Source organism: Tenrec ecaudatus, chromosome 1 (assembly GCF_050624435.1).
Source record: "Tenrec ecaudatus isolate mTenEca1 chromosome 1, mTenEca1.hap1, whole genome shotgun sequence".
NCBI lineage: Eukaryota > Metazoa > Chordata > Mammalia > Afrosoricida > Tenrecidae > Tenrec > Tenrec ecaudatus.
In genome coordinates, this window is record NC_134530.1 from 151,574,979 (window position 1) to 151,646,343 (window position 71,365).

General features: G+C 48.5%; 1 protein-coding gene and 1 pseudogene across 3 annotated transcripts; one reads left to right on the forward strand and one right to left on the reverse strand.

Annotated features, from left to right (window-relative positions):
• Positions 1-807: 807 nt before the first annotated feature.
• LOC142438017 (U1 spliceosomal RNA) lies at positions 808-947 on the reverse strand (annotated as a pseudogene).
• Positions 948-16,199: 15,252 nt separating this feature from the next.
• On the forward strand, positions 16,200-41,042 carry MAB21L3 (mab-21 like 3). 3 transcript variants are annotated; one of them, XM_075559860.1, is made up of 7 exons: positions 16,200-16,668; positions 16,981-17,200; positions 26,176-26,316; positions 28,918-29,209; positions 31,888-32,069; positions 32,727-32,921; positions 36,794-41,042. In XM_075559860.1, exons 2-7 carry the CDS (start codon positions 17,105-17,107, stop codon positions 37,025-37,027), a joined length of 1,140 nt encoding a protein of 379 aa, XP_075415975.1. In that variant the 5' UTR covers positions 16,200-16,668; positions 16,981-17,104; the 3' UTR covers positions 37,028-41,042. The 3 variants fall into 3 exon arrangements, with proteins under 3 accessions (XP_075415975.1, XP_075415985.1, XP_075415992.1); XM_075559870.1 differs by having other exon boundaries at positions 16,200-16,491; XM_075559877.1 differs by having other exon boundaries at positions 16,200-16,480.
• Positions 41,043-71,365: the final 30,323 nt, after the last annotated feature.

Consider the following 71,365-nt stretch of genomic DNA (forward strand, 5'->3'; position numbering starts at 1 on the left):
TGTCTGCTGATTCTGACTGTGGTAACCTATTAATTTCCCTAACAAACCCCCTTAACTGTGTGTACTGTTTCTAAGTACTATGTGGCCATTGAAGCACCTTTTTGCCTGGGGGATGGACAACAGAAAAGTGGGTGTAGGGAGACGTCAGACAGTGTAAGATATGACAAAATAATAATTTATAAATTATCAAGGGTTCATGAGGGAGGGGTCAGGGGGATGGGAGAGGAAAAAGGGAGGAACTGATGCCAGGGGCTTAGGTGGAGAGCAAATGTTTTGAGAATGATGAGGGCAATGAATGTACAGATATGCTATACACAATTGATGTATGTATGGATTGTGATAAGAGTTGTGTGAGCCCCTAATAAAATGATTCGAAAAAAGAAGAAACACATTTTTGAACCCAGCATAGCTGTGGTGTGGCTTGGGAAGAAAGGCTGGGGTCCCCCTAGGTGCAGTAGGATAGAGGGTGAGGGGCTGGCTGACCCCGGCCTCCAGGCGATACGGAAGTCAGAGGAGACCATCTGTGCCCTCTTCCATTGCTGGTTTACTGCATTTCTCTTTCTCTCGTGCATTTTATTCATAGAATTTTCTGTTGTAGTTTTTACTTTGTCAGTCTACCAAGAGTCTTATCCATTTTGTTGATCTTTTCAGTCACTTTTTATTTTTGTTGACTTTACGGTGTTTCTAGTTCCTTTATTTATATTCTAATCTTAATGATTTCATTCCTTCTGCTGATTTTGGGTTTAGTGTGCTCTTCTTTATCTAGTTTCTTAAAGTCTGCTGATTGGAGATGCTTATTCTTCTTTTGTTAATGCAGTCGAGTTTCCCACATTTGGGGAAATCGCAGGGGAAATCGCAGGGGTCAGCACATCCGGAGTGCAATGGATAAGCCTCGCCCTGGGAAAACCACCTTCGTGATCATGGTGTCTCCCCTGCCAGGTAAGTATTATTCTTTGTTGTTAATAAAGACATTAATTAACTATACATTACTCTAATCCTTGACTTAGCTGCCTCCCATAGGTTAGTGTGTTGTAATTTTTGTTTATAGCAAAGTGTTTTCAAAATTCCCTTTGGAATCTTACCCCTTAATTCTTTAGGAATGGGTTCTTTAATTACCATGTATTTGTGATTTTTTTTCTGTTGTGAAGAAAATTCCAACTCATCCATTGAAGCTAGTATTGCCCTGATGCCCAAAGGTAAGACATCACAACTAGAGAAAACCACAGAAAAATATCCTTTATGAATAAAAACACAAAAACACTCAACCAGTATCAGTAAACTGAATTCAGGAAAGTATAAAAAGCATCATACACCATGGATGTTAACATTACACTTATTCCAGGATGGCAGTGGTGATCAGAGAACATATTTCATGTGATTTCAGTTATTTTAGCTATAGTGGGTCTTGTTAGACGACCTCACACTATATGTTCTATGCTGAAGAATGTTCCATGTACACTTACAAGAATATCAAGATAAGTTAAAAGTATTGCTACAAAATCATAGAAACATTTTATAGATTATATCAAAATGAGAAATATTGTTTCTTAAGATCTCCTCCATGTCTATACACTTCTAAAGTTGTTGTTTCCACCTCTTTAGCTCTCCCCAAATAATCCTCTAATCTTCTATTTACACCACATCCTTGAGGGATGTCAAATTGTGTTTTTTAATGTTCTTTGCAGTTGAAGAACAAAAAGAAAACCGAAGAGGCTGTAGAGCGTGTGGGGGGTAAGGTGTCCTAGTGAAATTCTCCTAGGACGGCCCGTGCTACCCTTTAAGAATTAGCAGGTGCATTGTTGTGATGCACAATTTTCCTGGCCTTTTTCTCACTGATGCAGTTTTCAATTTTCTTCAGCCTCCTTCCTACAAAGACACTGACTTCACATTCATTAACACCAGATGCAGGAATCAGGACGGCACAGTCCGCCTGCGATGTTCCTGTAATCATGTTTTTGATAGTCTCTATGTCCAGGGGCACCGATGATGGTCACCTAGTACCTGCAGGTCTCAAATTCCCACCGGGAGCTATCCACGGTGATCCCACACTCATGTTCAGCGTTCCGCTTGTCCCAAAGCCAGGCATATCTGGAAGGAGCCCTTCCCCACTCAGTGACTTCTTTCTGCACATACCTGGTCTTTGTCTTATCAATCCCACCACATTTGTTGATCTGTAGTGGTGGGTTTGCCAGGAGCAACATGTCCAGGATTTCAACATTAGCATGGACCTTTTCCCTCATTATTTTGCCTTGGATTTGGGGATAATTTTGACTGTATTCTCATGGCAAGCCTGTTGTGAAATAAGCTCCAACTACAATTGCTCATTTGTCAATTTCTCCACTTAGTTCTGTCCGTTTTTGCTCAATGTATTTTGGTCTCTGTTATTAGGCGCACCTGTCTTTATAACTGTGTTGCCTTCCTGATGGATTGACTCTTTCATCATTATCAAGTAGCCTTCCTCATCTCCAGCATGTGTTTCGTGAATCTGAAGAAGACTTTAAAGATTGGTATGGGCTACTATTGGACTTATGGACTTGATCTGGATGGGGCTGGGATGTTTTCTCAATATTCAATTGCTCTTGTATATAAAGATCTTTTTATACACGTATAAGTGTCTCTGGATTTGTTTCTCTAGTCAACCCTAAGTAACACAATAGATTTTCCCATCCTGGATTTCATATACAGAGAAACATAAAAAGCCAACAACAATGACAAAATAAAACAGAGAGAAATCTCATATTTTAAAAAAAGAAAATATTAAAAACTGGAACAAATTTGAAATGGGTCAAAATGGGGATCAGATGATAAGGTGTTACACAACTACATCTGCTATAACCCACTTTAGAATGGTCTCTGTCTGATAGACAGGCTATTCGCATCCCTGAATTATAGTCAGAAGGCATGCACTAGAGACTTAATCCATGGGGAGCCTGCAAATGGATTTTGGGCTTCCACTGTCATCCGTAGCCTTCTGAACCCAGATGTTGTGCATTTAAGCTCTGCTACACTCTGGATGTTCACTCATCCAGATTTGGATTTTATTTTTTATAATTCTTGGATTACGCAGGCTGGTAGACGTCATTGGTGTCTCAGGTAAAGTTGGCTGCTTGTCCGAAGACAAGACTTTAAGCACAATTTGCTTTTCTTTCTGATAGCCAAGCCTCATTTGATATCTTCCCCACACTTTGCTACAGCATTCATGTCTTCAGGATTGAGTAGGGTCACATCACAAGAACCTGTTGTTGTTAGGTGAGGGCTACGATTAAGAGTGAGCCCCAAATCCAAACATCTGGTTTATCTATGTTCCTGGTTCACTTGGGAGACACCATCATTATTTTACTGGAGAACATAAAAGAGAATTCCCATGGGGCATAAGGTATCGACAGTATCGTTCATTTAGCTAATGCTATGGGATCTGAAACACTGCTGAGAAAAGGAAATTATACACGACTAGGCCGGCTCTTTAGACTGCAATACTGAATTACTGACACACAGGCTGGACAGTGTTTACACAAACAACTAGGGCAAAACTTTCAATAATACCCATTAGTAAACACAGAATTATGCTGGCTAGATTAGCATAAATCATAAAAAGGCAGAGAGCATGAAAATAATAAATAAATAAACGACAGTCCCTATAGATTGGTCAGTTATGCATTCCCATGTCTACCTTACTTAGCAGTCTTCTGGGGAGTAGTTAGCTCTTCGCAATTTAGGATTAGTTATTCAGTGAAGAAGCAAAAACCCACCCTGTCTTCAGCTCTGTCATGGCTTGTCATGTCTTCTACTGAATTATTTTAACTAACCTGACCCATTTATAAAAGAGACTTTGATTGAACAAGCTTTGAGAGATGGTTAATCAGGAAGAGTTAGGGTGAGTTCTACCGACTATCCAAGCACAGGCACAGAGTACTGAAAATGTGATTGTTGGCCTATCTGTCTTTTATGTCATTCTCTGTTTGATAGGACTCTGTATGCTTAATTTGCTGCCCGATGCCACTCAGCATTTTCTCTGAGTACCGGTCACTTTGGTCTCATTTGATGCCTGGGTACAGCTAGACTGAGAGGAGAAGCTGAGATTGATGTAATCTTGCTCTTAATTGGATGTTAATGAGGAAACCAGAATCTAAGCAGTCCCTGTTGTCAAGAGCTCAGGTGCTTCGGGGTTCATCCAGTGCTAAGGACGGGCTACTTGATGTAACGTGCTGAGAATGCACGGAGAGACAAATTAGGCTTTGAAATGTAGGCACATGAGCTGAGGTTAGATAAGGCTTACTCTTGTCCTCTTGGTTGATAGTGTTCCCCTGCTCCTGGTTGATGAAGGTTGCCACAGTGATAGGAGATAATGAATTCGGAGGTAGCTGTGACGGGCATTGTGGTGTGGAAGAAGGGCACCTAACCTGCATGCATTTTGTTAATAGCCTTTTCTTTAAAGGGCTTTCAGTATGATGTCACTTCACAGGATGCTGGGGTATAAAATGAAGACAGTAACATTGTCCTACAGTTCCGTAAATCAGACTTCTCCCTCTCTTTCTTCACTACCTTATCATAAGACACTTTAGCTTTTGAGACAGTCTTAATAGCAAGAATATGAGATGGAGTCTTGATAGCAAGAAAGAATGATTTTAGTGTTTATGTGGTAAGTTCATGCCAGTGTTTTGGTCTTGTGACCACTCCTGTCCTAGCTTCTTGGTGACTCGTCACTTGGCAATATATTCCACGAGTTTGTTTTTTTTTTCTGAAATGTTCAGTAGCAAATATGCACTGATATTTAAATATCAAACTTCATCCATTTCGTTTCTATTTTTCCCTTGAACTGTTATTGTTTTGTCTGGACAGGCTAACCTTGGTCACTTTTATTCCAGGGTCACTTGACAAGATTATGAAAGGCCAGATTTTATTTTCTCAACATTGTAGAATATTAACTTCCTTAAGCCTGTGGCGCCAAGCCCCATTTCCCTGGCCATTTGGTTTTCTTAATCATGTTGCAAGAACAAATATTGTTTCTGAGCAGTGGAACCAATAAGTGGGGTCTGAAGGTTCTGTCGGGTTACCGGGCCTCCCACATTCGCTTAGAGAAGTCTTCCCTTCCTCAGAGGAAGCACCGAGTGTTGTCCCCATTGTAACCCCGGCGAGAGAAAGATAACGGGATATTTAGCAAAATCTTGCACTTTCTCAAGGCCAAGGAGACTCTTCATTGTTGGTCCTACATCAGGAACCTGGTGTCCATCAGTCTCGTCATAAGTGAACTTGCTTGAAAGGTATCTGAAAATAAAATAGGAGTTACGGGTAGCAGTTTCCTGTGCAAAAATCCCAAAGAGAGAGGCAAGAGAGAGCTGCCCTCAACTTATGTTGCGATGCAATGAAGAAAAACCATCTCAGGCATGAATTCCTGGGTGGGGCCCGCAGCTAACATGCTCAGCTGCTTACTGAAAGCTTGGATGGGATCTTGTTAAAATGTAGATGACGGTTTGGTGTATCTGGGATGGAAATATTACTCTCAATGGGGGATTACACCTGCATCTGAAATGTCCTTTCCCCTCTGTCCCTCCTGTCTTCCAAGGGGACAACTTGATCACAGCCCGCCCCTGAGTGTTTCTCTGCCTGGGCCTGGGGGGCTCCCCAGCTTTCCTCTCTTCCTCTTCCCTTCCCTCCCCTCCCCTCTCCTCTCCTCACCACTCAGCATTCCTTCTTCCCCCTGCTGTTTTTCAGACAGACTCTGGGCCAGCTGGGAAGGTGAGCCATAAGTATAAGGCTGAGCACATTACTCTTTATGTGCATGCCTTGAGTTTCTAAATTTTACTCTGATCCTCTGTTATGAATTGAATTGTCTTCTCCTTCACCAAAATATGTATTAGACTCCTAACCTGTGAATGTCATTCCATTTGGGAACAGGGTTTTCTTGGGTATGTCCTAAATCTAATCACTTGGTTTTTTTAAATGAATTTTTTATTGTGAACTAGGTGGCCGGAGGCAGGGGTGGGGGTGAGACGGGGGTGGGGATAGGTAATACATTACAGATGATCTCCTTTGCATTCATTCAATAATTCAGACCACTCATGAGTCCTACACCCTGCCCTTTATTTTGTCCCATCCCACCTCCCCTGATTTCTCTTCTCCCTCATAGGGATCTCTATCCTCCCAAGTCAATACCTGCCACCCTTCTAGTCTGCTGCTCCATCTCCCCATCCTTGCCCTCTTACCTTTGGGAAAATTTAAAGTCTGTTCCCTTTGATGCGCAAATCTTTGTCTTGGTTTTTAGCCTCGTAGTAGTAGTTTCATGCATGTTTTGCCCTCTCACAATGACTGACCATATTCAGCACGATGCTCTCCAGGTCCATGCGTGCGTGAGGTGCTTTGTGTTTTCATCCTTGTTTTGAGCCATGCATACATCCTATTCCATTGGGTATGTGTACTTAAGGTTCCGTATTCATTTTTCTGTTGATGGGCATTTGGGCTGTTTCCAACTTCTTGTTGTTGGAACAGAGCTGCGATGAACACAGGGGGCCACATAGCTCTTCATCTCATGGCTTTTGCTTCTTTAGGGCTGTACTCGACAGAAGTGTTTCTGGCTTGTATGGCATTTCCGTTCCCAGTGGTTTGCGATAGCACCATATCACTGTGCCCGGTGGCTGCCCACCGGCAGATGGTGAGAGCTCCATATTGTTCTATTTGATTCCTAGATGGCTAATGATGCACTTTTTCTTTTCTTCTTTTTAGCCATTTGGATGTCATTTTTAGCGAACTCTATAAAAACACGGTTGTAGTTTTCTATAGCTATTAGAGATTAGTTCCCTTTCTGTTGTGTCCTTGCTAAAGATTTTTCCCCTCTAGCTTATGGGTTCTCTTTTCACTCTTTTGATGAAGTCTTTAGATGCACGCAAGTCTCTAACCTTGAGTAGGTCCCAGTCATCGATTTTGTCTTCTAAGTGGTCTATGATGTGCGGTGGCATGTCTGTGCCCTGCCGTAGGGCCCTTAAGCGTGCCCCTGTTTTCTCGTTACTGATCTCCATAGCTCTGGGATTTCATTTTGGTCTCTGATCCATTTCGAGTCCGTTTTTGTGCACGGGGTGAGGTATGGCTCCCGTTTCGTTCTTCTGCAGGTGAGATCCCGTTTCGCCAGCGCCATTTGTTGAAGAGACTGTCTCGTTCCCACTTAATGTTCTTTTGGCCTTTTGTTGAAAATCAGGTGTCGGTTGGTGAAAGAATTTACGTCTGGGTTTTCTATTCTGTTCCCTTGGTCTGTAGAGCTGTCGTTGTGTCGCTCCAGGCTATCTTGACTATTGTGAGCATGTAATAGAATTTGAGTCTGGGTAGAGATAGACCTCCTAGTTTGTTCTTCTTAACTTGCTTATTCTGGGTCTCTTTTCTCTCCATATAAAATTGCTAAATAGTTTTTGCATTTCCTTTAAGAATGGAGTTAGGATCTGAATCAGAATTGTGCTGTATTTATAGATTGCTTTGGCTAGTGTTGACATGTTCACAATGTATGCCTTTCTATCCCTGAACATGGACTAGTCTTCCATTTATGTAGGTCTCTTTGGTTTCTTGTAGTAGAGTTTGTAATTCTCGTTGTCCTATTTGGGACGCTCTCAACTTCTTGAATAGTCACTCTCCCTCTTTTATGGGCATCGGGAAGTCTTCTTCCACGATATCTTGAACTATTTTCTCTGTGGATTTTGTTCATTTGATTTTTCCTCCTCTGGAATCCTAATGAGATGTAAATATTCTTCTTGATAATGTCCCACATAATTCGCAGCCTTTCTTAGATTCCTTTACTCTTATTATTGTCATTATTATTGATTGATTGATTGATTCTCTCGTCCACTGTAGTCACGGGGATTGTTTTCCAGCTCAGTAATTCAGCTTTCCACTTGTATTATTCTGCTCTTTTACAATGCGGTTTAACTATGTTATATTATTATTTATCTTCTATTATTCTATTTAGTGTAGGGTTTCTGGATTTTCTATTCTTTCCATTGATCTCTGAAATATTTCCTCCATCCATTGACAGTAAGTGAACATCATTCTTCTGAATTGTATTTCTGATAGTTTCAGGGGCTTCAACCTCCTCCCCCTGCTCCCTGGAAGTTGCTTTTGGGCCTGGGTACCATTCAGTTATTTGTGCCTGTTTTTCTCTGTGTGTATGTCCCACAATTGACTGTTTTCCCGGCAGCACCATGGTGCAACTGTCAGTGTTGGGAGGGGTTCTGGTCCATGTGCAAGTATTGGGCTTGGTCTTGCTGGGCCTAGGGACAGCCTTGGCAAGGTGTAGGTATGTCCAGAAGCTTCCTTGCCAGGACTTGGGGATGGCCAGAAGCTTTCTGACCAAACCACCCCTGGGGCTTTCTCCCTGGCCATTTGGAACTGGAAGTCTCTACTCATTTCTGAGTTATGAAAAGAGAAGATTAGGCATCTCTATAGTGTTATACATTAAACATGAAACTTTGAGGCTTAAGGTACAGCAGACCCAAGCCATGGTATCATCAATCTCCTCATTTTCATTCAAAAGGTGGGCAATGAGTAAGAAAAACTAAAGAAGTACTGATGTCGTTGAATGATGGTACTGGAGAAGAATATTTAATGTACCATGCACTACTAGAAGATGTAATGAACAGATTTATGTTGGAAGAAGTACAGCCAGAATGCACCTCATCATGGAGGGCGAAGAGACTTTGTCTCACGTACTTTGGAGATCAGTCCCTGGAAAAGGACATTGAGCTTGGCAGAGCAGAGGACCAGAAAAAGAGAGGACGGACTGACACATGGGTTGTAAAGACGTGCTCAAACCCTGCATTGATTGTGAGGACAACAGAGAACTCGGCAGTATGTATCCTGTGGGGCTTAGGGGTGCTATGAGTTGGGGCCTCCTGCACTGCACTTAATAACAACCAACACAGACCCGAGAGCAGCACAGATGGAGTACGATAGATGCCACAAAGCTGGAGGGGAGAAAGAATTCCCCTCAGAGTCGACTCAGAGAGAGGCTACCCCAGGGCCAGTGCCCTGACGTCTGGCTTCTGGCCTCCTAAACAGTGACTAAATAAAATGGTCTTCTTTAAAAGGACTCATTTGTGACATTTTTGTTACAGCAACATTTGGAAACCAAGATCGGAACCTGTGGAATCAACAGGATCTCTGCCTTTTTTAGTACCCAGCAAAGAACTTGTAACAAGAAAGGGTGGATTCTAAATGAGCTTGTTTAGAGTCCTACCGATTAGAGAGAGCACACGTGGCTGTTGGGAGGTCCCTGCAGTTGGTCCCAACTCACCGGGACCCCGTGTGCACCGGAACCGGCACTGCCTGCTCCTGCACGATCCTCAGAATTTCTCCTCTGCTTGGGCCCATTGCTGAAGCTACTGTGTCAATCTAGCTGATCAAGGATCTACTTTTCCATACTTTGACAAGAATGACATATTTTTCCAGGGACTGAGCTCTCCTGATAACGTACTCCAAATGTGAAAGATGAAATCTCACCCTCCTCCCTCTTAGGAACATCCTGGCTGTACTTAATCACGGTCATATGTGTGTGTTCTTCTGGGAGTCGATGGTCTTTTCAATAGGCGTCTCTAGCGCCACAATTCAAATGCATTCTTTCTCTGCTCCTGGTCTTCCTCCTTCATTGTCCACATTTCACATGATTGCAAATACCATGACCGGGATCGGGCACACCTTCACCTTCAAAGAGACACCGGTGCTCTGCAACGCATTAAAGAGGTCTCTGCAGCAGGTTTTCCCACACAATATGTTATTGGTTTCTTGACTGCTGTGTCCATGAGCATTGATTGTAGATCCAAGTAATAGGATATCCATTGCAACTTCAATATTTTCTCCGTTTATTATGATGTTGTCTCTCAGTCCGATTGTGAGGATTTTTTTTTGTATTTCTGCATTGAGCTGTCATACACACTGGAAGCAAAGTTGCGCCTTCTGCCTATCTTGGGTGATTAAGAAGCCTTCCTCCAACCCGGATGCTGTGCTACTCTTTATATCGTCCATATTATTGTTTATATCCATATGGTTCTTTTTATCGTCCATTTATATCGTCCAGTTTCTCATATTATTTACTATGTCTTCAAATTGAACAAGTAGGATGAAAGGACAACACTCCTGACACACACCTCTGACTTTAAACCATACAACATCCCTTCTTCTGCTCCAGGACCACCTCGTGGCCTGTGTGCATGTTCTGCATGAGCACGGTTATGCGCTCTGAATTTCCATTCTTCATAATGCTATTCATCGTTTGCTATTTCCCACACTGTTGAATTGAAGAACAAGTACACATCTTTCTGGTATTATCTACTTTCAGTCAAGATCCATGCGACATCTGCAATGATATTCCTCACGCCACACTCTCTTCTAAACCCAATTTGAATTCCCGGCAGTCCCCTGTCAGTGCGCTGCTGCAACCAGGTTTGAGTCAGCCCAGCTGTACTTGTATGTGATATTAACGCACGGCTCGGAGATTTTCTCGTTCTCTTGGGTCACCTTTCTGTACAATGGACACGGATATGGATCTGCTCCAGTCCATTGCCCGGGAAGCTGTCTGACAAATTCCCTGGCATAGAATAATGAGTGCTCCCAGCGCTTGGGCTTGTTGAAACATTTCAAACAGTCTTCCATTCATTCCTGGAGCCCTGTTTTTAAGTAGCGCAGCAAGGTTCAAAATTGTGCCCTTGGAATGCTTCAGGAGTGGAATTCCACTGTTGAGTTCTCCCTCCGGTGCTTTCAGCTTGAGCTATGCTGCATGGCTCTTCCCTCTTGGCTGGCTAACCCCAGGACTCTGCTCATTTCGTTGGACTGCTTGTTCTTCTTGAGCTGCACGTGGAGAAGTTCTGCCCCGTCATTTTACTCCACAGTTTCTCCCACTGGCTTTTGGTACTCTATGTTCAAGAGCAAGTTGCAGAGTCACTTCTGACACCCAATTTCGTCTTTTAAAAAATTTCTTGTTTCTTTTTAATGACCATATTGGTTGCGTGAGATGGTCTCTAAATGCAGGTGGGATGTACACATGGCCCTATTTTTGCTCCGGTGGACTTGTTTGAATTTTTCTACCGCTTCAGTCGGAACAGTACATATGAGCCATTGGCTATCTGTTCTGTAATCTGCCCCTGGCTTGGTTTTGGCTGATGATATTGAGCTTCTCCATCTTTTCTTCATGAAGTAGACAATTTGAATTTGACCACCACTTGTCCGTCAGTTTGTTGTCACGTGGTGGCTTGTGTGGAAGCCATACTCTGTTAAAATAAAAGTCAAGATTTATGAAAGTATCACAGGCGCTTGAACCAGGCCCCCAGAGTGAAATCGAACACTTGCAAACAGTGGCGGAACACCGACATATTTAGGAGGTGAAATCCAGGAGCAAAGGCACAGCATTCTGAATGGAAGTTGCAAGGTCAGAGAAGCGGGAGGCAGCACAGCTTGAAGCTTCCCGGTGATTGCGTGGCAGCAGGAATTGGGGCTACTTGGTTTGCTCAAGTAAATGTGCGGCTTCGGGGTTTGACAGGTGGCCAGAAGCGATTGCCCTAAAACTGTTCCTGAGGGCTCCTAAGAAATTTCTGATCAGGCTTTCACCTCAAGACCTTCCTTTAGAAACATTCTTTCCCTACCTCTAGTTCAACCACAGAGAAAGATGTTCCCTTTGCTACTTCTAGGGGCTTGGGAGTTACCCGGGAAACCCGTTGTGCTGTAGCTGAGCCTGTCCAAGCATTTGATGGGTTGCCAGGGAAATATGCCAAAGCCAAGAAGGGGCCGTGGCTCCAACCTGGGCTGATCATTCTGATGCCATTCAAGTGCCTCACGTTTGGAACTCACGTAGAGTCAGAAGAATTTCCCAGTATATTTCCAAACAGTCCTATGCTTGCCCTTGCCATTTTGCCGGCATATACCGCAATGGCTTATGACTTAGGAATAGGCTTTCCTGGCCTCTGGCCTCTGGAGATTTTTTGTTCCTCATTTGTTTATGTTGTTGCTCCCTTCGCATGATACAGCTTAATAAAGGGAACTTCCAGAGAAATATATACTTTAAAATCGTGCAAAGAATCCCCCCCCTATTTTAAAACATGTATGCTTTGAGATTAGGTCTGTTTTCCAATTAATGCAGAATAATATTGGTAAAACTAAAAGGCAAATAAAAAAAGAAGCATCAAGAGTTGCATTCATTTTATTTTAAATTGCATTTGTATGCTTTACATCTTCTTCTAATCACACATAGTATTTGATCGTTGCAGATGACGTATAAAAATAAATTCACAAAAAGCAAAAGAGTTGTTCATAATTATTCCACCATTAAAAGAAATACACAAAACATCCTACTTCCTTTGTGTTCACTCTTTTTCCTGACCGCTCTGTCCTTCTCTCTTTCGACGCTTTCCTTCTTCCTGATCCCAAACCTAGTGGCCCAGGAAAACGAGATGTCCTAGATGCCAGGACAACCCAACGAGCTGCTGGGTGGATTGAAACCATTGTGATCCAAACCCCTATTGATCGCCAGGTCTCCTTTCTCCCACATACCCGGCACTGCCAGGCGGTTGACTCTGACTTAATTTCCAGAATGATATCTTGTTATTAAAACGTGCCATTCAGAAAGGCCACACAAAGGAGACAAAGTATATGTTTAGGTTAGAACACAATATTTATAAAGCCAGAATGCCCCTGGTGATCTGTCCCTAGTAAGAGTAGAATAAATTATTTAAATCAAAATTGTTAGCTGTCTGGTGTTTAAACTTTTAAATCATCTTAGCATTGTAATAATCGTCCAATAACAAGAGCTCAAACCAGGCATGGCTTAACAATACTGATATTTTCCAAAATTGACACATGCAAAAGAAATATATCTAGAGCCTTGATAATATTTTCATTTTAACCACTACCTTGATGTTCACAATCACTGCATGGCAAACTGACCTTTTTAATGCGAAATTCCATAACTGTTAACACATGTATGGATTCACGTACAAAAGAGCTCCAGTATTCCCCAGACTTCCTAATTTACAGCCAGCTCCTAACCCAGCCCAGAGTCCCTGGCAACAACTTATTTCTCTGTCTGTCAGCTGTGGTGGAGAATGTCACATGAATGTAATGATGTGCTATGAAATGGATTCTCTCACCCAGCCCGTCTTTAAAGAGTCATCTGAATTGTTGTTTATACCAAGTCTGCTTCTTTTTCTTGTCGAGTAGTATTGAATGGGGAGTGCGTGGGGGCTGGGGGCGGAGAAGGGGCTGGACTGCACTGGGTGACATTGTGAGAGGAGGAAATACCCAATGCTTGCGTATAAACGTCCAGTGCAGTGTTTAAGCAGACATTGGCCTTTTTAAATACAAATATTCCTGTAGCTAGCTAGAACAACAAGAAATTGTAAGCCCAGTTCTATGTGTCAACATGTTCGCTAGGCTAGAACTGTAGGCTAATTTACTGGGTAAACCTTCTAATACACTCCTGTCAGAGCTGTCATTAGGAACTGATCACAGTGGTGTCATCTCCATGTGCTAATATTACAGCCTGTAGTTTTCATTGTTGATGGTGGGTGTTTATATATTGGATGATTTTGTCAAATTTTCTGCTGCTTTATCAATAATATTGTGGTAGCGGAAGGTGTCCAAGCCGAGGGCTTTGCCTTTGTAAGGATCCAGGGAAATGGCAGTCTATAACACAAGCATAAAGTGCAGGTATGGGGAGGGGGCGGGTAAGAAACCAAAACAAAGACAAAAGAGAACAAGCAAACAAAAAATGTAGAATAACCTGGTTAGGGCATGCGTTTTTATTTTTGTTTTTGTTTAATCCAGTAAAGGCCCCACCTCTTTCCATTGTTGTACCCTACCCTAATTTATCTTATTACCTGCCTGGCCCATGTTGACCTTTGAGTTTGGGATTCCTTCTCTTTGCACCCAGACAAGATCCCCTCCAAACCACCCAGTGCCTTAGGCCATCCTCTCAGTTACCATTTCTGCGGTGCAGGAACCATGAAGACCGGCCCAGTGGGAGGTCATGCCTGGAGAATTGTTGACATACATGTAAAGAAGGGCCTTTTCCCGAGTCTCGGAGAAGTTGCCAGTGGCAGGAGGGAGGGGGAAGAAGGAACCATTGCTTGAGAGCATTGAGCTCCTATGAAGGGGGATAGGAAGATGTCTGAAGCGCAGAGCCGTGGCTGAACAACGTGGTAGAAGTTACTTATGCTACTGAATTGTCCGTGTTCAAATGGCAGTGTCTCTTTTTCTGGAAAGAGGTGTTCATTCACCATTAAATAGATTTGAAAACGGCAGTATATTCACTCAAGGCCAGTTATAGCTCAGCAAAAGGCAGAGGGGGGGGGTGATCAGCTACAAGCAACATAAATGAATCCAGGCAGTTGGCACAAGACCCCAGTCGTTGGGCTGCAATTGGGTACCAACAGCCCCTGCAGTGTTAGCTGCCATCCTTTCAGGAAGCAGGATAGGAGCGGGCTTGATGAATGAGCACAGGGCACCCAGCGGACCCAGGCAAGAAGTCATCTACCACCAATTGTTCATAAAATCTTTCAGCTGTTCACCAACCACACTTGTATGTATGGTATACATATGAACAGAAGCATAAACCCCAAACCAAACCCCTTGCCTTCGAGTCAATTCCAACTTACAGTGAACCTGTAGGACGCGGTTGAACTGCCCAGTAGGATTTCCTAGGGTGGAATCTTCAAGGCAGGAACCCTGGTGGCACTGTCCAGTAAACAATGGATTCTAGCAGCAAGGTCCCTGGTTCAAATCCACCCAGTGTTTTCAGTTATATATATATTTAAAATGTGGTATATATATATATATATACACACACACAGGTTGAGAGCCGCTGCTTTAGAGTCTTGGAACCCCACAGAGGCAGTCCTACGTTGTCCTGTAGGGTCACTGTGCGTGGAAATTGACTCGAGGGAAGTGCGTTTGGGCAGTAAGAAGGACAAGAGAAAACTGAGCTCATTTTAACTCTGTCTCAGTGGCCAGAATCCCTCCTCCCCAGTAGGGCCATGGGCTAACTGTTACTCAACACATATGTCTTCACCTAGGAGTCACCCAGCTAGCGAGGGGGCTTTATTTACAAAGATCAAGTTCTGGCTGAGCTGTTCAGAAAGCCTGCCTTTGTGGGCCTGCCCTGTGTTCCAGGACCTTTCCCACAAGGAAGTAGTGGATGTCCCGGAGCGAGGGACTGGATTGTGTGTAGATTAAACCTCTATTTCCTGGATGAGGAGTCCCAGAGGTGCAGAGGGCGGGTTCATGCTCAGCTGCTGACCTAAATGGTTGGTGGTCTGAGTCCACAGAGAAAAGTCCTGCTCCCATCAAGATTTCCGTCTCGGGAACCTTCGGGCACCCCTACTCTGTCATACGTTGTTGATGGGTGTTGGCTCCAACGTTTTCTGGTTGCGGCACCCTGGTAACCGCCGACTGCAGCCCGCACGGGCCTCCTCTTGCTCCTTCTCCCGGGCCCAGTCATCGTTTCCCCTGTTCCTAGCTGCAGGTCTCCCCGGCCGCAGTGCCTGAGATGAGTGCCACGGAAAACGGAAGCGGGTGCCACAGTACAGAAATGAGGCAACAACTTCCAGCATCTGAGGACAGGCCCGGGAGGACAGCCTGAACGCCAGGGAGTGGGCTCAGCCGAAGAAAGGGCCCCGGTAGTTAATGATTACAGGGAAAGCCGAACCAAAACAGGCGCACCTGGAGCGCTCACAGGGCTTTCACGAAGCTGGCAGTCAGGAGGAGAGAGGTCCCCGGATGGCGGGCAGTTCAGAGGTAAAGGACTCATGTCCCCTCGTGAAAAGTGGGGGGTGAACAAGGGAACGGTGGCACGAGCAGTCAAGGGAAGGAGGTTCAGAGATGCACTGGAGCGTGCTGTGTGCCCGGCAGGAGATGCACAATGACAGGGAGTCCAGGGCACTTCCATGGGAGGGGGGGTGTCATGAGAGGGCGTTGGAGAGGCTATGGCTTTAGAATGGGGCCACGGTTTTGTATCGGGTGTCTGTGGGAGCTGACGGCACTCTGGACCTAGTCCCGGGAGGTGGGGCGCAGAGCAGCCAGGGAGGTGTCCAGGGGCCGAGCCAGGGAGATATGCAAATCCCAGAGCCACAAGCTGGCTGCGGGCCCCACCAGCTCCCTGAGTCATCCGAAGCCTTGCTCAGGAGGCACGTCTGGACAGACACCCGCCTGGGAACGTGTGCTGAGTGAGCTGGGCTCAGCCGGCTCTGTCCTCTTTCCTTCCTTTCAGGCAGCCAGAGCACTCCATCGGGGTGTAGACCAGCGTTAGGGGGAGCAGGCGAGTGGGAATCTTCTCTTTTTTCCTGGAGTCAAACTAGCCCCGGGCTGCCAGTCTGGGAATTGACCGCTTGAGCTGTTTTCCAACCTTTGTTTTGCTGGCAAAACCAGACGTGGGCGTTCCCTCCATGCTCAAGGGGCCTGTTGACGCTGACGTTACTTTTACTGGCAGCTTTCAAGTGGGACAGGGGAACTGTGCTCAAAGGTCAGCAGCAGGTGCGCAGAGGGTGTCCTGTCCTGCCTTTCCTGGGGAGGGCCGAGAGAGGGAGGGAGGGAAAGTGTGTGTGTGTGGACATACACGTACGAGTGTGTGAGCTCTTCTGCATGTACACTGGTGCCAGACTTGGTGGACAGGACCCGGTCACCTGCTTTAGGCCCATTGATGAGCACCAGGTGAGCTATTTGCCCGTTTCCTATGTGTTGGTTTTAAAGGAGGTAAATCAATCGGCGGGGTTTTCGGGATTGGAGGGTCCAGATAAGGACAAGGAGATAGAAGAGACCGAGCTAGTCTGTGTCGGGATGAGGGTCCGACAAAATGGGAGCAGTCGCGGCCAGGGCACCTCTGTCTTGAGGAAACCTTCGGGGTTTGGGTGGGCAATACGGCTTTGGCAGTTCCCCTCGGGTCAAAGCACCAGTTCGAGCTGAAAGGTGAAATTAACTTGGCCTTGGATTGAATTTCACCTCTCTCTCTCTCTTTCTCTTTAGTCTCTCCACCAAAGGTGACAGATGGGCCTTGCAGTTTGGGAATTAGAACTCGAATGAAGAACTGAGAAGGGGGAGGTCCGGCCTGTCTCCACATGTCCAGAGACTGCCCACGCCGACACTGACCATGCTGTCTTCCCACGGAGAAACTAGCCAGGAAGCTGAGTGGGAAGCCATGAAACCCCTGGCTATGGGAAGCTTAGAGGGTTGCCTACAGAATAAGGTGAGGATATGAAGAACGTATATCCTTGTCTCGTCATACACCTATTCCTCACCCCCTCTATATTGCCCCTCCCATTCCCCAACCAACTCTGATCCAAAAAAAGATTTATTCCTGCTTTCAAAGATAGATAAAATTCTCCTCAGGAACCCACATATCAGGCTTCTCTTTCAATAGCCAGTGTCCTGAGGCATGTTGGGTAGAGAGTGTAGAGCCCCACACCCTGTACTATCATGTTGATTCTGACCTGTAGAGACCCGATCTTTATGGCCATATTCATAGACAGCCACATCTCTTCCTCATGAAGGAGCAGCTGGTGGGTCTGAACCGACAACGCTGTGGTTAGCAGCCCAATATCTAACCCATAGTGCCACAGGTCTCCTTAGAGTTGGAACAGAGTGTTCCAACATAGATTACTGCCCTGTGTGTGATCCTGCCCTGTGTGTGATCCTGCCCTGTGTGTGATCCTGCCCTGTGTGTGATCCTGCCCTGTGTGTGATCCTGCCCTGTGTGTGATCCTGCCCTGTGTGTGATCCTGCCCTGTGTGTGATCCTGCCCTGTGTGTGATCCTGCCCTGTGAGCTCACTAGGCACATTGCCCTACCTGAGCCTCAGTTTTCTTCTCTGTAAAACAGGAGTGATAATTAGGTCTTAGACAGATCGCTGATTTTAAAAAAGATGACATTAAGGACAAAGAGAAAAAATCCTGATGTTGGTATAGACCAACTAAGAACTCATTTTATTTTCCTTTGCATAGAATTACAGGTGCTTGAAGGGCCCATTTAATATTACCCAATTCCACCCCCATTGACAGATGAAGTTTCTGTGGCACATTTAAAACAAAGAACTAGTCTGCAGGAACTAGTCTGCAGGGTTTCCTATCCTCGCCGGTAAATAAAGCAGGGGCCATTATGGTAACTAGAGTAGATTTCTTAGACAAGACCATTGAGAGTGACGGATAGGAAATGCCTCTGATGATGAAAAGGATCCCGGGCCGCATCATGATTCTAAGTTGGGTTGCTAACTGCAAGGTCAGCAGTTCCAACCCACCAGACAGCTCCTCAAAAGGAAGCCGAGGCTTGCTGCTCCTGTGAAGCCTTTCAGTCTTGGACCCTCACAGGGGCATTTCTTCCCTGTCTTACAGGGTCACCGTGAGTCAGAACGGACGCAGTGGCAGTGTGTTGAGGCTTGTTTTTCATATGATGATAAAAATCATTATGAACAAAATGGTCCCCGCCCCCCTCCATATGGGAGGTGGTTACGTGGCGTCTTCTCCTGGTCCCGTGTTTTCTGAAAGAAGACTGGGTTCTTGAACCTGGCACTCTTGTAATGCAGCTACTTTGTCTTTTCACCTCCCCCCCTGCCCCTTCTCTCTCATTTCCAATGGCAGGCGTTCTAAGCTGTGGCTCACACATGAACTCTCGCCTGTGTTCATGTGAGTATTAAAAGAAAAGGAAATGTTCTCACACCTGTCTAAACACTTGAAAATGGCGAGGTTTAGCGTAGAAAGTCTATATCCATCTTCTCTGGAAAATCAGCAGGATGTCTACCGAGCCCAATGTCTCTCCCCGCTGACGCTGAGCTTCTGTAACAGAGCGTGTTCCAGAGTCTGTACCATCTCCGCCTCTGGCACCTGCTTCGTCTCTCCCTGATCTGTCCCTGGGGCCCGAGGCCGACTCCCACTCCTGCCTCAGAGCCTAGCTACCCCACCCCGACCCCCCACTGTGTCACAGATGCCATCCTTCCTCCTCGGCCCCCTTCTGGCATCCCTTAACTCAGCGTGGAGTCCACGTTCCCAGGCACCTCAGCACGCAGCATTTTTGCCCTTCCCTGAACCCCTGCCCTCATGATTGCTGATGATGTTGATGGAGTCATCAATGACATATTGGTCCCTGAGCATCTTCCCTAGGAGTCTCTTGCTTCTTGGCGATCTCATGTTAGTGTATTCTTCATAAGCCTCTGGAGAGAGGCGCAGTGTCTCGGATGTCGTCCCTGATGGTCTCAGAGTGTTATCTTGCGCGGGAAGGGGTCGGCGATCTCTTCCGGGTTCCCGCGTGATCAATCGGCCGCAGTAGAGAAGCTGCTGGGAGGCTGAAGAGCATACAGGATCTCATGAAACCTAACCAACCCCCTGGGCTGTGCGTCTGGATGGCCAGCATGATGACAGAGGGGAAGCGAGGCCTTCAAAGATTCAATAATGTGCCCAGGATCACCCACCCACACCGTGAAGGTGCTGCCTTTTCAGCTTAGCTTTCATTGTTTTCCTCTGCAAAACCCATTTCTGCTTCCACGAGTAGCCACTGAACGCCTACCTTGTGCAAAACACTCTGTGGTGGTTTCACACTACATCAGAGGTTGGGGTGTGGCCTGCCAGATGAGAGGGAAATTGTGGGTCTCCAAGAACGTGAAGGATGGCCCTACCCCAGTGCACACATTGTATCTAGCTCCAAAAAATACACAAAACAAGTTCCATGAGGAGACAGGCGGCCCTTAATAATAAGTCAGCTGACCACAGGGTTCTGGCAGAGATGGGAGCAGAGGAGGGCTAGCCCAGAGGGGAGAAGACTTTCCAAGAAAGACCAGCGGAGGCAAAACCGTACAGGGTGAGTAGGGCTTTGAGAAGTAGAGGCTTTCCAGGCCAGGAGGATCCCCCAGCCAGGTAGTTGACTTGGGTTTTAATCCCATTGACCTTTTGGGAGGAAGACAGCCTACCCCCATTTTTAAAAGGCGAGTCTTGGGTTTAATGCAACATTAGACTCAAAGGCCCCAACTTCCTGTTTTCTGGAAGGAAGTTCTCCGTGTTTCCCCCCCAACAGAACTCATCATGGTTGACGATCACACAAGTCATGTGCTTTGGGGTGTGGCCAGGCTTCTGTGACATGCCCACATGCTATTCAGTGTCACCAGAGAGCATGTTGCAGAGTATGAGTCAATCAGGGTGATGTTATTATGAGGAATAACCTTGAATTCCCAATAATTTATCTTTGCAACAGTCAATTAGTCACAACCTTGAGCTATTAATAGTAACAAGTGACTTTGGGGACAACAATGGGCACTGTGCTGTGGTTGGTGAGGTGGAGAGGAAAGTAGCCAAGCGTGGGGATGTGGACATGCCCCCATAAGGGGGAGGGATACCCACAGTGAAGGCCATGGTTGAGAACGGAGGCTGCAGTTGATCAGCACGGCACAACTCTTCTGGGTCCATTCTGTCTCACAATAACCCAATGGGATAGGGTTGAACTGTTCCCCAAGGTCAAGGTGCCCTAGACTATAAACCGTCATGGGAGTAGACTGCCTCATCTTCCTCCCAGGGAGTGGCCGATAGGTTCAAAGTATAGCCCAGCATCTAACCCTCTGTACCACCAGGGCTCCTGCGGGCAGTGCCATAGAAGGGTGGCATGGCTGATCCAGGACCTGCTTACTGAATTCATTTAATATAATTTCTGTTCTGTGTTTGCTCGGCCACACCTACAAGTGTGGTCTTTGACAAAGAGAACGGTGGCTTTGTTAATGAATCCAACCCACAGAAGAGGTATGGGAAACTTAAAGAGATGCCTCAGGTCAAGTTTGGGTGGACTGTGCCTGATTCCATCCTCTTACATGATCCTATCCGGTGCCCGCCCCCCTGCAGCCTCCCGCTCCTCCCAATTTGTTTTAAAGCTTTGCCATGAAATACGATTGATGACAGAAAGGGCTGGCTTCAGGGGATAACTGGTCTCTTGTTTGCTCCCTGAAGCTGGAAAGGCATTAAAGGGATTCTGGGGTTGGGTTGTTTAATTTGCACCATGAGTCAGCGCCCACTCCTTGGCACCTTCTCTTCCTCCTCCTCACACCATTCCAGCTACACGACCTGTAACAGGCTCTCAGTACTCAGGGCCATGGCGCTCCGGAGTGGCTCCCAGAGCGGTTTGGGTTGCAGGCCTTCCAGCTTCTGTTCCATGTAACTCTGATCATGCCAGTGGTTCAGAACGATGGGGTGGTGCCTACAGTTTAGACATGAGCTGGAACTGACTTGATGATGGTGACCGTGATATGGTAGCCAATCTTTTATTAGCTTATCAACTCGGTAAATTAAATATATATATTATATATATATATATGCTCTACTTCTTTATTAACTCCTCAGTACTATGGACTAACACCAGTGGGCATAAAGGATTTGTAGGGATCCGGTTAACCTTCCTTTTTGCAGCTCTGGTGGCTTCATGGGTAAGTCCTCAGTGGCTGACCGAAGTGTCCCCAGTGCGAGCCCACCAGCTGCTCTGTGGGGGAAAAAGATGGGGATCTATTCCCACAAGGACGACCACCTAGGACCTCCTTGGAGTCCCTATGACTTGAAATCCCTGTGACAGTGCCAACGGCGAGACCCTCCATTCTCAACACACTCAGAACCCCACTCCGGGCGCGCACCGTCTACAGTATCGGTTCCCCGCTCCCTCTATGTCTCATCAGACTTCTGATCACTGAACTTGTTCAATAGCCCCTATTGAACCTATCAAACTTGCTCACACCACATTTCCTTCATTCTCCCTGCCCGCGTGGGAGACCGCCACCCCTTACTCCAACGCTCACTTGTCTGTTTTCCTCCAGTCCCAGCATTTCAGTTTGGCCCCTGGGAGGGCTGAGGGGTGCTGGGGGCCATCGTACAGCCGAGGCCCCTGCCGTCATGGTCCCACTGACCCAGCCTCCGCGTAGACTTTGCATCACCTGGAAATCTTCGCCACGCACCTCAGTAAACTCCCTCCATATAGGACTGATATTCAAGTCTATCCCACTTAAATGCCCTCCTCTCACCTCACTCTTAGCAAATTGTCTTGTTTCCATTAAGATAAAGAAAGCAGACACCTGCCAGGTAGTCTCTCGGGTTCCCGCTTTGTCTCTCTTCTTTCTTTCCTCCTGGCTTGTTCTCTCAGCATTTAAACAGGTCCAAACCTGTGTGCCATGTTTTTGGGGATGGGGCAGGCAAACGTGTTAGTGTATCTCGATAGTCTCTTCTATCTGTCTCAACTTGCTTGACTCCCATTCTCTCGTCACCCGCTGCCGTCTGGCTTACCAGCCACCACTCTTGAAACACACCAATCCTGTTCCTCCCCCTGGAGCGCCTAGAGGCACGGGAACCTCTCGCCAGCTCTGTGCCAGTTGCCAAACTGGATGGTGCTCAGACCTTTCCTTACTCAGTCACTGACATTCCCAAGATCACTCGCTCTTGACTCTCCCAACCTCCCCTCCCCCTCCAATGCCACCTCAACCAGATCCTAGGGTAAGGTGACCAGATGTTAACATTGGTAAAGCGGGACACCATTGGTAAAACTCATATCCTGGCAAAATAGCCACATGGCAGCTGAAAATTGTACACCCTAGCCTGTCATGCATTCTCTCCAAAAAGCAGGACTTTTTAAAAAACTCCGCGGGACAAACTGTTAAAAATCGGGACTGTCCCGTCAAAAGCGGGATGGTCACCTTATCCTAGGGGCAAGTGTCATTCTTCTCTCGGCCTTTCTCACTCCCAGATGGCCACGGCTGTCAGCCTTGCTCCCTTCTCTTTCCGACTGTTCCGGTTATTATTCGGTGCCCCGAGCCGGCTCCTGCTCAGAGGGACCCTGTGCCCACCGGAAGGAAGCACTGCCTGGTTCCGTGGCGGCCTCACAACAGTTGTTACGCTTGAGCCCGTTGTGGCCCCAACCGTGTTGCTAATGCCTCGCCATCTTTCAGGACCCAACTTTAATACCCCATCCTCCCGAGAAGCCCCCATCTCCAAGCTCCGTGGCAGAGCCCTTTCCGAGTGGTCATGCCATCTGACACAATCTCCACTCAGTACTCGGTGGCACCATTTTCCGTGGCCAGGCAATTAGTCTTGCTTTGATAACTTGCCTGTAAACCCTTGGGCAATAGGGATACACATTGCCTGGCATGAAGTGGATCCAAAAAACCAAACACACTGCCATTGATTCTGACTCATAGCGACCGCAAAGGACAGACTAGAACTGCCCGGTGAGAAGTGGAGAGTCAGTACACGTCAGTCGAAGGAAATCGAATCACAGCACACAAAGGAAGTCTCATAGTGAAGAGGACCTTTCATCCCAGGCTTCTAGGAGAATTTTATTTGGGGGTCTGGCAAATGGCCTGTCCCCTGTAACTGCCTCTCTCTCACACTTGCACTCTGGCAGACACAGAGCCTCTGTAGTTGGCAAATGAGCAAGGAGGGTACGCTTGCTTCCTTCTCTCAGGAGAACCGTGGCATTACAGGCGTGGAGATGACCATGACATTACAGGCGTGGAGATGACCGTGACATTACAGGTCTGGAGAGGGCTGGGTGGCTGCTGCTAACAGAAGAGGATCTTTAAATGCAGTCTAGGGAGGATCACCACGGTCAAGATCAGATCAAGCACACTGACTTTGAAGAAGACCGTTTCTTCGTGTATCTCCAATGATTATAAGCCCCTTAAATTCAAGGGTCCCATCGTCTATTTCTTGTTAATTCCTCCTTGCTGCACTAGCCATCTGGAAGGCATGAGCTCGCTTTCCTAACAGGTCTCAGCCCTTGCACTAAGTCAACGGCCCAACGTTTCCTCGCTGTAACGTCACCACACTTGCGTTCAGCACCTGTGTCTGTGTCCCCATGACAGTAAAGGGGGGCTGTGCCTCCCTTATTAATTGCTGTGCCCCAGAGTGTCCCACAGTGCCTGGCACATGCTAGTGGTGTGGAGCTGATTTTGACTTGGGTGATCTCGTGTGTGTCAGAATAGAATTGGGTGTCATGCGGTTTTCAAAGGCTGTGATCTCTCAGAAGTAGATTGCCAGGCGTCTATTCTGAGGCACTTCTGAATTGGCTCCAACTCCAATCTTTGAGCTAGTAGCCAAATGCTTAACTACCCCAGGACTCTACCCTGGGTACCACCCAGAGACCCCGCCTGGAACTTAGAGGTGCGAGGTTGAAGCAGGTGTGAGTGGATGCCGCTGCTGCTGCGTTTAGTTGGTGTCACAATGAGTCCAACGCTTGATGACCTTATGGACAAAGAACAACTTGTTGCTTGGTCCTGGGTCATCCTCATAATTGCCAGCAGGCTTGAGTCCATCGTGTCGGTGACTCCGTCAATCCCATCCCCTCAGTGACCACGACTTCATCAAACACGATGTCCTCCTCTTGTGATCGGTCCTCTCCAGGGAACGTGTCCAACAGTGTTCAGTTGTGATCCAGAAGGTGTACATTGCCTGGTTTTCAAAAGTAGATCTCCAGGCCTTTCTTCCTGATCTGTCTGAGTCTGGAAGCTCCACGGAATCCTGTCCACCATTTGTGAGCCTGTTGGCACTTGAGATCCCAGTGGCAAAGCTCCCGGCACCACAGCAATGGACCCCAGGACCACAAGTTGACAGGAAGTGGTGTCATGAGACATGCATGTGAGGCAGATGAGCAAAAGAAACTCCACTTTTGTAAGCTGCTAGTTGACCTGCCCGCTCCCCTTCCCCTTATGGGGAAGTCTCTGCTGGCGACTACTTTTATAATGTACCCCATGTTCCCAGGTTCAGGACACTGCAATTAGGTGACTATTTTTAATATATCATTTGTTTTGATTATTTTTCAATATTGTTATTTTTTGATATTGTAATCTGAATGGAGTAGTGAGTCTTGTCATGATAACCGGGATCTAATCATCAATTTTAATATTGTTTATTTTATGATAATCTTGTTATGGAAACCAGGATGTTAGAATCCATTTTGGTAATGCATGCTTGCTTCGCTTGAAGTTACAATTAACCCATTAATGTTGCTTTCTGCTCACACTTGCTTGGGTCCTAGACAGGTGAGCAATGAGTTTTGGGCCCTTAAAGATGGACTGAAATGCCCACCTGGGCCTGCAATCGAAGAATTGCTTTGAGATTCTAGCAGTCCAGTTATAACGGAATAAAGATTCTTCTAAGCCATCAAGACATTGCAGGGCTGTCATGTACTTGAAGCCATGCCACATGCGCATGTGTCTTTCATGTGGGTGCATAGCTGGCTTGTTGGGGGGTGGGAGGAGCAGATGAGGATGTAGCTCAGGAAAGCAGAAATCTCGGTGACTCAGGCTTTAGCCCGCCCCCCCCCGATATCGTAACCAGTTTGCAGCATCTCACCAGTACTCGCAACTACGTGCCGCTGCTGTTGGGGGCTGTGGCGGTGATGCTGGTGCCCAGCCGCTCCATATGACAGAGCAGCATCGCTCCGCAGGGGCTTATTTTCTTGCCATCTTTGTAGGAGCGATCCCCAGGCTTTTCACTCGTGAAGCCAGTGGGTGGGCTTGGCCTTTCAGTTGGCCGCCAACTGCTGGGCCTTTTGCACACCAGGGCTTCTTCTAGAGCAGCGGTTCTCAACTTGTGGGTCATGACCCCTTTGAGGGTCAAACGGCCTTTTCACAGGAGTCGCCCAATTCATAACAGTGGCAAAATTACAGTGATGAAGTAGCAATGAAAATAATTTTGTGGTTGGGCAGGGGGCGTCACCACAACACTGGTAACTGTATTAAAAGTTCGCAGCATTCGGAAGGTTGAAAACCACTGTTCTAGAATATATAGAAGCAGCTGTTACACCACACTCGGAAAGAAGAGGAAGATTCATGAATAGAGTTTACATGGTGGCTGTGTCTCTCTGACGGTGTATGCTGGCACCAGCCTGCAGTGCACACTCAGCCATGAAACGAAGATCCCCCACGCCCATCCCCACTGCATTTCAGAAAAAACATGCAGATTCTTCCCATCGCTTCCTTGATTTGGGTTTTCCTGGCTTGACTAGCGATTGCTAAAGCTTCTGTTTCATTTCTTACCAACATCGGTTTCCCTAAACCGAACGCGTGAGTTGATGCCTCTGGGGGAGGGCAGCTTTTGTTGAGCTCACCTCCTCTGGCCATCTGCCACCGAGGCCTCGTCTCCACTGTATTTGTTCCGTTCCCCCAAGGGCCTGCACCTACAATAACCACCTTTGCTGACCTCTCCAAACCCAGGTGGACTTGAGGCAACAGCTGATCTCCCAGACAGTGGAGGAGGTGAAGAAAGTCATCCACTGCTTGACCAAAGAGATCGGCCAGCAAGACGTTAGGTTCCAAGCCATCCCATACTCCGACACTTACGATGGGAACATCCAGGTAAGCAAGTGTCGCTCACCTCCCCAAGGCTCACGGAGCGAGCCACGGGGCTTGGCCTAGGGACCCGGGCCCACAGCGTTGAGAACACTACGGAAAGCGCCTTGTTTCTGCTCATGTGCTGACCTCATTAAGAGCACGGCATTTCGGCAGGCACGTCTAGTGTGTACTGTTGACTGAATCCTTTCGTAGATGTTATCTATGGCAATGAGGATGGAGGCACAGAGACGGGAAGGGACTTAAGTCTCGTTAATCAGGAAAGCCGACCACAAACAGAGTCTTCTGAATCCATAGTAAACATGCCTGTAAAGCCATACTTGCCTGCTTTGTTCCGTGTGAGCTCACGGACATTTCTGGAGGGCTGATTCCAACTGTAGAAATGCTCAGAGGTCAAGTTGATCTGTTCATAAGGAGGACCACAGTGGGAACACTTGTGCTTACTTATAGAGCACCCCTTTCCTAATAAGGACCTCTTGGGCAATATGGTGTCTCGGAAGTACGACTGCTTGAGCAGAGACTTGGAGAAAAGAGAGGCACATCCTTTGGGGAGGTATATTCTCTGAAGGCATAATCAGAGTCGAGAAACTCAAAGCTGCCATCAACAAGTTGACCCTGACGCGTGGCGACCTGGTGTGGCACGGAGTAGAACTCTGCTCCGTGGGGTTTGCAATGGCTCTGCCTTTGGGAAACAGATCACCAGGCCTTTCTATCACAGCACCTCGGAGTGGATTCAGACTGTCAGCCTTTCGGCTCCTAGCCACATGTTTCACCGCCTTTAGCCCCCGAGGGCCCCTGAAGACAATGATCTGCTGTCACAGAACCTATGACAAGCTCTGAAATTGTGTCCCCGTGGAGGTGCAGAAAGGGGAGTGCCCAAAGGCAGTGTCTAGGTTCCCCCCTCTTCAAGGCTGGAGCCCCCACCCCCTTCAAGATGAATAGACGTTGGTCATGGCTAAGGGTCAACAGGAACATCTCCTCCCTCTTGTCCAGGTTCCTTAGAATGTCATTCCGCACCTTGTCTGGTGCCCCCATGGACTTGTGCCTGGGCATAGCCCCCCCCACCCCCAGCCCTAGCTTCTCTGCCTCTAGATCCTTTCCATGCCGGAGGAAGACCACGATGCCCCCGGCAGGTGCTGTACCTGGCATAGATCTAGCTGTGCCTCTGCCTGCTGTGTACCCACCCCTGCCTCATGCCAACAATTCGGCCAGCTAAGCTGCGATGGACCAGAAGGAACAGAATGCATCGGTGAGAGAGGAGCTGAACGGAGTGGTCTGCAGGTCGGGGTTGCAGGTGGAGGAAAGAAGAGCATGGAAGGCGGCCACGGGGAACTGCCTGAGCAGCCTCCCTGCCCTGGGACCTGCACAGAGGGGTCCACCCCCAGGCCCAGCACGACAGCTATTGTCCCTGCGACAGTGCGGTGTGGTCAGAGCCTTCTCACAGAAATGATCTCACTTGCACCTGCAGATTATGAATGCCATAATTCAGATTCACAACCCCCCCCCCCCTCCCTGAGTCTCTAGGTAGTGGGTGTATCTCTCACCTAAAGCATTAAGCCATTGTTCTCGGAGAGTGAGGCAGAGTTCATTGAGCAGATTTCGGCATTCAACTCATGAATCTGTCCACAGCTAGGCCCTGGGCAAAGGTGAACCAAATTCCAGGGTCAGAATTTTCCAGCAGGGGCAGCTTACTTCTCCAGTAGACAACTTCGTGCCAGTCACTATGTTGACCAGCAGGTCATGTGAGGGCTCCCACACGAGGCAGCCAAGTTCGAGTTCCCTCTGGTACTACGGCCAACTTGCTGTATCCCCTGTCCAAGTTCACTGGGGCCAGTGGTTGACTGGGTCCTCTATGAAAGGAGAAGGCCAATGATAATTGATTGCTTTTTCTCGGGAACTTAAGAGTCACCTCAGTAATAGCTCCATGGTCCCAGTGAACAAGCTTTTATGTCACCTTCGATTTTGTAAGGATGGCTGATGAAAAATGCCACCGGGTTATCAGGACAGGCACAAGAAATGGAGGCATTTCCCTTCTATCCCCATTCCCTGCCACCCCTGATTCCTTTATCCCCCTTCCTCATTCCAGGTTATTCATTCTTGGCTGAAACAGCCCAGAGTGCAGAAGGATCCTTGAGTAAGGGATCAGAAACCTGAGCGCGCATTCTGAGTCTGCCCCTGTTGGAGGCTTCTGAGCCTTCAGGGTTTACTCGGAGAAACAGTAACAGAGCCCACCTCATGATGGGGTGGGGGGTGACGCTCAAAGGGGCACACACAGGAGGAGGATGCCACCAGGCATCGGTCCATTTCCCCCTTCTCCTTCCCTCCCAAACTTGGGTCCCAGAGAGAGCTTCAAGGTCTTGTTCCTGCTTTCACGTGTAGATTCACGAAACAAAGGGCCCAGAAATGACTCCCCGGCAGCGTTTGGGACAGCACAAAGGGGGGCTGTTCTCACTACCCTCGGGGCAGCGTGCTCTGCTCACCTGTCACCTCACTGAGAACCAGGGTCCCTTGAGCCGCTTGACTCAGCAGATTGCTTCCTCAAGGTCCTTCTTGAGGTGCCCCAAGGCCGCGCACTCAAAATCCTGCTTGCCCCTTTCTTGACTCCAGGTTTTGACCCCCACCCACTTCCTCGTCACAGTCCCAGTGAGAGGCCTGGCCGGGTACCGGGAGACCAAGAAGCAGCGCTGGCGGTACTACACCCTGCAGGGCACCAGGCTCCCCACCCCTGTGCGGAGCCCCGAGGACCTGCAGCAGTGGCTGCAGGTGGACCAGTTTATGAAGAGCCTATGGCAGTGGCATGAGGACGATGTGAACATTGAAGGTGACATTGTGCCTGCCAGAGTCCTCCAGGTGTTCCAGAAGCTGGTGGAAAATGCAGTTAGGACCTGTCACCTCCCGGGTGAGTTAATCCAGGAAAGTGTAAGGGACACTTCAGGCATTTCGCGTTTGTTCTCACAACCTCCTGCAGAACACGCTAGGCCTTGTTACTTGAAACTGGTGCTTTAGACGACAATCGATGTGCTCCTTGCATCTGTATAATCCCCATCATTTGAATTGGCTATTTTTTTTTCCTGAGTGGGCCATTGGGAAGAATGGAATTCAGACCCAGACACACCCACAGATTTCACTCGATTGCTGCCGGTTTCCGAAGCTGTGAGGTCTGCACCCTTTCCAGAAGAGTTACCTTCTAAACTGGAATGTGCTTATTTTAAAAAGTAAATTATTCACATACTTTGTTGGCTAGGGCAAGACCAGTCCCACACCTTCTGACTGACTATAGTTTCCCAGCATGCTGAAACCCAGTGTCCCCAAACTATTAATATGAACCCAAACACAAAATCCCAAACTCATAAAGAATGAAGCTTGACCACCCCCAATGTTAAGCTCCTGGGCAATGTGGCACATGTGTGTGCCTGCCCACGTGTGTCTGTGTATGTGCACATGTACACATACCTCATATAGGCATGCACAGACACATCCTTTTCAATCGAGAAAAAGGAAGAGTTGCACACTGGGAAAAGAAACAGCAAAACCAACCAACCAAACAAAACAAACCAACTTGCCAATGTCCTTAATTATCAAAGAGAATTTATCAACCAATAAGAAAAACAGATGAAGAGACCACTAGAAATCACCCTAGAAATGTGAACTGCAGCACAAGCATATAAATAGCTGGTGAAAGAAAATCTTAAGTTTCATCCGAGGGACGCAGCGCACATTAAACCGCCTACCAGATTGAGACGATGAAAAAGCGATGGTGCTCCGTGTAGGGGGATCAGGCCTTTTCAGACACTGTTCTCGGAAGTATAAACTGGTGCCTTCAGACTGGCCTGCGTTTATGCTGATAATGTGCTTACTCGACAAGCGAGCGATTCCAGCCTGGAAATCTGTTTCTGCAAATGCACCAAGGGGGATGTGTGCCCGATGAGAGCCGCAGCCGTGGCGTTCCACACAGCAAGCAGCTAGAGATTGTCTAGCTGACCAGCAAAGGGAAGCTGGCCAAGCGAATGGTGCTCTTTCTGCAACCTGGACCCCACGCAGCCTTTAAAAAGGACGCGGCACACACACGAGCCCATGGGCAGTCACATGCCCCGCGCACGCAGACTGTCACACGGGATGGGTAAGTGAGAGACTCCTGAGGACCAGCACGCCATTTCATTTGTGTGCAGAGAAAGGGCGAGTCTCTGCCTTTGCTGTGTACAACAGTTCGGAGAGATCCTACGACCTTAACTCCTAGCTAATGGGTTTTCAGAATGTATACAGATGCTCTCAAGGACTATTGAATGCGTCCCTCTTAGCCACCCTACAGAGTAAGAATTCTGTACATGTTTGCCATGTAAGGCTTAGAGAAATGAGTGTAACATGCCAGAGGCCATGCGCCCAGTGAGCAGAGAGAACAGCAGTGCCAAGCGTGGGCCAGGCGGCTCTGCTCTTCATTTGCGGACAGTAGTAAGAGTGGAGGTGCAAGTAAGAGATTCGAACCAGCCTGGCTGGAGAGGGGATCTCAGCAAATAGCGCTGGGTGCCAGGTGTTGTCCCCCTTCCTGTCTGGTCAGCCGACACGCCGGCCAAGGAAGAGAGCGCTTGGCTTTTCGATGTCTGCCCATAGTCAAGGTGGTTGTTAGGGGCCATCACCCCAGCTCTGACCCATAGCGACCCTGTGCCCCATCACCCCAGCTCTGGCCCATAGCGACCCTGTGCCCCACCACCCCAGCTCTGGTCCATAGCGACCCTGTGCCCCATCACCCCAGCTCTGGCCCATAGCGACCCTGTGCCCCACCACCCCAGCTCTGGCCCATAGCGACCCTGTGCCCCACCACCCCAGCTCTGGCCCATAGTGACCCTGTGCCCCATCACCCCAGCTCTGACCCATAGCGACCCTGTGCCCCATCACCCCAGCTCTGGCCCATAGCAACCCTGTGCCCCACAGGATGAAACCCCGCCCGATCCTGGGCCTGCGCCCATCGTTGCAAGCACAGCGTCCATCCATTTCCTTGAGGCTCCTCCTCTTTTCGCTGTCCCCCCCCCTGCATCACCGAGCACGGTGTCCTCCTCCACAGTTATCAGGCCCGCGCTTTCTGACGAAGCAAAAGCAAAGAGTACGAGGAGATGCTCGTTTCAAATGGTGCACCTTCAGCTGCAATAGAAGCAAACCAACAAGACCCAGCTGTGCAAACCCAGCCTCCCTGTTCTAACGTGGCCGATCGATGCCGGCGCATCTGGATAAAGAGCAAAAATCCACTACAGCCTCACCTAGTCTCACTCTGAAAAGCAGCATCTAACGGTTTGGGTGGAATGGAGCGCAATGGTCCAATTGTATTTTACAATGGTGAATAGTATCCTTTTGGAAAAAATTGTGGCTCTTTCAGATTAGCCTTCTGCAAAGGATTTCTTCTGTAAGAGAAACGTGCAAGTCTTGGGTAGGAGGACAGAAAGATCTAGCCACGCCTCCAGCAAAATCTCCTTGGCCACGGAGGCATCGCCCCTGGCCCGGCTGCTGCGTTGCTCACAAACACCTTCTCTGAATGCCGGTCTTGAACAAGACTCCCCCTTCTCATTGTGGGTTTGGTAATTTCAGGTAAAGTCAGCCTGCTGGAGAGTTGTGGTACTGTGGTTTGGGTTGCCATGGAAACGGCTGACTGTCAGGTGGAACTAGAGCTGGTCCCCTCTGTGGAGATCCCCACCGCCTGGTCGGCCAAAGCCCAGTGGCCCCGATGTCTGCGGAGCTGGCCTTCCTCGGAGACCGTGGAGTGCATCCAGGTATCAGCAGGCGGGCCCCAGCTCACCAGCGCAGACATGCTCACAGCTTGACCCTTCGCAGCACCACGGAAGCTGGGTTGACCCACAGGCTTCTCCAGGTCGCCATTTTCTTGGTGTGGGGGCTGGGCCAGCAGCATCAGCACCGCCTGTGGAGTCCGTAGAGATGCAGATTCCAGGGCCTTCTCGTGCTGGGAGGTACTGTATGGGGCGGACCCATCAGAATGCTCACAAACCTCCCAGGGGGTTCCCCTGCACACACCAGGGTGCAAACCACCCACAAGAGAAGCTGGAAGACAGCGCCTCCCGCTGAGTGTCCTGCGGGGCGATGGCTTGTGTTCTCCCCAGGGGAGTCACTGGGGGGCACAAACAAGTGCCCAGGTGCCAACCTAGACGCGGGGGGAGGGGGCGTTGAGTCCCCCCAGAACTGCGTTGGAAGAAAGGCCTAATGATCCACTTCCCAAATTGAGCATCGGGGACCCCGTGGAGCCCCCTTCTCTGACACGTGGGCGACCCCTCAGAAACTGGTCTTCCCCTCCTTGTCCCCATGCGGACCTGTTAGTTATCGCTCCCCCTGACCTGTGGGCAGCTGGGGGGAGGGCTTCTCCTTCCCCGGCAGCAGTTGTCTCATCCCCCTCCCGCTTTCCCCACTTCTTATAGTCCCTTGGGTTTGACTTGTTGGCCCGTCCCAGTTACCACTGGCAGCTGGACTTCTGCCGGGCCGAGCGGGCGCTGCTGGAGCTGCTGGATGAGGATGGGGGCTGCCGCCGGAAGTGCTTCCAGCTCCTTAGGCAGATGAAGGAGGAAGTCTGGTGTCCGGGGAAGAAGCCTGTTCTCACCTCCCACCATCTGCAGGTGAGCGGGGGCCAGGCTCACTCTCCGGGATTCAGAGCATGATGGCCAGGAAGTGCCCATCCGCATGCTCTGCGGGACCACGGAGAGGGGCTGTGAGTTGGGGGCTCAAGTGTCCATACTCAGCTTCATGCAGTTCGGTACTTGTATGGCCACGGAAATGTAAGACACCATGGTGGCATAAGGCTGCTCCCACACAGCTCACCAGCTTCTCCGAGGGAGAAAGATGGGCCTGTCTGCGCCTGTAAAGATGGGCCGTATCAGAAACCCATTATTAGCCCTGATCCTGGGCTTTCAACGCTGCACCCCGCCTAGAGGTGTCCCTCTCCGCCCGAGATTCTTGACGGCCTCAAGCGTTGAAAGGCACTAGGCACGGGCTCTGCGGTTCAGCCCTCCCTGCTCCACAAGCCTGGCACCAGAGGACTGTGTACTTGAAAGAATGGGCATTTGGGAAAAAACCAGCAGTGATTTGCGGAGAAGAATGGACGAGCTCTCTTTTCCTCTAGTCAGGAACCTGGGTGGGGTAGTGGGTACACAGGGGGCTGCTATCTACAAGGTCGGCAGTTCGAAGTGACCAGCTGCTCTTTGGGAGAAAGGTGAAGCTTTCTACTCCTGTGAAGAGATGCCGTCTAGGAAACCCACAGGAGTGGTTTGGCTCTATCTAGCTGGTCACCGGGAGTCGGCCGATGCAGTGAGATGGCAGCGAGTCTAGGTCCCTTCTAGCTGTCCACCCTTGGTTCAGGGGCAGAGCCCCTCCACAGGGAGGCCTTCCCTCCTGTGGGGCGGATGTGGATGGGGACAAGTGTGGGCTTAGACGTCCATCCTAGATGATGGCTTGCGGACGTTGAACGTTTGCCAAAGCTTCAGTCTGGGAAACGTGGAGGAGACTGGGTTACAAGACATTACCAGAAAGCTCTTAGGAATTACCATCCTTTCCCCAAAGTCTGTCAGTCCCCACCTTCCCCCACAGAGGCTCTCCCCTGGGGGGATTTCTTCTTATGCACGGGCTTAGTTTTCATCCGTTTATTCATCCGACTCAAGGGCGAGCAGGCTCGGCGACAATTGCCTTAACTACATCAATTTGCTTTTGCAGATAAATATTTTAACAAACAAGTAGAATTAATTTCTTTCCCCTACCAATGTTATTTTGATAAGCACAAGAATATCTCTGACTCGTTTGCTCAAAACAATTTAATCTGAGTCAAAATATGAGTCTGCTGAATAGTTCAACGCTGACATTAAATAATGGGTTATTTATTCAACCACACGTTGACTGTCCGATTCTGGGCGGTAGTGACATGAGAGTAAAGACAGCGCAGTCCCCTGTCCTCACGAAGTCTCCATTCTAGAGCGGGAGGTGAGAAAGAGTAACGGCAAAAATCAGTCCAGAAAACCAGCTAATCAGTCTTATTACGGTGATGAGTGCTAGGATACGTTTAAGTGCATATTGGGGGAATTTTGACCAGGTGGATAACTTTCCTGGACAAAGGAGAGAAAGAAGCATGCTCAAAATGTATATATGTATGCATATGTGTAGGTGTAGGTATATATGTATACACATGTAATGTATATTTATGTTTATGTATGCATGTGTAATGTATGGATATGTGTATGTGTGTGTGTGTATATATATATGTATATAATGTATGTCTATACAAGGGGGTACCCCAAAATAGAATTTTTTCAAAGCTATGTATTTACATTTTTTTCACAAAACAACCTTATCACTTCCAAAGTACTCCCCATTACACTCAATACACTGGTCAAATCTGCAATTCCACTCTTGGAAGCATTTTTCAAACTCCTCTGTTTGGATGGCCGACAGCACCTCCCTCAGCCTTTTTCTTCACCTCTTCTATGTCGTCACATCGCTGTCCTTTCATGTCCCTCTGCATTCACTGAAACAAAAAGAAGTTGCATGAAGTGAGGTCAAGTGAGACAGGTCCTTGGGGAAGAGAGGCGTGCTGGGGTTATTTGTTGTTGTTGTTGTTGTTTTTACCAAAAACTGGCACGCTGAGATGGCTGGTTGAGCAGGTGCACTGTCATGGTGGTAAAACCAGTCCCCTGCTTGCCACAAATCAGGCCTTTTTTTGAATCACACACTGTTACGCACTATCTTTCCAGAACCTCTACATAGAAAGAAAGCTTCAATTGATGTATGGAATGTTATAAGAGTTGTAAGAGAGCCCCAATAAAACGGTTTTCTTTAAAAAATAAACCTTGATTAGCAGTCCGACCTGGCGGAACGAACGCCAAATGCACTATCCCCTCACATCACATCCGTTTTTTGGGGGGTTACCCTGTGGTCTGCAGATGGATTTGTATATTGCTGCTTATGATGTGTGAGGATCTGTGGGAGAAGACACTGGTCACTGAGGTCAGCGTGGCCAGAGGGAGCAAGCATGGGAGGAGATAGGCAAGACAGGGCTGGGATGGGAAGTAGGGACCAAACGTCCCCATGCCCCTTCAATCGATCACCAATAGCCAGCCTCTAAAGTGTTTTCTAGATGGGGGTACACAGCAGATTGATGTCTGAACAAGGGCACCTGGTCTGCAGAGCGAGGCAGCTGTTGCAGGGGTCAGGGCAAGACGGGATGACAGCGAGGATGAGATGGAGGGGGAGAAGGCTAAGGAGCCTTGAGAACTTCACCGGCAGGAGGACTGATGGGACTTGATGGGACATGGCGAGGGCATGCTGACTGAGCTTTGTGTCTTGTGTCACTAAGCGGATACACAACTCAGGAGGCGGGAGCCCTGCTCGCGGCCAGAAGATGGTGAGTTCAGTTTGGATGTGCTGAGATTGAGGGAACACTTAGATTCCCGAGACAGAGCGGGTAAGCAGGTCAGAGGAGAAATGTGGGACGAGGGATAAACATCGCAAACCACCTGCATTCAGTGGTCATTCAAAGCAGGCGGTGCAGGAGGGGGCATGGGGGAAAGGACAGAGGGAGAAGAGACGAGAGCCCAGTCCTGGTTTAGAGTCCTCAGCAGTTAGCACGTAGAGGCAGGTGGCAGTGGATGCGCCTGCCATCACTGGGGGAGCGGGAGCAGTCGTGCTGGGCGGAAACCAGGAGGGAGCGCAGGCTTGGAGGCCAGGTGGAGAATGGCTCTCGAGGAGGAGTGTGGGCCAGAGAGGTAATGAGGCAGGAATGAAAACACATGGAGATAGATCCCCGGACCTTTACAGGCTCAGTGGCCAAATAATCTGTCTGTGATGCATAGAAGCAGGAGGCATGACAAACAGAGATGTCTCATGTGTAGAGAGGTGAGAATTTGGGTGAGGCATATGTGGTTTGGTGGCGAAATTCCTGTCTTCCATGTGCAAGACCCAGGGAGGACGCCGGCCAGTGCGCTTCCTGCTCAGGCGCCATGGAAGCTTGTAATGGGGCCTCAGCGGAGCTGCCCAGGACCCGTTCCTGAGAGACGGAGATGCGGGCTTGGAGGGGCAGGAGCGTTTCTCATGTTTGCTTGTGTGTTTCATAGGGAGGAAGAGGGTGATTGAGGATGTTCACTCCTGGATCCAGAGCCCAGCCATCCTCGGCTGGGCTCGACTTCAGCAGAGTAGCCTTGGGTGGAAGGAAAAACATCCACGTTCCTGTCCAGTCTGGCAGTCTGGGATGGCGATCTCCCAGGGGTGGGGAATTACGGGCACTAGGAGAATGGAGAGCCTTGGAAATACCTGTGTCAAATGAATGAATGAATGAATGAATGAATGAATGAATGAATGAATAAACAAGGAGGCCGAGGAGGCTGGCGGGGCCAGTCCTATGCCGTCACACACCAGGCCCCCTTGCTCCTTCCCTCGGGTCGGCTCAGTAGTGCTTCGGCACAGGAGCTCCGAAACAAGCTCTGACACCCATCTCTTCTGCTCCCAGACAGTGCTCTTTTGGACTTGTGAGAAATATCCGCACGCCAAGGACTGGCAGGTTTTCAGCAAATCCTTCCTGCGGCTGGTCCGGAAGCTGCACAAGTGCGTGAGCCAGCACTTTCTGAAGCACTACTTTGTGCACAAGAGTAACCTTTTTCGCTATGCCAACTGGGCGGACCTGGACGTCTTGGCCACCAAGCTGGCCGCCTTCCTGAAGAACCCCCAGGTCCTCCTGCCCTGATGCAGCCCTTTGGATGCTTCCCATGGGCTTGACTGCCTCCACTAGGATCCTGGTCTCCATCCAGTGCCAGGATCCTGCCCAGGAGAGAGGCGGGCAGCGGCAGAGGAGGACATTCTGAACTACAGCATTTACGAGGGGAAAATGGTCCCATGATGTTGGAGTCAGGCCTGTCCTGAGTCAATGAAGCATGTCAGTCTTCTCGCTACTACTTCTCTCATAAGGAGTCCTCGTGGTGGCCGTGATCCACAAGGTTGGCAGTTTGAAACCACCGGCTCCTCCGCAGAAGGACTGTCTACTTCTGTACAGAGATGCGGTCTCAGAAACACACAAGGCCACTTCTACGCTGTCCTATAAGCTAGCCTCTCTGTGAGTTGGCATCGACTTGATGGCAGTGAGCCTACCTCTCTTGGGGACAGCTCTCACCAAGCTTCCTCAAGCCACAGATTCTAAACTGATGGCACTTCTAAGTTTATTTTCCCTTGCTCGGCCGGCCCCGAGGATCTGGGAGGGAGACTGGGCCAAGGACCCCTGGAGGGTCAGCCTGCTGCTTGGGAGGGGGGGCTCCGGCTCACTGACCCCTACTTGTGATTTTCCCGTTTGTACAAGGGACTGTGGCTTTCCCTCCCTGGGCACCCATTCAGGGTCTTGAGCCTACGGGGCTGCGCCGGTGCCTTCCAAGGAACAGGCCTGGGACCTACCCACGCTGTTTGCATCCCGGAGTCCCAGGTGGGACCAGCAGTTGCAGGAGCTCAGCTGCTAATGGGAAAGTGGACGTTCGGGCTCACCCTGACCTTCGATGGCCCCAAACTCGCCCTTGGAAAACTCTGTAGAGCACAGTTCTCTTCTGACGCACAGGCTGAGCTTCCCAGGAGTCCGAGTTGGGTCCACGGCGACTTTCTTGTTTTGTTTTGTACCCTGGATTAAAACCGATATGAACGAGAATCCCCGGGCAGTCGGCCGAGTACCTGTTTGCCTTTGCTTCCCAGGCTGCCACAAGTGAATCGCACCGAGTGGGCTGCCTTAGAGAACGGAAACACCTGGAAGTCCAAGTCCAGGGCACCAGTAGCTCATCGGCTGTATCTCCCTCCAGAGGACAGGCCTTCTGGGCCAGTGTGCAGCTGTGCCTTGGTGTTCCTTGGGACAGAGCTCTCCCCTGCCTTTGGCCCTTTGCTAAGATGCCACTGGAAAGGACTAGGAACCAGACCCACCGTTGCCAGCATGAGCATGTTTAACCTAACCGGTAACATCTGCAAAACAGCAACCAACCAACCCAATTTACCTACACCAGGGCCCATTGACAGGTACAGGGTAAAACCTCAACATGTCTTCTGGGTTAGACACGCGACATGATTCTAATGACATCTCCTGCCCTCCACCTTCTCCTAAACAGTGGCTCATGGTTGGTTCTATTTCCCTGGTGTTCTCAAAATCAGGGAATGGGGAGAGAGGGGTTGGATGGTGAGTGTCCTTCATAGGTGCAAGTGCGGCTCTGCCCAAGCCGGAGCCGAGCCACCCCATCTGCTGCCCTTGCCACGGCACAAGGTGACCCTTCCCTTAAATGACAGAATAGACTCTGTTCTGGGGACAGAATGGAGGGGCTTTGGTGCCCCTCACCTCTCTGACTACCTTCCCTTGCCCACTCACTCACAAATGTCTGCTCATTAGGAACTGAGCTGACAGCAATGGCTGAGGGTGATGATGCCTGAGGACGGGATCAGGAAAGGGACAGCAGTACGCAAATCCATCATCGCAGAGTCTGGCTATAACGCATCCACTGCCGTGGCTGCTGGTCAGTCAGTGGAGGCTCACACATTGCTGGGAGGCCAGAGAGGTCTCAGTAGAGCTTCCAATCTAAGACAGACTCAGCAGAAAGGCTTGGAAAGGCACTTCCCCAAATCAGCCACTGAAAACTCTGTGGCTCACAATGGTTCAATTCCAAACTGGTCAAGGGAACAGGGCATGGGCAGGCAGCATTTTCCTTGGTGGTCGTTGGAATGGCCGTGAGTCAACCGACTCCACGCAGCTACCAATAGCCAAGAAGGACCTCAATCAAATGCTGGACCTCCAGAAGCGAAGCAGGAAGGCACCACGCACGCTGCAACCAGAGGTATTCTTAAAGGATGGGAGATGCAGGAGTAGCTGGAAGAGAAGGGAAGGGCGCCCGAACTGCAGGTTGGAGGGTCTGACTTTAGCCATGTGTGTCGAGCTGATAAGACATGTTGTTTTCACGTGGTTTGACATTTGGCCTCTCCCAAACTAGAGGGCTAGATGTCATGAGCTGATTTGCATTTTAAATATTCATTGTAGCCACTGCCTGCAGAGGGAGGGCCTGGGACTTAGCTAAGAGTCGGCGGGACCAAGGCCCTTGTGATGGCTAAAGTTGTGTGTCTTCTTGGCTGGGCCATGAGTCCCAGTAGTTTGGTACTTATGATGAGCATCAGAGTCCCACAGTGAGATCTATATCATGTGATCCCTTCCACGAGGAGATCTGATATCATGGAATCACTTCCATGATGAGATCCGCTAGGAGCAGTCAACTGAGAAGGCGCTTTCTTGGGAGCGTGGCCTGCTTCCAACATGCATGTCCCTTCTGGCAAAGTCTCTTACTTTTTGTTGGTTCCGGGCCCCGCACCTGACTTCTCATCCCCTGACCTCTTGGCTCTTCGATGGGGGCAGCAGCTTGTGGCATTGCCTGCAGTCCTGGGGGTCTGTCACTTCTCTAGCCTGTGAGTCAGCAGGCTGCCATTTGGCTCGCGAGTCTTGGGTTCATCAGGTCTGCAGGAGAAATCTCCAGGCTGATATCTGATCTATGGACGAAGGTTGTCAGCCTCTACAATCACGTGAGGATGGCTGGTTGCAGGTCATGTAAGTTTCACAGGTTCTCTTTACTAGACCACTCAGTTTAGGACAGCCCTGGAACATACCTGTCTCGGATGTCTTATTCTTGTTTTTCAAAACTACTTTACTGGGAGCTAACACGACTATCCTGCCACTCCACAGCGCAACCACACCAGCAGGTACCATTGCGACCACCATCAGTGTCCAAACGTTCTCTGCCTTCTTGACCTCTGTGAGATCGGCTCCCTCTCCCACCCAACCCACCAGGGACCCTTATTCTACTGGCTGTCACTCTAGGTTCACCCATCCTGGGTTTCATATCCAGAAACACATAGAATAACAATTCAAGAGGGCCACCCACAATGACGAAATACAACAGAAATAAACCCAGTAGGGACAAACAAACCCACAGAAAATATTGAAAACCGAAAGCATATCAGAGGGAGGATCAAGTGACAAGGTTTTAATCATTCAAGTCGGGTTTGTCATTTTGATCTCCGCTCATCACCTCTCCAGTGCATGCTGTTTGCTCACCAGTTCATTCCCATCCCTCCATTATGGTTAGAGGGAAATCAGCAGACACTTATTTCCTGTGTAGATCTCACAAATGTGTCTTGGGCCTCCACTGTCATCCATAGCCTTCATGAAGCCAGAATCACAATTTAAGCTGTGATAATAGTCCCTCCTTCAGCTCTGCATTTATAATCCTTGGGTCACAGATGTGGGTGTGCTTCTTCCATGTGGGCTTAGTTGATATCTCACTTAGATGGCTGCTTGTTCAGAAACAAGTCTCTAAGACCCCAGACATGATTCCATCTGATAGCCGGGCACCATCTAATTTCTTCACCACACTTTGCTATAGCACCCATATCTTTTGTGTTTCCTTCATGAGGGTGAGTATTGAGCAGAGTAATTTGTAAGAACTAATTGTTCTTAAATTGGAGCTAACAGTATGCATCCCAAATCCATTCCTGTATCTATGCTTGTTTGTTTGTTTGTTTTTCAGCCTTTGGCGTTCCTTAGGAATCTCCTGTTTATTTATGGTAGTGAATCTTATTGCTCCCCATTTTGGATTTAAGTAAGACTATTCAAAACTACATATTCTGCCTAGCACAAATGACTGAGAATTCTTGGGTTTCTCAATGAGAGTAAGGCTTTTTCTCTAGCATTAACTTAGGCTTCTCAACTCAAGAGATTCTTATATTATTTTTGTATATTTTGTCCCAATATAAAAAGTTCAAATTTCTGAAAGCATCAACTAGTACTTTAATTAAAAAGTTATACTTGAAAATAAAGTATTCTTATAAAAGCATTGTTTCAGATGTACTATAAAAAGGTCATGATTTTAAAATATTGGGGTATGTGGTTTTTCCAAACATACAAGTACACAACTTTCAAAAACCCTAAATGATGAGTCACATGGTGTTTTGCTAAGGCGTCTCAACTTAATTTCCTAATTCTTAGATTCTTGGATCTTGGGAAACCTTATTTTGGGGGAGGCCTGGGAGGTGACCGTACAATGGATTCAAAACATGTCTGTGCATGGAGATGGGTGGGATTCGCCTGCTTCTCTGGCCCCTGAAACTTCTTCCTGCCTGTCCAGGAGATCTGTGGGGTTTTTTCAATCTGTGTATTTTAAGAGGAAGCAGAGCTGTTTGCATGGGACAGTGGGGTGTTCAGCTATGTTCATTTTCCCTGGAACTTCCTGCCCAAGACGGACGGAAGAAAGCTTATAAACCCACTTCTGAAAATCAGTCAGTGAGAACCCTGTGGACCAGGTGAAGGGGACTGCCACCGCTTGTGAGATCATGATGACTGGCACAGGAGCAGGCAACCACTGCCCCTTTGAAGCCCCAGGGAGAGCTTGTTTGCCTGCAGAGGGGTCTCAGAGTGGTTTGCAGACTCCCGAGCATGCTCACTGCTGGCCAGCAGAGGGCAGTGTGGGACAATACATGCAAAGAGCTCAGCAGGTGCCACTCCAATTCAGTTCCGGCTTAACACTATCTGGCTGCAAGGAGAGCGGCTCACAGCTGATGTGCCATTGGCGAGCTTTTCTGCCACCCTGGCTCCTGACAACAGCCCTCCTGCTCAGACATGCTGAAAGGGAGTCTCTATCTCCTGACTGGATAAGCCAGCCGCCACCCGAGTTCAATGTCGCCAGATCTCCGAGCCCTGGTCTCGAAAGTGGTCTTCTTCTCTAGAAGAGTCAGAGCTTTGAGGAGAGGGCTACCTGGGCTGGTGGTTCTCATTTCAGGATGCAGCACAGGTGCAGTGGCATCCCTGTGGTCCGTGTCACTAGTGTGCTGACTCTTGGTGTCACCCCCCCCATCTCCACGGGCCTCCTCCCATGCCAGACCACACAGAGGAAAGGAACATGCCTTATCAATTCTAATCATAGATTAAACTAAAACTCACTACCCTTGGGTAGATGCCGACTCAGTAAGCCGACAGGACAGAATAGAATTCTGAGAGTGTGACTCTTTACGGGAGTAGAAAGTCCTGTCTTTATGCTGAAGAGCGGCCGATGGTTTCGAACTGCTGACCTCACGGTCCAGCTCATAACCCTGCACCACCTGGGCTGCCTAATCATAGAACCATATGGGATAAATGTAGTTGTTAATTACTTAAACGTCATCTCTCAGATTACGTGAATTCTAGCAAGAGTAGCTTGCAAAATCTTTCTGCATTGGTTACAACATCATTAATGACATTGTTCCTAGTAACTGGGAAGGAGCCTTGAACATTCTTACTCCTTTTCCTTAAATCGCTACTGCATTCTCAAAAGAAGTTGTTGGCAGAGGTGCGCAAATACGAATGACCCAGTGTTTTAGCTAAAACCCCAGGCAAATGGACGGTGTTGGTGACTGTAAAAGCAGGACATGGTGTGTTCTTGGAGCACATGCAGATGAAAACACGTGATGTGCTGAAACCACTGCAACTGGGTGACACGGACAGCTCTGACAAGGGCACTGGAAGTTTCCAAAAGTGAACCAGCATGGAATTTTAGCCTGGTCAGTAATATTACTCCGGGTAAGCTAGGCTATGAAAGTGTTGTTGTGACTACCTCCAGGGAGATTTAAACCAACCACAACAATGCACTGCTGTGAAACACTTCACAAAGGACCTGTGTGCAGTCGTCATTTGGGTGTCCCCCACCCCCCACCCACGGTCACCCCACGTGGGCCACAACCCCGTATCTCCCGAGTGGCACTCTTACAGGGGTACTTGGGTTCCCTGGAATGACTGGGCAGGAGCTTGACAAAGTAGAGGGGCAGCAGGGAACAAAAGGAAGGCCCTGGATGAGATGGGTGGGCCCCGTGACTGCACCCATGGACTCTCACCTAGGAGCCCTGGGGGGTGCTGCAGGCTGGGCAGAGTTTCCTTTTGTCGTACAGAACCAGCACCTCTAGGGACAACAGAGCGACTGTCACCCAGATGCCGTAAGCGAAGGCTTCACAGAGCAGAACTGTCTCCTCTCACGGTTCTGCGGGTTGACTGTCCAAATCAGCATCTCTGTCCTGTCCATTTCCACCTTTTTAGCTCTGGGTACCCCTTGGCTCCAAAGCAAATACGCTTTTAGCCGCGATTCCACAGCTGCGGTGAGTAGAACCGAAGGCCATTCCTTACCAAAACATGACTTTCTATCATGCTCACAGGCTCAAGCGATGGTCTCCTTAGAAGCTGGATGCTCACAAAAAGATCCAACACACAACTGGACGTTGGCAAGTAGTTTTATACAAGTGCTGGATTAGTTTGGTTGTCTAGCCACTTCAGTGATACAATATATTTACAATCTCACGGGAAATAGGATAGACGCTGCATGAAGAACGCACCCTATCAAATTCATTAGTTACAACCATTACACACGCTGAGAATTAAGTCTCACTATTCTTCTCTTTCTTTTTTTAATTTGGGGGCACAGCATATGTCACTGTATAGTTTTAAAAAATCATTTTATTGGGGGCTTATATAACTCTATCACTATATTCTTGCAATCAAAGAATGCATTTTAAAAACATACGCTAACTTTCCCCAGAGACCACTTCCATTCTTGATTTGAAATATAATCAAGGCAATGAAACAACAGTTTCCACATGAAATAGGTTTACTAAAATAACTCCAAGTAGCGTTGCACAGAAGCTACAGCTGAGTTCCCATTGTGATTAATCACCAGGATTTGAGATTCCGGCCCCCATGAATTGGGGACCATTGCTGGGGTGTTTAACTTCAGACACACCGTACTTGTTGGAGGAGGTTAAGTGGAAGAAACAATGTTTAGTTGCACTCTCCTCCCCACAACCTGTAACACATGTGGAAAGTCACCCACTAGAAACGCAGCTCGGCTCTTTTGTGTTGTTGTTGTGAAGTGCCATTTTGCCAATATTAAAAAGCAGCTCTCGGTCTCTGGTGCATTCCACCTTATTCCATCTAGGAACTCTCCATAGCACAAGAAGCACAAACCACACTACTGCGCAGCCATGCTTCCTACTTTGCAATGAAGTGTTTTATTAGGACCCATTCTGGCCCCAGGTTTCACATGGGAAAGGGAATGTGGTAGAGAAGGGTCAGGAAGATGCATTTCTGGTGTTGAAGCCATGTGAGGGTTAATTGCCCGTTGTATTGTTTTTCAATATTGAAAAGTTTTCATTATGGATTTCTTCTACAGAAGCTACAGAAAATGGAAATGTGGCCAGTGAGGTCTAACCAGCCCACCCCTTATCTTCATCTTACTAGAGTTGATAACATTAAAAAAACAACAACAATTAAACCCTACCCAAATGTACACACAATGCAATACATCATCCTTAATGTCAAGTAAGTGCACGATACACACTGCAGCTTGTTTTTGTTTCTTAGCTGTTGCTTTTCCATTTAGAAATGGGACCCGTCTTCTTTCGTTCATTAAGCTGTGATGAGTCCCTTCTTCCCAGGTTTCGGGGTATACGTGAAAAAGGCTCGATTTGCATACATTGTTATGAAATTCAAGGTTCTTTCTTTTTTAAAAATACTTTTATTGGGGACTCTTATAGCTCTTATCACAATCCACCCATCCATCCATACATTGTATAAAGCACAACTGTACATTCTTTGCCCTCATCATTTTCAAAGCATTTGCTCTCCACTTAAGCCCTTTGCATCAGGTCCTCTTTTTTCCCCTCCCTCCCCGCTCCCCCCTCCCTCATGAGCCCTTGATAATTTATAAATTATTATTTTGTCATATCTTACCCTGTCTGACATCTCCCTTCACCTCCTTTTCTGTTGTTTGTCCTCCAGGGAGGAGGTCACTCGTAGATTCTTATAATCGGTTCCCTCTTTCCAACCCTCTCTCCCTCTACTCTTCCAGTATCGCCCCTCACACCCCTGGTCCTGGAGGGATCATTCACCCCGGATTCCTGTGCCTCCAGGTCTCATCTGCACCAGTGTCCATGCTCTGGTCTAGCCAGGCTTGCAAGGTAGAATTCGGATCATGATGCGGGGGGGGGGGGGGGGGAAGCATTTAAGAACTAAAGGAAAGCTGTATTCTTCATTGGTGCAGAGTGGAGACCCAAAGCTCATTTGTTGGCCACTGGAGATTCCCTTGCAGAGGGGTCTAGGTGAGGAGATAAATTATTATTTTGTCATATCTTACATGTAGATCTTATCCGACATCTCCCTTCACTCACTTTTCTGTTGTCCGTCCCCCTGGGATGAGGTTATATGTAGATCATAGTGATCAGTTTCCCCTCCCTCCCCCATCTTCCCCTTTCCCTCCTGGTATCGCTACTCTCATTATTGGTCCTGAGGGGTTTATCTGTCCTGGGTTCTCTGTGTTTCGAGTTCTTATCTGTACCAGTGTACATGCTCTGATCCAGCCGCATATGTAAGGTAGAATTGGGGTCATGATAGTGGGGGGAGGGGGAAGCATTCGAGAACTAGAGGAAAGTTGTATGTTTCCTAGGTGGAAATTAGATTTTCATTGATAGCTAACTTAATTGTTTACAAAGTACTCCAAATTGCAGCTTGCCGTGTGTAACTTTTGAAAATAAAAGAGCACATTTAACATAAGCTTCTGGTTGTCTAAAACCTTCTCTAAACATGTATCACGTTATAATATATCTGTTCGGGAAATTTCCAATGCACAGGGCTTGGGGGAAAGCAAAGTGCCACAATTGCACCAGTATTTCCAATGTTCAGATAATGTGGTGCCGCCTAGCGTCCAATAACTGCAACTACTAGCTTCAGAAATTCAAAATTGCCATGAACACGGAAGTTCGGAAAAGCTTTTTGGAAATGCCTTTTCATTGTTATGTCTTATGGTGAAAACTCAAGGTCACAACAGAACTGTGTGATATGAAAAGTAATATGTTATCTAAATATAAAAAAACCCGGGCCTGTTTATTTTGACTGTAGTTACAGACTTCAGCCTCTTGAAGGACCTCGACCTCTCCAGGGACCATGGAGGTGTCTGGAGCAGACAGACAGACTTTGTGCACTCAACAGACCAGTCAAAGCCCTTAACGAGTAGAGGGCAGATGGCTCACTTGAATATTTATTTCCTCATAGTGAAGTGGTCAAAGCAGGAAAGTCAGTATTGCGTTTTGTTTTAAATAATACATGGTATGGTCTTTTATTCAGAACCTCTATTTCATCAAAAGAACGAAGCGCGCCTCACCTTTTTCTTTTGGTATTTCAACACTCTCAGTTTTAACGGAAACACCAATACCTTAAATCAGCGTTCTCAACCTGTGGGTCGCGACCCCTTTGGGGGTCGAACAACCCTTTCACAGGGGGCACCCGATTCATCACAGTAGCAAAATGACAGTGATGAAGTAGCAACAAAAATAAGTTTATGGTTGTGGGGTCACCACATGAGGAACTGTATGAAAGGTTTGCAGCCTGAGGAAGGTTGAGAACCACTGTCTTAAAGTCAGTGCTAATGAAACGCTGATCTACAACGGGACAGTCGGGTCCTAATCACAGGACAGTCCTGAGCGATAGGGATATAAGATGCTGGGCTCGACTTCGATATCATCAGCGTCCTCGTCAAGGTCTCAGGTCATCTCCAGGGTCAGAGGTGGCCATTTCACCATGTCAGCGTGCTCTGGAAGCTCGCTGTGGGTCATCCGACTTCTGCCTTCATCTGGGCGGTGCTTTACCAGGACATCTCCCTGCCACTCGAGTCTCTGAGGCCAACCAACAGGACGTCTGTGGTACCCATCCAAGCCCTCAGTTTCCCCTGCTGCGACACAATCTTCACACATCAAAGCACACGGCTTCCACTCGCCGTTTCCCAGCCTCGGGCTGCCCTGTGCGCGCTCGTGCCTGGCCCCTCTGAAGACCAGCGCTCTGCTTCTCAGACGCCTTCTCTTTCGTACCTCCATGGCGATTTCTACCTTCTGTACCCTTTTGCTTAGTTATGGCGCTGACGTGGGGGTCGGCGATTCCTCTGAGGGGGACGGTGAACGAGGGGGAGTGCGCAGAGGAAAGCAGGGGCGCGAGATCATGTCGTGTGTGGGAGACAGCCCGCCGCCCAGCGATTCAGAGAACCTCAGAAGCCAATGGCGTCGCGAAGCCCGCTCCTTGGTTCCTTGACTTATGGAGGGCCTATAGTGGTCCTCACACGGTGCGTGGCTTCCCGTGTGGGTGTGTCCATTCTGCTCTTTCTAGAACTCAGAAGTGATAGGATGGAGAACCCACCTTCTTGAGTTTGCTCGTTTTCCAGCAGGCTCATCTTTACAAGTATTGTTCTCTCCAGTCTAGTCCGTTTCCACGTATAGTGCCCCTACCCAGGGTTTCCAAGGCTATAAGTCTTTAAGAGAGCAGATAGCCTCATCTTTCTCCCGAGGAGTGACTGGTGGGTTTGAACTGCCAGGTCTCGGGGTTAGAAGTTCAAGGTATCTTAGCGCTGGCAGGGGTCTCCACGTGGCTCCTCCAGCTCCAAGGCTCTGGCTGCCATTATCCCTAGCTCCATGTGACTTGTCAACAGGAAAGTGTCCCGCAGGGAGTGTGTTTGTGTCCCACCTCCAGGAAGTAAGATAGGAGTTCCCAGAATCTTCAGGAGAAGGCCATGCACACAGAGACGCCTCATTAGCTATGGACCTGATTGACAGGCTTAGCAAGTTGACAGATTATATAAGGGCCACAGGGGAAATAGAGCATCATATGAAAACCACACACAAAGTCCCACCACAGATTCTACATGCTCACCTTTTGCTCTGCAAGTCCATTTGCCAGCTGTGATGGAGCTGACCCTTCCCAGCATTGATCCGACCCAGCTGTAACCACCTGGCTCTCTCTTCCCCTTCAGGGCAGCCCAGCTGCCTGAGTCATTCACACAGGACCTCTCTACTTCCTCACCTGCCTTTGACACTAGTTTTAATTGGGAAGAATACCACACACACAAGAGTCTAAGTTGCCTAAAAGACAATAATAATAATAGCAAATGAATTCCCAGATACTCACCACCTACGGGGGACAGGGGTGGAATTAGTCCATTGCTTGCTCTTTAGAATTTCCCTACATGTTCCCGCCTCCCTTACAGAGGTAATCATGATCCCAGATTTTGTATCATGTTCTTGCTTTTATGGAGAATCTCACCATATTCCACGGAGCCCAAGCCCCAGTAACTGTAAGAGGCTCCAGTAGTTCCTGCGTGCCAAGAAAGAAACACTGCTGCCAACTGTAATTGTAAAATGCACCCGGTGAGATGCAGCCCAAATGCAGCAAGAGCTAACTGTGTAGATAAAGATGTCCCTTAGAATCAGTGAATCACAGCCCGGGGTCTCTTCAGTGCTGCCACTTTGGGGGTTTTCTGTGAAGGGAACTGTACTGTGGGATGCTATCTGTGGCCTGCTGCTGACAGCCACTGTAAGCCCCGGAGACTCTCCCAAGTCGACGGGTGTGACACTGACGGGTTCCTTTATGCTGTCATACAACCTTCTAGTGTGGACGCACCCTGCCCTGTATTGATGCTACTGTTCTCTGGCCTTTGGCGGCTTTTAGTCTTAGAGATTCTGAACCATGTTTACATGCATGTTCTTTACAGATTCTGTTGCATCCAAGTGTGAAATGCATAAAAATAAACCGCCAGGTTTACTGAACATAAAAAATAAAAGAACACCTCACTCCCCCTGGGTTGATGTCGACTCTTAGGGACCTTTTAGGGCAGGGTACAACTGCACTTGGGAGGTTCTGAGTCTGTAATCACTTACAGGGGGTGGTCGTTACATAATCTTGTGTCAACTTGAGGGTATTGAGAGTGGAGGGGCGGAGTCTAGCCTGTCAATCAGATCATAGCCTGATGATGCCTCCTTGTGGGTGTGGCCTTCTCATGAGGATTCTGGGAACTTCCTCTCTCTCTGCCTTCTTCTTCCTGTTGACAAGTCACCCAGAGACTTGTTGAGACCTGCAAGGAGCCGCTCTCCCTGCTTCACGGTCCTGTTGAAGAGCTACACTCGGAGAGCGGGAGGAGCCACATGGAGCCCCAGGCCAGCTCTGAGATGCTTCCACCACCATTGGCTTCACAAGACTTTGCATCCACAGCCTGTGATTTTCCTGCATTCTGCATCATTGCCCATGGCTGTGTGAGTCTGGAGAGAGATTTATGGACTAGTATTGGACTTACAGGCTTATGGACTTGATTTGGACTGGGCTGGTACGTTTCCTTAATATACAGTTATTCTTTTGATATAAAGCTCTTTCTTATACATAGGAGTGTCTCTGAATTTGTTTCTCTAGTCAACCCTGACTAACACACGGGAGTAGAAAGAAACCTCCTTTCTCCCCAGGAGTGGCGGCTGGTGGTTTCAAACCGCTGATTTTGCGGTTAGCAGCCCAATGCATAATCACCTTGCCACCAGGGCCCCTTTATAGGAAATAGGCATGCTCAAACTTAGTATTTCCAAATGACTACCCTCAAACCATACCCCTTGCCATGAATGGATTCTGACTCACAGTAACCCTATAGGACAGTAGATCTGCGCCATAGGCTTGTTCCAAGATGGCAAATCTTTGTGGAACCAGACTGTGATATCTTTCTCTCACTGAGCGGTGGTGGGTTCGAACTGCCAACGTCTCGGTCAGCAGCCGAGTGCTTTCGCCGTTAGTGCAGTGTGTAGTGTGGGCTCCTCCAGCGCGAGGGCAGTGGCCTCAGTGCTCGGTCTCAGGACAGTTGAGTCTCCCAGTGGCTATCCACTGGGATGGAGCATACTTTATGATCTTGTTCAAGACATTGCTCCCTATAATCTCCTGTAGCATTCTGAAAGCATCTCACCTTGTGCCTTCCACCAGACTTGGGACGTGTCTCTTCCTTTTCTGTTCTCTACAAGAGCTCACGCAAGATCGAAACGATTGCTTGGCCTCCAAGCAATGCGGAGACACTCAAAAGGTTGCTTGGGCCTAGCGTTTTCTTCGCCAGAAACTGAAAAGCGTCGATTCACTTCTCTTTAGGCGTGGAGGGTTTTCAGGTGTTCTTTTACTTCTGGAGTGAGTGTTGACAAATTGGGTTTCCCTCAGTCGTTTGTCATTTCTCTCCATTTGCAAAATGACAGGCATCTCGGTGCTCATAATAGCTATTTAAATTCTGCTTCATTTGCATCCATCTTTCTTGACAGATCTGTTCGAGACTTAACAATTTGATTAACTAATCTGTCCGGGAGAAAGTCAAGGTTGTCCGTTCCCCTAGAGATCGAGAGTCTCGAAGACCCTACCTGGGATCGCTATGTGTCAGGATGGACTCAATGGCTGCGTTTCATGTTTTTGCTTTTAGACTTGCAAAGAAATAATCATTCATTTTGGAGAAGCAATCGCTTACCTACTTGTTTCTTATTACACTAATGTTTCTTCCTCTCTCCTTATGTTTATTCTGACGTTCTTTTTCATCTTTTTTTCTTCAGCTGGATGCTGAGCTCATCAATTCTCAGTCTCTCCTCCTTTCGAGGTATTTGAATTTGCTTACACCATTTTAATGGAATTCCACAAGTTCTGGTACACAGCGTTTTCATTTTCTTTCAGCTCTATTCATTCTCCAGTTTCTACCATGATTCTGGTCTTTGACTCATGAATTATGTAGGTTTTAAAAATACCATTTCCAAAGATAGTTGGTTTCCTAGTAATGCTTTTGTTGTTGATTTGTTTAAAAAATGGAAGTGCATGATAGTCAGTAAGGGGTCCATGTGTCCTTGATGCTTGGCCAGCTCTTCACGCTGGTACCTACTGTCCTAGCTCCATGCAAAGAATGTGGAGAGCGTGCATTTGGGTACAGTGTCTTTAAAGATGTCCAGGAACTCACCCACCGTGCAAAGTTCCTATACTTGCTGATTTGTTTATGGCGTTTTCTAGCACTTACTGAGAAAGCTGTTTTAAAACATCTCATTATGATTGTGGATCTTCAATTTTTCATTACAGATCTGTCACACGCTTGTGCGTAGACTTTGAAACTATGTATTAGGCACTTAAGAGGTTTCACATGATAATACTTTCCCAATTAATTGAGAGTTTTATCATTAATAAGTTGCCTTTAAAAAAACCCTGTAACTATTTTTGCTTAAAGAGTAATCTTCCTTGATATAACAACATCAACTTCTCCTAGTCAGTAGCTGCCTAATAATTTTCTTTCACTCCTTAACTTTGAATGTATATCTTTATTTTTTTGGTATAGCTCTGTATCTCTTTTAAAATACGGATTTTTCAAAAAGTCTCATCTGCCGATTGTAGTCTTTTGAGTCTAGTGTTTTGTCCATGTGTTTTCATTGTAGCTAATAATATATTTAAGTCTATTGCTCTTATCTTCTTATTTTCTTTCCATCTGTTCCACTTACTTTTATTGATTCCTCTGCTTTACCCCCTCTTATCACACCACGTTTTAGAGAATTAGGTTTTTGTTTTGATTTTCTGTTCTTTTTCTTGTTTCTTTTCCTCACTTGGAAGGTCCATACCCTCTCTGTCTTTTAGTCTTTCTATGGCTACCAGCGCTACTTATACATATCGATTAAAATATGTCGACTGCACAAAGGTATTCGGGGTTTCCATGTTCCTTTTAAACAAGTTCCCTAGAAGCCTTAGGCTGCTATTATTTCCCATCCAGTGTTCTCGGCGATGACATTCTGGATTTGGCTCCTGGCCTGTTTTCCCAACCTGCGCGTGCGCGCGCACGCACACACACACACACACTTTTTTTTATTCGTATCATTCTCAGAAATCCATGTTTTCTGATTTTTCTTACTCATTCTTTCAGGCACCTCAGATTTCCTGTCAGAGTTCATGTTCCTTCTGCCTGGCCTCTCTCGTCTAGATTTCTTACAGTCAGGGCACCAAGGGCCAATTTCATATGTTCAACTCCATATGTTTGCCTGAAGTTAGACGTATTTCACCTACACTCTTGAGAGATGGCTTCTTGGAAAGCTCAACTCTGAGCTCACCGTTTGCGAAGCACATTACAGATATTTTCCTGCTTTCTCCTTACTGCCGTGGCTGCTGCTCAGAAGTTAATCGTCCTCTTCTTTGCCGTGATTTTGGAGGGTATCCGCCTAGTCTCAGTGGCTGCATTCAGCATGCTCTCTCTCTTCTACTCTCTTTTTTTACTATTCTTTATTACTCGTGGTATTTTTCACTTTTACTATAATATAAGGATAAGTAAACAAGTATTGCTTCCAAAGCACAGAAATTTTTATTAGGTAAAAATATCAAAAGGTGAAGCTTCACGCCCCACCCCCCCGCCCCGATATCCCCATATAGGTCTAATCACCTCTAAGGAATTGTTTCCATGGGTCTCCCTCCTCTCTCAAAGAATTCTGTGTTCCTTAATTGACTCACGTCAAAGTAGGAGTTGGGCATCCTCAAATCATGTTCATTTTCAATGTTCTTTGAGGGTTGAGGACCCAAAAGAAGTCTGAAGGGGCAATATCAGGACATGTGTTAGGCCGGGTTGACCAGAGAAACAAATCCAGTGACACTCATATGTGCCAAGAAGTAATTAGATATCAAGAAAACATCCCAGCCCAGTCCAACTGAAGTCCATAAGTCTGACACTAGTCCGTAAGTCCCTCTTCAGACTCACGCAGCCACATGCAGTCATGCAGAATGCAGGAAGATCAAGGCTTGTCGTGTGGATCCAGTGGTGGTGGGTTCTGGTTGTAATCAGGGTCCGCCAGCAGGAAGGTAAAGGCAGAGAGAGGGGGCAGGTCCCCAGGGACCTCCTTATGAGAAGGCCACAGCCCCAAGGAGATGCCATCAGGCTGTGATCTGATTGCTGGGTTGAATATTGCTGCTATACTTTCGTGTGTCTTGAAGTTAACATGAAATTATGTAGCTACCACAAGGCAATATCAGGTTGTAGGGTGGATGGGGTAAGGTTTCCCAATGAAGTTCTTTCTATCCTTGAAAAATGAGGAGGTGAATTGTTGCGATGGGAAAAAAATATCCTTGATACAACTTTCCTGTGCTTTTCCTCTGTAAAATAGCGTTCCGTTTTCCTAACACTCATTCTTAAGAAGGCCCATGCCTCTCCTGAGTCCCTGGACCAAATGTAACCAGACTTTGCAGTCCCGGGACAGCTGGCAGCACCTTTTGAACTGACTGCTCTGCCTTGAATTTAACCGCCCAGTAGGTCCCCTCAGAAGTTAGTTCTCATTGGACCTTTTAAAAGGTACCCTAATGAGACTAAGAAGTGTATTGCTGAGCCACCCACTGCTTGTCGAAAGCTGTTTGAATGCATTTTCTTGGGAAGAAACCCAGCTATCAATAGTTGTTTACTTACTCTTATAGAGCTCTCTAGGGCAGCGGTTCTCAACCTGTGGGTCATGACCCCTTTGGGGGTTGAACGACCTTTCACAGGGGTCGCCCAATTCTTAACAGTAGCAAAATTGCAGTGATGAAGTAGCAATGAAAATAATTTTATGATGGGACGGTTACGACAACATGAGGAACTGTATGAAGGGTCAAGGGTCATGGCATTCAGAAGGTTAAGAACCACTGATTTCTGGGTTTATTTCTATATAATCTGCTTTAGATCTGTTAGATTTTTTTGAATTTGAGGCATTATCTTTAGGAGTAAGGAGAATTTATAAAAATTTAACTCTGAATATTATCTCATCCCCATTTTCTCTATTATTCTATTTTAGAAGGACATTTTATTTAGATTTAGAGTAAATTCCTACAATCTATGCTCTTCACTTTTTAAAGATAATCTCTCAGAACGGCCTTAATAATTTTTTCCAGTTGACCAAATCTTTCTCCAGCTGCATCTATCTAATGTTTCGCCTCTTCACTGAGTGTTAAGTTTCAAATGTTAGCGTTCCCCCTTTTTGGGTTCGATTTGGCCAACTCTCAAATGCGCTTGATTGTTCTTCAAGGGGCGCTGCTCTTGATCATGCCTTACATCTGCTTCTATTTGTTTAGACCTTAAAAAATTATTCTGCATTCCAGTCTGAGAATGCTCATCTTGGCTTTTTTGTTTGCTCCCGATTGTTAATCACGGTGCCTTATGTCCTTCCTTGCTTGGTAAAATCTTAATGTAAGCTATCCATTCTTCTTAAAATGTTCTCTGTGTAATTTTAAGTCTGGTTGAAGCTGAAACAGCTAAAAGGGATTTGCTTTCAATGCTCTCAGCTACTTGAGAGCCCTGGCAACCCAAGACCACGGAAAATACATTTGATGCTAGAAGTTCTTCAGGCCAACAGGTATAATCATTCAGAAAGGAAACATTTGAGACCTGCTGGTGGTTATCAGTTATCAGGGGATTTGTTTCCACCTTCTACCCAAAGCCAAGATTGAGGTGTGTTAGGTGTTTTTGTTGCCAACATGGCACCTGGAAGAAGATATGGGTGGAACCCAGCCTGTCAGCCCAGTTTAGGCTGATGACTTCCCTTGGAGGTGAGTCTGATCTGTAACTCTCTGGAGTCTGGTCTCTCTCCCTCTGCCTCCATCTTCCGGCTTGCTGGACACCCAGAGAGCTGCCAGTGCCCTGCCGTGTCTCCATAGCCATTAGGTCCCCATGACCCTGCACCCACCGGCCTGTGATCTTCCTGCATCCTGTGTCATTGCATGAGGCTGCATGAGTCTGAAGAGGGACTCATGGACTCGTATCAGATTTATGGACTTGAGTTGGATGGGCTAGGATGTTTTCTTGATACAACCTTACTTCTCGAGGGAAAGCTCTTTCTCACACATGGATGAGGGTCTCTGCACGTGTTTCTGTAGTGAGCCCGGTCCACAGCTTCTCTTTGCATAGCAGAGATAAGTTGCCGAGCGCCACATTCCTGAAGGGAAATCCTCCTCCAGTCTCCTACTACAGGCAGGTCCAAGATGCTTTCCCCGGTCACCTACATCTTGAGACTTTCTAGGTAAAAGCTCCGCAAAATATTTTAAATCTCTAGAATTCCGCATACCTCCCAGGGCAAAAGTCAGTGTTTAATCACTGTGGCAATCTCTTGTAAATTTGTAAAATACAAGTGTGATAATCTCTTGTAAATTTGAAACTGGATGGAGTCTAGCCTGTCAATCAGGTCGCAGCTTGATGACTTCACTTGGAGGCGCAAAGGAGCTAAATAGCTGGCTGGAGGCCAGGTACTCCCTGCGAGGCATCCCTCTGACAAGACCTATGGAGCTACAGTAGAGTCCTGGAGGAGCTGAGGGAGCCAGGTGGAGACCCTCGCCAGTGCTGAGATGCTTCCACCGTCACTGGATCCACAAGACTTTCCACCCACTGGCCTGTGAGCTTCCTGCACTCGGCGTCATTGCCCAGATGAACACATTGCACCTCCTGGATTTTCTGGTTTTACTGCATTTTTGTAGTCTTAGAATCCTTAGTTCCACCCTGCCTTGGGAATGTGTTTGTAAGAGTTTCAAAAAATATGTATTTAACCCAGAACATTAGCCTTTTCGGGGGAGGAGAGCCATGCAGAGATCACACTGCTAGGTATATTGTCTGTACCAAGACTGCTGGAAAATTCGTTCAAACCTAAACTCAAGTAAGGCTTCTGTCTCATCACCTGACCCTTCAATCCAAATAAATGGCCCATCTTTGGCCTTATGTTACACAACTTCTCAGAAGCACTGCAGAGCAGGCCTCCCTTCCCTGCATCACTCTCCTCTTGCTCTTAACTCTCGTTTGGCTCCTCAAATGACCCCTTCTTAGTCAGTTCCTTTCTGATGCTCTATCTGCTCCCCTCTAGATGCTGTCCTCCCTCCCTGCAATGCTTGGCTCTGAGCCTCCTCACTCAGGCCAGTCACCATCTCTATGGCATGATGACCAAATGCATAGCTCCAGGCAGACCTTCCTTGTGTGCTCCAGAGAATTCCTACAGGGTGCCACCACCCTGATATTTCACAGGAAGTTCCGGCTAAACTACCATTACCCCCATGACTCTGGGGATGCTACGGTTAAGCACTCAGCTGCTAACTGAAAGGTCACAGGTTCAAATCCACCCATCAGCTCTATGGGAGAAAAACATGGTGATCTGTTCTGGTCAAGATTACAACCTATGAAACCGTATGGAACCGCAGGCAGGACACTGTCACATGGGGTCACTGTGAGTTTCAACTGACTCAACATAACAACCACCCCTCCTACAGAGATGGTCAGTCACACTGTTAGCTTCACATAGGCAGAGGCATGTGCTTCTTAGAGGAATGTGACCAGGCGGGTACTCTACTGGCCACCAGTAGTTTTATACACAGAAGACAGCATTTCTTCATTTTCCCTTGTTGCACAAAAGGAGACCCTTGGTTAAGACAGCGGAGTACTCTGCTCCCACTGGCCACAATCTCCAAAGAGCAAAGGCAAGAAGGAAAGGAGGGAACTCGGCCAGAGGGAGGGCAACAAGAAAGAACATGAAAGCTGAGCAAAAGAATTTATGAGGACTAGAGTCGAAAATAGAGCTACACGAAAAACATTGAGATGTCCTCTATAAAATTTGATTTTTGGACATGTCAAGAACCAGAAAAGGCTATGGGATGCCTCTGTTCTGTTTCCTGTTCTGTTCCCCTGGTGCACTGAGAGGCCACGTGACGGGGTGACATGAGACCTGGATGGGCCCAGTGTCGTGCCCCCTGGATCCTGAGTGGAGAATGAAGTCCACCCCAGTTGCTGGGGTTGCTGCTGGAAGATTGCCCCAGCGGCCATCTCTCTGTGGGGTTTGCTTGGGTTTAAGGAAATGACCTCATTCAAGATTGCTTCTTCTTTCAGTTTGTAGTTATTCAACCTACTGTCAACTTGAGGAAGGGGTGGAGTCTAGCCTGTCAATCAACTTGTAGCATGATGACCTTATTTGGAGACCAATGGAGATAAATAGCTCACTGGAGGCCAGATACACTCTTGCTCTGCTTCGCCTTCTGGCTGACAAGTCACATGGAGCTACGCTGATGGAGCCAGAGGTCTGGAGCTGGAGGAGCCACATGGAGACTCCTGCCGGCACTGAGATGCTTCCACCACCACTGGATCTACAGGATTTCCCACCCAGTGGCCTGTGATCTTCCTGCATTCGGCATTATTGCATGTGTTGCATGAGTCTTCAGAGGAATTTATAGACTGGTAGCAGACATATGGGCTAATCTTGGGCTTATGGACTTGATCTGGACTGGGCTGGGATACCTTCTTAATATACAATTGCTTTTTATACAAAGCTCTTTCTTATGCACATATGAGTGTCTCTGGATTTGTTTCTCTCATCTACCTGGACTAACACAAACCCAAAGATTGATCAGAGTAGGGGCATAAAGACCTGGTCTCACCCCAGCTTGTGACGTCTCTGAAGTGACAACTCCGGCTCCCGAGCCCCCTCTTGGGCTGGACTGAGGCCTTTGGGGGTGCTGCAATGCAGCTCACCCTTCCCCTCAGCTCCATCTGGCTTTCCTGCCTTCTATAAGTGTTGATCTCAAGCACTTCCGGTTTCCCAGAGCCCTTTTCTGGGAGCACAGCTAAGGACGACGACATGGACAGAAACTCAGAAAGTATCAATGAGCCACTTACTAGCTTTATGACCGTGAGCAAGTCTCTTCCTTTCCCAGAAAGCTGTGCATCTGAATGCCTGGCAGGATTGCTCTGAGAGTCACACAGGTGATACACGCAGAAGCACCTGGCAAAGATAAAAGTCAGGGGACGTCTGTTTCCTAGTCTGGTGTAAAGACAGCTCTGGATTGTAATTCCAGCGTTACCACTTACTAGCTGGTCGCCTTAGTTACTAAGAAACTCCGGGAGACCTCAACCCCCTTCTCTGTTACACAGGGACCAGTGACTGGTACACACACAGCAACCCCCAAGAACCCTCGGTGGACAAGGACCTGCAGGGTCAGCAGCAGTGGCACTTTGGTCTAAGCATTTTAGGAACACATGCCCTGATCTCTTTAAAGTTGAAAGCATCTTGACATGATGTGGAATATCCCCCAGCCTCCTTAACCTTCACGTACCACTCCATTTTTCAGATCACGCGATTGTGATCTTTACAACTCTACAATGGGCTGCAGATTCACTCCGATGCACAGTCCCTGCATGATCCGGGTCCTGTGATCTCTCTGCATCTGCAGGACCTCCTTCTCCCTTGAGCACTCATCCTCAGCCGTCCTGGCCTCCTGGCCTTCCCTAGAATGGACCAGGCGTGGTTCCATATTGGACTTTTATATTTGAGGCTCCGTTTGTCTGCAGGCCTTCCTTAACTTCCATAGGTAAAATACATCACTGGCCATCTCTTCTGCTGCCTCAGTCTTACACGCTTTACACTCCTTCTCTCTATTAATTGGTATTTTTCTATCTGTTTATCCATCATCTATCCATCCATCCACCCATCCACCCATCCATCCATCTATCCATCTAGCCCATCCATCCATCTATCCACTCATCCATCATCTGTCCCATCCATCCATCTATCCATCCATCCATCCATCATCTATTTACACTTTTCAAGAGTAGAAGCTCCATGAGGAAGGGATTTTATATTCACAGTTACATCTTTAGAGCCTAACAAAGAGCCAAATGTGTAGTAAATACATATTGAATGAAAATATTTGCAAAACTCCTTCAAAATCTATCCATTCAGCTTTCAGATTTCCTGGATTTTATATGCATTTACCTTTTCTCTCCTTAACCTGCCTGGAGGTAATTGCGAGTGTGGCTTGGGGGAAACGTTAACTGTCAGAAGCGGTAACCCTGAGCCACACCTGGGATTACACTGCAGAGAAGTCCCTTAACTGCTCCCTGGTCCAGCAGTATCCCCATTGTGATTGCAGAGCGTTCTGACTTCCTCATACCCGGAATGTCTACTAGAGAGATTAAAATGAGTATTTTCTTAAGAAAGAGATAGTGTCTGGGGTCTTAAAGGCTTGAAGGTGAACAAGCGGCCATCTAGCTCAGAAGCAAAAAAGCCCACATGGAAGAAGCACACCGGCCAGTGCGATCACGAGGTGCCAAGGTACCAGGTATAAGGCATCATGCAAAAAAAAAAGATATAAGTGTGTGTATGTATGTGTATATGTATATATATGTATATATATATATATATATATATACCATATTAAATGAAGGGAGAAGTGCAGAGTGGAGACCCAAGGCCCAAGTGTTGGCCAATGGAGATTCCCTCATAGAGGGGTTTAGGAGAGGAGATGGGTTAATTAGGGTGCGAGGTAGTACCGATGAAGAACACAGCTTTCCCCCAGATCCTGGATGCTTCCTCCCCCCAACTACCATGATCCGAATTCTACCTTGCAGGGCTGGATAGCACAGAGGCTGTACACTGGTACATATGAGGGCTGGAGGTACAGGGAATCCAGGGTGGATGATACCTTCAGGACCAAGGGTGTGAGGGACGATGCTGGGAGAGTGGCGGGTGAGTGGGTTGGAAAGGGGGAACTGATTACAAGGATCCACATGTGACCTCTTCCCTGGGAGAGGGACAGCAGAGAAGGGGGGAAGGGAGACTCCGGATAGGGCAAGATATGACAAAATAACGATGTATAAATTACCAAGGGCACATGAGGGAGGGGGGAAAGGGGAGGGAGGGGAAAAAAAAGAGGACCTGATGCAAGGGGCTTAAGTGGAGAGCAAATGCCTTGAGAATGATTGGGGCAGGGAATGTATGGATGTGCTTTATACAATTGATATATGTATATGTATGGATTGTGATAAGAGTTGTATGGGTCCCTAATAAAATGTAAAAAAAGAAAAGAGGAGAAAAAAATGATTAGGGCAAAGACTGTACAGATGTACTTTATACAATTGATGTATGTATATGTATGAACTGTGAAAAGAATTGTATGAGCCCCAATAAATTGTTTAAAAAAAAAGAATTACAGGCCTACAATATAAAAGAACAAATTTTATGCAAAACAATGTACCGCTTTGGGTACAAAATTACGACATAATTAGACCACCAGGGAGGTTAAAAACCAATAGAACTCAACTGTGCCTAGCCCCTCATTTTTGGTGTGTCTCCCCCCACCCCACAAGCCTTTTCTGTGACTCACCCCCCTCTTTTTAGTCATTCCTTTCTCTCCATGGGGGTCATGGCATCAGCTCTCAGGAGAATCCTAGGGGCCCAGGAGGACCGTTTCTGTCTTCAATCGATTTCTCTCTCTCCAAAAGGAGATTCAGAGGAGCCTGTTGCTTCCTTGCTGTGGATGCAGACTATGTTTGTGCGTTTGAAAGACATCAGAAGATGGAAGGATTAGGATAAAAAGCCCTCAAGCCCACAGAAGGGATCCGGTGATGGGCTGGAATCTGGACCAACTCTTCTATTTGCAGGTGAGAAGGCAGGAAGGGACTTGGTCAGGTGTAGTATGTCCTAATCTGAACCCTTGATTTCCCCTCTCCATCCTCCCCCTCGCCTTCGTAACTCATCACCAATTAGCCGTTTGTTCAAGCATTCTCCTTGGTTTCTCCCTTTGTGTCACTGACCACATGACTCCACAGACAAAATCTTCTGACTCTACTTTCTAAACATAGTCCACGTCTCATTCCTCACACCTTCCAAACGGCGCCTTAGTGCAAGCCATCACGTTCTCCCTTCTGGCTGGGGTTCCCTGCACCCATTCCTGCAACCCCCAATCCATTCCACGTTGCTCTTCCCCAAGCAAGAGCCAACATGTCAATCAGATGGTTGTGCATTGAATTATCTCTCCAAAATATGCATAGCAAATCCTGATGCCCACAGCAATTCTAATCCCACTTGGGACTGGGTTTTCCTGGTCATGTTGATGAGGCAGGATTAGTGGTGTGTGTGTGTGTGTGTGTGTGTGTGTGTTTTGAATCAATTTCTTTGGAGATTTAGAAGGGCAGATTATGCAAGTACACAGAGATGGGGAGGGTATGGGGTAGGGTGGGCAGGTTTAGGTGCCAAGCCACAGGAAGATCACCAAGGAACCAGGGCTGAAAACTGACAAGGACCTCCCTCCAGAGCCAACAGACAGAGAAAGGCTTCCCCTAGAACTGGTGTCCCAGAGACACATTTCCAGCCTCTGAAACGGTGAGAAACTAGATATCTGTTTGTTTAAGCTACATTCTTGTGGCACTTCTCTTAGAAAATCATGAGATAACCCAGGTGGAGCCCTGGTGCTGCAGTGGTTACATGTTGGGCTGAGATCCACATGTTCAGCAGTTCGAAACCACTAGCAGCTCCAAGGGAGAAAGACTGGGCTTTATACTCCCGTAAACAATTACAATCTCGGAAGGCCACAGGGTGTCGCTGTGAGTCAGCATTGAATAGATGGCAGGGAGGGATAATCGAGACAGGAATCACATGGCCTCCCTGCTTCAATCCTACCACTAGTTTCCCATCACAGCGCTGGACTCTGGCCCACAAGTTAGGGCTCTTTCTGTCCCCACTCGTTGGCACTGCTCCTGACACCACTCCAATAGCACATCCTTCTGTTTTTGCTTCACTGCAAACATACCAAGCGTGCTCCTGCCCCGGGGCCTTTGTGCCTGTTTGTCCTCTGCTTGCCACTCTCTCTCCCTGTGTGTGGGCATAGCTCACTTCTCCCAGATCCGGCTACGCAAATGCCAGCCCAGCACCGCTCGCCCTTAGCCGGTGTTGCTTTCTCCAGAGAGGTTTGCCTGCTCCCCTGTTTGGACACATCAGTTCCACAAGGGCAGGGATTGGCCTGTCTTGCTCACTGCTGTAGCTCCTGCGGCAAGAGCGATGCCCCATCCATCCTAGTAGGTGCTCCATGGACGTTTGTGGGAGAAATCGGGGGAAATGAATGGCCCACTCGGCTCCACAACAGGCATCAATTACACCGCAGGGCTTGGACCTGAGGGTCGGTCCTCTGACTCTCAGCCGAGGCTCTTTGCCCCACAAAGTATTGCTTTGAGCGCTTGAAGAATCACAACTTGAGTTTTAGGAAATGAAAAATGATCTCTGGCTCTGAAAACCTCTTTTCCCAGCAGGGCTTGGCTCCTCTGGCGATGGGAGCAAGCTGCAGAACCTCAGACCGCACACTCACGCTGCAGAGAGGCCCGGCTCCTGCGCAGCTACAGTGCTGGTGCCCACGGCTGCAGCAGCCATTCCCAGCACACACTCTGCCACGTGCATTTTGAACACACACACATACACACACTTTTCACTTAGACAAACACATCATTTGGGAGTTCAGGCCTTCGAGCTCCCCTCCTGCCACACACAGGGACAAACACTGGTGGTTTGGGCAGAAGGCCTCTGTCCTGTTCTCTTTGTCTCCGAGTCTAGAGCATTCACTTCCTCTCATTCAATAAGATTTATTTTGGGCTCTTGGCTTTCTTTTGTGTGTGTGTAACCTATGTCCTCAGACTTCATCACCCATGACTCTCCTGTCAGAACCCAACCCTTCAGCCCCCCTGCATGCAAAAGACCATGTGAACAAGTGCTGCTGTCGGAGAGAATGCCAATGGAAAGGAAGAAAGCAGAGCTCAAGCATCCACGCAGAGCCCTGGATGAAAGGAAAACTTAGTCTTCCTCTCCAGGGCTGGTGTGCTCCCTGGGAGGTGCAAACCCTCTGTGCTTGTCTGCTGACCTAACCATTGGTCGTCCAGAGCAGCGCAGCGGTGCTGCGGAAGAGAGGACTGGCCATCTGCTTCCATGAAGACTGCAACCAAGAAAACCCTTGGGAGCAATTCGAGTCTGTCACACACGGGGTTGCTGTGGGTCCGGATCAGCAGAGACCACCTCCACGAAGTTGTTCACCCCAAGGCTGGAGGTTCAAGTCCAGTCAAGAGGAGCTTTGGAAGAAAGGCCTTAAAAGAAACAAGAAAGCCCCCTGGCATGCAATTCTACCGTGCCGCACAGGAGGTCACCATGAACCAGGACCTGCCAGCCACCAGTTTGGCTTTTGGTCTTCTTTGGGCATACGGAGATATGATATGTAGCTACCAACACGTTGTGGGTGAGGGGGACTCACAAAATACACTTCCGTGTCCCTTGATGAGATCTGAGAGAGCTGGTGAGCAGGTAAGGGTGTCCTGGTGGGGAGGAAGGTGCAGTTTGGGACACTGGGTAGTGTCAATGGCTTTCTGCTGACTCCCTTCTCCCCTGCCCAGCCCGGACTCCATCTCTGAGATGGACTGGGCGGCAAGAGAGCGCTGCCCAGTGACCGACATTTGTGACTCATGTCCTCGGTGACCTGGCTGTGGGCTCCAGAACGAAGGAGGAGCTACAGAGAGGAAGGAAGCGCACCCTCCCCTCTCCAGACTAAGAAGGATTTTTCAGGGAGGAAACAGGAACCCAACAAGGCCGGCCCAGCGGGGAGCGGCCGCCACCCGGGCTGCGCTATTGCCACGGGTCTGCAGGGGGCGCGCGGGCCCGCCGCCCGGCTCCGCCAGCCAGGCCTGGGGAAATTCCGCCTGCTGACGGCAGTGCCCTGCGCAGAGAGCAGCCTGGGACACTGCGGACCTTCCCTGGCACGCACCTGCGCCGCCCCAGGCGCTCAGCCAGGCTGCCGCCGCCCACGCCGGCCCTCGAAACGCTGGCAGCGTTTGGCTCCCCTGCACCCACCCTGGAGGAGATGGACTGGGCTCAGCGCTGCTGGCGTGGGCCCCCTTTTGCTCACCAGTCCCCCGAAAGGCTGCTCCTATCACAGGGCTTACAGTGCTTCCGGCAAGGGGGTAGGGGGTGTCCAAAGTGGCGAGTGTCCGCTGCACGTTAGAGGTGCAGCCACCCCCAGCCTGGAGCGTGGTTTATCCCTCTTCCCTGCTACCCAGGAGAGCAGGCAGCAAAGGGCTGTGGAACGGAGAGCAACCACGCCCTGAGATGGCCAGGGCAGGAAGCCCCCCTTTGTCCATGCTTCCGCTGTGCCAGGCCCCCCGTTGGGACATTCCATACTTTATCCCTTCGACAGCCCTCGCTTGGAGGGAGTGGGCATCTGCACCCATTTCACAGAAGAGCGCTTGGAGGCTGAGAGCAGGATAGGACCTCACTCAAGGTCACCCTGGGGGATGTGGGCAGAGAGCCCTGTGCTTTGATTATTTGTCATCGTACATCCGCACTGAGCAGGTGACAGGGGAGACACGGGCACACAAAGCCGACCAGGACCAGGAAGTTGGCTCCAGCTGGAAACCTTGGCCCTTCCTGCTTGGCTCCTGCAGCCAAATGAGCCTGGCAGCACCTGGGGAGTGGGGAGGGCAGGGAGGGTTACAGCCCCTCCCTGGGACTGTTCCCTGCCCTTGGAACAGCAGGTACACCTCACATGCACGTGGGTCAGGGCCTCGGGCGAGGGGGAACAGGTGGAGTGTGAAGGCCAATGATGGAAGAGGGCGCGGCGCTGAGAATTTGCCCCGGGGTTAAAATTTTCTAGTTACACCTTGAACGTGGTAAAAGAAAAGAAAAATTCCTCAAAACCACTTTCTCAGGAGTTAATCATTCACTCTCTCGCCGGACCGGATGCCCTTTGCGATAGCATTGGGGTTTGCTTTGCTTTGTTTAAAAGTCCTGGGAAGAGATTGGGATTCCTGCTTACCCTCCATCTTCCAGGAGGTTAGAAACATTTCCATAGTGCCGAGTGATGGATTCTGGACTCAGAACAAGCTGATCCTCTCCAGCTGTGGCCCGCATGGAGTACTGTGGGCCAGGAGAATCTGGGAGATGACGAAATGCACCCACACAAGCAGAGACATGAACCCAGGCCCCCACGCAGCCTGTACTCTTAGGACCCTGTGCTCTCTGGCTGGCCGCTAAACTTGCTCACAGAGCCTCCTTCGTGCAGTGGCCCAGCTACACTTAAAGGATGGCAGGAGGGGGCCCTTTTGATTTCAGTATTTTCATCATCAGCTAGTGCCCCCCAAGCCTAGAAGAATTCCCAGTGGTGAGTGGGTGGATAAGAGCAGTGGTTCAAACCCTCCAAAGTCTCTGCTGGAGAAAGGTGAGGCTGTGTCCCGGAAACCCACAGGGGCAGTCCCTCACCACCACCCCCCGGTTCTATGGGGTTGCCAGGAGTCGATGGCGGTGAGGTTCTCTGGTTTGTGCTGAGTAGGTTCCCGTGCATGGTGCTCCTGTGTGTTGCAGATCAGAACAGCAGCGTCGCTTTTCATGGCTGACACTTCTCAGAAGCAGATCTCCAGGCATTTCTTCCACAGTGCCTTTGGGCAGTTTGAACCGGCAACCTTAACCATCTGCACCACCCAGAGGCTCCCCTAGAAGAACTGGGGAAGGCAGATGACCTGTCTGACCTTGGGCAAGTCTCACAACCTCTCTAGGCCCCCGAGTCCCCTGCACAGAGGCGGAGGGACTAAGAGTGGGCTCCGCAAGCCTACCGGAGGCCAACGTTCCGTGGCTTCTGAGCCACAGGTTGCCTTAAAAGGCAGCCCCAGCTCTGGCCCAGTGACTATTTTGGGCTCAGTGATTAGGACTTGCTGGGCCATGCCCACATTTCTGACAGCTGGCTGGATACTCAAAAGTAACATGTCCACCCCAACCCTAGCCTCCCCCCCCCTCTCCTCAGCCTAACTTCTGCTTCTTCCTCTCTCTTCCGGCACCTCAGCATCATCTGTTATCTCTCTCTCTCTCTCTCTCTCTGTCTCTCTCTGTCTCTCTCTCTCTGTCTCTCTGTCTCTCTGTCTCTCTGTCTCTCTCTCTCTCTCTGTCTCTCTCTCCCCCCCCTCTCTCCTCCAGCCTCTGCATTGATGAGATCTGAGTGGTGCAGGGCCTCTGCAGAGCCTCTCATCTTCAGAGCGCCTCCCCTTCTCCCCAGTGCCGGCCTTGATCCTCTCCCACTGAAGAACCCGCCACGTCTGTTCAGACCCCGGGTGGCCCCTGTGCGCCAATGTAGAGCTGTGCTCCACGGGGCTTCCCGTGATGGCGGGGTTTGGGGAGGTCGATTGCCGGGCCTCTTTTTCTCAAACCTTCGTGCTTGTTGGGGGTGCTGTCGTGTCACAGCACCTGGTCCTGCACCACCCTCACCCCGTTCTTCCGTCCGAGCCCCTGATGCAGCCACTGTGTCCATCCCCCTCATCGGGGGGCTTCCTCTTTTGGCTGCCCCTCCACTTTACTGAGCTTGATGCCCCTTCCTAGGACTGGTCTCTCCTGGTGACACATCCAAAGTCTGTGAGACGACGCCTCGCCGGCCTTACCTCTAAGGAGCTCTCCTGCTGCGCTTCTTCGAGAACACGTGTCCATCCTTTCGGCGTCCATGGCACTCTCAATATTCTTTGTCAGCACCGTCATTCAAATGCATCACTTCTTTTTCGGTCGTCCTTAGTCCCTGTCCAACGGTTGCACGCATATTCCAAGCCAGACTCGCCACCGCAGCGTTCACGCCGACTCACAGCGGCCCTACGGGACAGGGGTTCTCCACCTTCCTAATGCCGCCACCCTTTCATGCAGTTCCTCCTCATGGTGTGGTGACCCCAACCAGACAATTATTTTTGTTGCTACTTCATAACTGTAATTTTGCTACTGTTATGAATCGTAATGTAAATATCTGATATGCAGGATGTATTTTCATCGTTACAAATTGAACATAATTAAAGCATAGTGATGAATGACAAAAACAATATTTAATTACATATTGTGAAATATTTATTTCTAATGACAAATACATGAAATTTTGTCTTGAAGTAAGGTGTAGCATGGGTAACAGTATTCACACTGGGTACTCGTATGTGGGTGTGTCTGCATGTGGGCGGACCCTTCTGGAGACGGATAGAAGAGCAGTGTCTCAGTTCCTAAGACCACTGGAAATATGTGTTTTCCAAAGGTCTCGGGCAAGCCCTGTTAAAGGGCCATTAACCCCCCAAAGGGGCACGACCCACAGGTTGAGTTCTGGGAACTCCTGTCTTCCTCCCTGAGGTGGGACCCACACTTTCTGCTTCACATTCTGTTGACAAGCCACATGAAGCCATGCTGATGGCAACCAGAGCCCTGGAGCTGGAGGAGCCTCATGGAGAGCCATGCCAGTGCTGAGATGCTTCCACAAGACTTTTCCCCCATTGGCCTGTGGTCTTCTTGTTTTTGGCATCATTAGCCCATATTTCTAATTCTAGTCCATAAATTCTTCTACAGACTCACACAGTACATTCAATATCAGTTTTATAGGCTAATATTGTACTTATGGACTTGATCTGGACTGGGCTGGGATGTTTTCTTACTAGGCAATTACTCTTGGATATAAAATTCTCTCTTGCACACATATGAGTGTCTCTGGATTTGTTTCTCCGGTCAACCTAGCCTAACATACCGAGACTGTAATTCTTTTTTCTTTTCTTTTATGGTCTAGTTTTTTAATATAGATCATTTTATTGGGGGCTTTTACAGCTTTTATAACAATTCCTACATCCATTGTATCAAGTGCATTTGTAAGACTGTCATTCCTTATGGGAGTAGAAAGCCTTGTCTTTGTCCCATGAGGCAGCTGGTGGTTTCGAACTGCTCTGCATGGAGTCAGCAGCCAAATATAGAGCCACTACCGCACCGGGGCTCCCTCCTGTCGTCACTGGAAACACCATGGCTTGGATCCTTAGTCCTCAGAGTGACATCCTGCTCTTTCCCCCTTTAAAGGGTTTTCGTGCAGCAGACTTACCCGATGCAATGAGCCATTGGATCCTGGCTAATGCTTCCATGAGCTCCAATCATAAACCCAAGCAAGATGAGACTCTGGACAACTTCTATTCTTTCAGCCCGTACTTAACCATTTGCAGAGATACGGGCTCTTGCTACCACCCCCTAAACGCTCCTGGGGTGGCTCCTCTCCTTCCAGGCCCCGTTGTGACCCTCTCAAATACAGTGGGCAGCCCCGTCACACGACTCACAGCTCTGGCCAGCTCTCTCCCACCGCAGAGACCTGCCTGTTTTCTGTTCCCAACTCAACAAGCTGCTGGTGATCGAGACTCTGCCTGATGCTTGCTCCTCCACCTCAGCTCAGCCCAGTGGCTTTCTTTTTTAATTAATTGTTTTATTGGGGGCTCTTACAACTCTTATAAAAATCCATACATCAATTCTGTCAAGCATATTTGTACATACGTTGCCACCATCATTTTCAAGACATTTTCTATTGAGCCCTTGGTCTCAGCTCCCCTTTTTTCTCTCCCTCCCCAATCCTGGTGACTCCACTCTGGTGGCCCCTTGATAAATTATAAATTATTATTATTTTCATATCTTACACCATCCGCTGTCTCCCTTCACGCACGTTTCTGTTTGTCGTTCCCCTCGGGATGGGAGGGGTGGTGGTGATACGTCGATCGTTGCAATCGATACCCCCTTTCCCCCCACCTTCCCCTACCCTCATGGCATCACTACTCGCATTACTGTCCCTGAGGGGGTTATCTGTCCTGGATTCCATGTGCCAAGAGCCTTTTCTTTTCTATCCCCTCCTTCTCACTATACCAAGACCCAGCTCAAGGACTCACTTCTCTCGGAGCCTCCCCAGTAGGTCCCCCTGGGCTCCGGTTCTCACTGGTTCACTCGCTCCACAAAGACACATTGTGCACCGACTGGGTGGCAGCCTCTGCACATTGGTGAACCGTGGTCACCTTCCTACTCACTGGGAGCTTCCTGTTGGTGCTGAAAGTAAACGAACAGGAAAGCATCGATCTCAGTAAGTGCATGAAGAGCCCCTTGGATTTATCAGCCTCTCGCACAGTGGGACAATGAGTATGGCGACCAAAGAAGAAAGGATGATTTTGGAGTTGGTGCTGGGAAATACTAATAATAAAAAACAACTATAGAACTGCCGGAAGAACGAGCAGATGCATCTTGAAACAAGTGTAATCGGGATGTTTCTTAGGAGCAAGGATGGCAACATCCTTCGTCTCTCCTACTTGGGTTTGTCCAAGGAGAAGCGTGTTGAACTTGGTTAAGAAGGTCAACAACAGCAAAGAGGATGACCTTCAGCAAGTTGGATTAACACAGTGGCTGCAGTAATGGGTTCAATGGGGCAAGACATGTGAGTCTGGCCCAGGACCAGGCACTGCTTTGCTCTACTGGACATGGGGTCCTTGGGAGTCAGAATGGCTTGGCGGCTCCTGACAATGACAATGGATTGGGAGGAGATGACATACATTTCTAAAATTATTTTTCAAAGTTACAAAGCAACCATTACTCTGGGTACATCTGGAGACCTGTGGCCAAGGTAGGAGGACAGGCACCATTCTAAGATTTCCTATGAGTAAACATCTGTTCTGAGAATTGTTGGAAGGCTGGTTTCTGGGCAAGGAGGTATCCTTAAGCAATCAAAACTCTCAAGCCGACAAATGACATTCTTCTTTGAAATTGTTTCCCAAGTACTTTTCTCAAGGAATGATGACGCGCTATCGAAGTGGCAGGCTGGTTTCTGGACACAGAGGTTACCTTGGATTCAAAATGGAGTTCTGGTCTCCCCCCCCATCGCATAGCCACCATCTCCTATGGGGGCCTGCGGTTCAGCAAGGTGTTCACAGTCAGTGGGAGGGCAAGAGGCGGGGTCTTAATGAAGGCGGGGAGTTGGAGACTTCGGCCACTTTCTTTTTCTCCTGGGAGATTACCTGTTCTTCCAACTCCCTCTCCACCACTCACTGGAATATGGAGAGGAGACCATCAGAAAATGAAAAGAAACTGTCTGGTGAGCCGGCATTTAAAGAGCAAGCAAATCCTGCTCTAGGGTCTGTGGACCTGGGCTCTATTTCCTGTGGCTGCCAACTGCCAACCAGAGCTGACTGTAGCCTTTCCTGTGTGGTCCACTCCCCCAAACAACCCCAGTGCTGTGGGGTTGATTCCAATTCACAGCAACCAACAGGCAGAGAGGAAATGCTCCTGCAGGTTTCTGGGACTGTCAGTCTTGATGGGAGCCGCCTGCGCCATGTTCCCTAGGGGTTGACACCCTGTTCCCGCCCACCCTGGAGCCCTTCTCCAGAGTTCTAGTCTGTGCAGTGGCTGGCCTGGGAAACTCTTTCTGCGATCACTTTCTGACCAACAAACAGGAGTTTTCACAACCACTCGGGGGCGGGGGTGGGTCGGCACGGGTAGGGAGAAGCTGCTAAAGACAGAGGGAAAGCCATCCCAGTGGTTCCCGCCTCTGTCAGAATGGGACCGATGATGCAGGCCTCCTGAGGAAACGCATGCGAAGCCCTCGGAAGTGCGAGTGCCGGACAAGGCCTCCCCGCCATCACCTCGAAGCCAGCGCACACGTAGACCGAACACCGGGGCCTTCCTGGATCGGTGCACCGATGCATGGATGTGTTTGTGTGTCTCATTCTATGACTGGTAACGCATGTCCAGACCTGGGCAACCATACCGCGGTGAAAATGTGGGAGGCTTTCATCAACCCATCCGCTCACTGAAGGACATTCAGAATTTGACTGTTTCACTCGATTAGGTTTTTAGTATTTTGTTGCGGAATTGCACCTGTGCTCCTGAGGGGCATGTACGTGGGGGGCTTTGTGTCTGCTTTCTCTCTCTCTGATTTGGGTGTCATGGCAATGCTGGTCTCACGAAAGGCTCCCTCCTCTTCTATTATCTGGAAAGACTGGCGTTATTTCTTCTTTAATCTTTGGTAGGATTCGCGCCTGGGCCTGGAGACTTCTTCACAGAAGGTTTTAAATGATGGCTTCAGTATCTTCAGCAGTTACAACCCTGTTCGGATGATTGGTTTCTATCTTGGGTGATTTGGGCAGTTTTCAAGGAGCTGGCTCACTTCATCAAAGTTGTCAGATGCCTGGGTGTAGAGTTGCCCATACTCAACTCTCACTGCCAGTGAGTCGATGCCGACTCATAGCGACCGTCTAGGACACGGTAGAACTGGCCCCTGTGGGTTTCCGAGACTGTGACTCTTTACAGGAGTAGGAAGCCTCGTCTTTCTCTGGAGGAGCAGCTTGTGGTTTCAAACTGCTGACCTTGCGATTAGCAGCCCATGTAGCTCACCAAGGCCGTGTACACCCAATTATCTTTTGAACAGCTGTAGACTGTAGTGATAGGCCCTCATTCACTCCTGATCTTAAAGATGTGTGTCCTTTCTCCTTTCATCCGTCAGTCTCGGTAGATGCTTATCAGCTTCATTGTGCATCCGTTGTTCTTTTCTAAGAACCAACTTTCATTGGCGTTCTCAATTGTTTTTCTGTTTTCAGATTCACTGATATCTGCTCTCGTCCTCCCCCAC

Bases quoted from the DNA above. Each gene is read 5' to 3' on its own strand.
- MAB21L3 (XM_075559860.1), top strand. From the start codon at position 17,105: ATGCTGTCTTCCCACGGAGAAACTAGCCAGGAAGCTGAGTGGGAAGCC. The intron at 29,210-31,887 runs GTGAGTTAATCC...TGGTAATTTCAG, and splicing joins TAGGACCTGTCACCTCCCGG to GTAAAGTCAGCCTGCTGGAG. The intron at 32,922-36,793 runs GTGAGCGGGGGC...TTCTGCTCCCAG, and splicing joins TCACCTCCCACCATCTGCAG to ACAGTGCTCTTTTGGACTTG.